General features: G+C 39.0%; 1 long non-coding RNA gene and 1 pseudogene across 2 annotated transcripts; one reads left to right on the top strand and one right to left on the bottom strand.

The window, feature by feature from the left end:
* Positions 1–108, top strand: part of LOC128661965 (uncharacterized) — a 119-nt pseudogene extending 11 nt beyond the window's left edge.
* Positions 109–19658: 19550 nt separating this feature from the next.
* Positions 19659–58891, bottom strand: LOC128659443 (uncharacterized). 2 transcript variants are annotated; one of them, XR_008402390.1, is made up of 7 exons: positions 58801–58891; positions 52641–52825; positions 44878–44946; positions 44541–44610; positions 23813–23953; positions 21765–21869; positions 19659–19837 (listed from the first exon to the last, which is right to left on the bottom strand). It is a non-coding gene; the product is annotated as an uncharacterized LOC128659443 (long non-coding RNA). The 2 variants fall into 2 exon arrangements; XR_008402391.1 differs by lacking the exon at positions 44541–44610.
* Positions 58892–72089: the final 13198 nt, after the last annotated feature.

The raw sequence follows: 72089 nt of genomic DNA, 5'->3' as shown, positions 1-72089 counted from the left end.
CACTATTTTGAATGCACCCGATCCCATCTGATCTTGGAAGTCAATCAAGGTTTGGCTCGTTCAGTACTTGGATGGGAGACCGCCTGGGAACACCGGTTGCAGTAGGCTTTTTTTCTTTGATTTTTTAAAGCAACTATGCAAGCGTAATATCTCCTGAAAGTGGCGATATTCATTGAAACAACTGTATTTTGCAATTCCTAAAAAAACACGTCAGTTTGGAATAAAGATAATTATCTTTTGTAAAGACCGACAGGCAGGCAAAAAGACAAAGAGAAAAAGTTCTGGCAGCACATAGTAGTGATAAAATATTTCACTTTATTAAGCAATCTTTCAAGCACACAGGTACATCATGGACTGAACGTTCAGTCCATGATGTACCTGTGTGCTTGAAAGATTGCTTAATAAAGTGAAATATTTTGTCACTACTATGTGCTGCCAGAACTTTTTCTTCTTGGATATTGTTGGCAAGTAATCCGTTGCTTTATGGGCATTGCACCCGAACACCGCAAGCAAGAGTGTGTGTAAGCTGAATCCGGAAGCGTCAGTGACGTCATCCCCAGGAGTCTGCCACCGGAGTATGATGTGTAAGCTGGAAGCGGCCTCTCCTGTTAATTAAAAAGACAAAGAGGCAGGTAACCTTCTCCGTGTATACTTTTTGTCATGTGTTAGCGAGTTATTCTTACTTGCTCCTAAGCTTTAAAACTTTAAAAAATGGGATTATATCATAGTTGCCAACATTTGAAAAAAAAATTCAGGGACACTTTGCAGCTATCAATTACCTGCATGATCATTTTTACCACACCCCCTGCCTTAAAGTTCCACCCACTTTGCCAAACCCACATAATTAGCATAATTTAGCTCCGCCTATTTATTATGTAGACACACAATACTATAAAGAGGCTCCATATGTCTTAAACACACACATTTTAACACTATACAGACGGACGTAGCATTTGCCACACAAACACATAGCACTTTATATATACACATTTATTTTTTTAAAGTAATTTTTATTTATTTTCCAAGTACAGTATTATACACAATCGAGAAAGAAAAGAAAAAACATGCACATTTAGAGGACAATCCCCTCTGTAAAAAAAGAAAAGTTCAGAGCATAATACAAGGTGAAAATAAGAGCAGTACAACATTATATCTATGGGTTAATAATTTTCAGCAAGTTTAAGTTCACTTTTATGGTAATTAATTGAATTTTAATTAATTAAAACTTTGAAGAGATACAGTTTATCATGGAAGAAAAGAAAAGGGCCACTATTCAGAACTAATAACTTAAAAAACATACAGCCAGATTACATATTTTGCGTTATGAGTGAAAAAGCATCGTTATAACAATGCTTTTTCCCTACCGTCTTGCAGGTATAGGTGTACCGCACACTTTTTTGGCCGTCAAGCAACGTCAGTACCGCACTTTTAAAAAAGTCCTTTTTCAATGGGACTTCCATAGAGCCGGTATTACGAGTTTTGCTGTGAGACCAAAAAGTTAGCGGTACACCCTATACCGACAAGATCCGTACCACCATCTAAAGTCAGTAGTTATGAGTTTTACATTACACAGCTGTATCATAAAACTCATAACTAAACTGCTACAAAATACACTAACAACCATAAACTACCTATTAACCCCTAAACGGAGGCCCTTCCACATCGAAAATAATAAAATAAAATTATTAACCCCTTATCTGCTGCTCTGGACATCGCCACCACTATAATAAAATTATTAACTCCTAAACCGCCGCCCTCCTGCATCAAAAACACTATTTAAATATCATTAACCCCTAATCTGCTGTCCGTCCACTCCGCCACCATAATAAACCTATTAACCCCTAAAACTAACCCTAACGTAACCCTAACACCCCCTAACTTAAATATAATTAAAATAAATCTAAATAAAACCTATTATTAATAACCAACTAATTCCTATTTCAAACTAAATACTTACCTGAAAAATAAACCCTAAGATAGCTACAATATAACTAATAGTTATAGTTAGATTTAGAGTTCTGCGTTAGGGTTAAAAAGCAGCGTTCAGGGGTCCTAACGCTGCTTTTTAACGCCCGCTGGTATTTAGAGTCAGGCAGGAAAGGGTCTACCGCTCACTTTCTTTCCGCGACTCGAGGCTACTGCAGATCCCCTTACGTCAATTGCATATCCTATCTTTTCTATGGGATTTGCCTAACGCTGGTATTACGAGTCTTGGAAGAAGTGAGCAGTAGAGCCTCTACCGACAAGACTCCAACCGCAAAAAAAAGTCAGTAGTTAAGAGCTTTATGGGCTAACGCGGGAACATAAAGCTCTTAACTACTGTGCTATAAAGTACACTAACACCCATAAACTACCTATGAACCCCTAAACCGAGGCCCCCCACATCGCAAACCCTATAATGAAATTTTTTAACCCCTAATCTTCCGAACGGACATCGCCGCCACCTACATTATACCTATGAACCCCTAATCTGCTGCCCCTAACATCGCCGACATCTACATTATATTTATTACCCCCTAATCTTTCCCCCCCCCAACGTCGCCGCCACCTACCTACACTTATTAACCCCTAATCTGCCGACCGGACATCGCTGCCACTATAATAAATGTATTAACCCCTAAACCGCTGCACTCCCGCCTCGCAAACTCTATAATAAATTTTATTAACCCCTAAGCTGCCCTCCCTAACATCGCCGCCAGCTACCTACAATTATTAACCCCTAAACCTAGCACCCCCTAACTTAAATATAATTTAAATTAAACTAACTAAATTTACTATCTTTAAATAAATTAATCCTATTTAATACTAAATACTTACCTATAAAATAAACCCTAATATAGCTACTATATAACTAATAGTTACATTGTAGCTATTTTAGGATTTATATTTATTTTACAGGCAACTTTGTATTTATTTTAACAAGGTACAATAGCTAAAAGAGCTGATTACTTTGGGGCAATGCCCCACAAAAAGCCCTTTTAAGGGCTGGTAAAAGAGCTGATTACTTTGTAATTTAGAATAGGGTAGGGCATTTTATTATTTTGGGGGGCTTTTTTATTTTATTAGGGGGCTTAGATTAGGTGTAATTAGTTTAAACTTCTTGTAATATTTTTTTATTTTTTGTTATTTAGTGGGGGGGGGTTGTACTATAGTTTAGTTTATTTAATTGTATTTTAGAATAGATAATTGTAGGTAATTTAATTAATTTTTTTGATAGTGTAGTGTTAGGTGTATTTGTAACTTAGGTTAGGATTTATTTTACAGGTAATTTTGTGATTATTTTAACTAGGTAGCTATTAAATAGTTATTAACTATTTAATAGCTATTGTACCTAGTTAAAATAAATACAAAGTTGACTGTAAAATAAATATAAATCCTAAAATAGCTACAATGTAACTATTAGTTATATTGTAGCTATAATAGGGTTTATTTTATTGGTAAGTATTTAGTTTTAAATAGGGGTTAGGGGTTAATAACTTTATTATAGTAGTGGCGACATTGGGGGTGGAAGATTAGGGGTTTGTAAGTGTAGGTAGGTGGCGGCGATGTTGGGGGGGCAGATTAGGGGGTAATAAATATAATATAGGTGTTGGCGGTGTCCAGAGCGGCAGATTAGGGGTTAATAATATAATGCAGGTGGCGAGGATGTCAGGGGCAGCAGATTAGGGGTTAATAAGTGTAAGGTTAGGGGTGTTTAGACTCGGGGTTCATGTTATGTGTAGACTTAGAAAGTGTTTCCCCCATAGGAAACAATGGGGCTGCGTTAGGAGCTGAAAGCTGCCTTTTTGCAGGTGTTAGGTTTTTTTTCAGCCAGTTCAGTAATAAAGGGATTATGTTTCTTTTTAAACAACAAAAATTCTGGTGTTGACGGTCCCTTTAAGCAAATTCGGCTACCTTTCCTTATCCAGATCGCAAATACACTTATTTTCATATGAGGTGAAACAAAGAATATTGGAAGCTGAATATCGATTTGGTTATTTTTTGTAAAGTATAAAAGGTTGCTAGATATAGGTAATATTTAAAACAAATCTATTCATTATTGCTGCAGTAAAGAGGTTTAAAAGAGCAATTTATATTTCAGCTTGTATCCATAGTCTTGCATAGTTTTAGGTTTGTCTTTTGTTTGCCAAGTAATTTATAACTGTAGCCATATAAATATATTTTTGAATTTACTGTATTGCTACTAAAGAATTTGTTTCATCTTAGATAGATTGGCATATAAACTGGCTGTTTACATTAAGAATATATATAACTCCTGGTGTTTTAATTAGAGTTAAATAGAATATTTTGTGAGCTAAGTTGACTAAATATATTTGTCTGGAAGTTAAGCAAATCATACCTTGGGATTTCAGTGTGGTATTTTAATGAAATTCAATTGTGAATAAGGTTAATAAATAAGGTAATTTTTATGATCTTTGCATAGCATATTATAACAGTTTAAACGTGTATAGTTTTGATTCATATCTGGTTTTCTACAAATATATTTCAATGTGTCTATAAATTTTAACTAATATAAAGAATTTAGGAATTTACATTAATTTTATTGTTTTGGTATATGCATTTTTATTGCGGGTTTACTTTAAAGAATAATTATTAAATATATTGTATTATAACCCGGCCATATACTGACACAGCAGTATGCGGGTGAAGTTTGCACAAAATTCACAATAGACTTATTTAACCAACAGAAAAGTAATATATACTATAATATAGACAAAAGCAAGTTAAATTGTAGGGAAAACATTTCAGTTAATTTGGTATTGCTGCAAACTGAGTCTTTATATCAGCCCCAAAAGGTTCTCCAGTTACCTTTTCTCCCATGTAAATTTTGTATCGCAGAGAGATACTTTATATGGAAGGCATCTCTCTAGGATTACGAAGTCCCTCCCCTTTTCAGAGAAAATTCAGTGAGTTCTGTCTCTGAAGTCTGCACTTAGTCTGAATTTTTAAAATCAAAATTCTAACTACACTGCTGTACACAAAATAAAATTCAATTTAAACTTTGCGCTTTCTATTTTGTAAGTATAAAGTGATATAAAACCAAAAGCACAAAGTGTAAAAGCAGCAGAACTGTCATGTCATGCAGTGCTATATTGCACTTGGCTTGTCTCTCCTTCACATACAGAAATGCAGGAAACGCCCCTTGAAGTAGTAAAGCAAAATCTGCCTTTTGAAAATATCACTAGGGATCTTGCAGTGCTGGAGGATTAATTTATACATATCTCACCTGAGCAGAGAGGTTTTGAATATCAGGGCCTTAGTGTGAACTTCAAATGGATTATTATTTTTGTGTGACAAAATTTCAGTTATGTCTGTTTCCATTCCTCCTGTATCGTGACAGCCATCATCCAATCACAAATGAATATATGTATATTCTGTGAATTCTTGCACATGCTCAGTAGGAGCTGGTGACTCAAAAGGTATAACAATATGAAAAAAAACTGCACATTGTTAATGAAAGTAAATTGGAAGGTTGTTTAAAATTGCATGTTCTATCTAAATCATAATATAACAACTTGTGCCCCTTTAAAGAGACATACACTAGATGTTTCTTTGCATAAATGTTTAGCTTATTAAAAATAAAAAATAAAAATTTGACTCCTAACCAAGCCCCAAAATTTAAGATGTAGACTGTTGTATACCTACACCTTCAGCTTGCTCCTGTTTGTGTAAAGGGTCTTTTCATATGCAGGGGAGGGGGGTGTCTGCTCTTTTTTGCTTTCCAGACCTTTTCACTGGGTGTCACGGACTATCCTAATCAACAGTGCTAAACTGCCTTTGATAGACACTGTAAAGAACAGTTATATGAAAACTGGTGTACACTGTCCCTTTAAACTCTATGAGCTTCACCACTCAGCATCCCTGTTCTGTGCCTTTCTGTAGTCTACCACTTTATGACGGAGCTCTTGTTGCTAATAGCACATCTAGTAGGGAAGAAAGTTCACAAACTGACTTGTCCAGTAAGACCCATCCTACTGCCAATGTGCGGCTATGGAGATTTCATGACTATGTGCTGGACTTTATACACTTATTAGCAATGGGTGTGGATGAAACACCTGAACTCAATAAGTACCTACATATCTAAAATACACACTATATATATATATATATATATATATATATATATATAAAGTAGTTCATGAGTGTTGTCATAGATTCTCTAAGACTTTAAAGAGCCTGTAGCCAGAGGAGGGGTAAAGCTAGAACGCTGATAGAAGATGGTGCACAGTCATAGCTGATAGCTATAAAGCGATAGAATTGAGACAGCAACATGGAGGCAACTGCATACAGGGAGCATGAAAGTGATAAACAGATTAGATCATGTATTCACTTCTTCGGGTCAATATCTGTATACCCTGGATAGAGTGATCCTGTTCCTTGCGTTCAATCGCCAATACTTCCTTTCAACTGACAGCTTGTCTTCTCCTGTATGCGTCTCTAGCCATCCACTCCACAGCAGCGGAAATGCCGACAACACAGTCCAGTCACCTGACTTCCAAATCTCGTCCCCTCTATCCTGGGAAGATGACGTCAACGGCTGTGTACACCAATTTTGTTTTATCTGGAGACTCTGCTGCTCAGGGTCTTTTTACCTTGATAAAACTTTGCACAATAAAGTTTGGATTTTTTTACCTCAAACGGACGCCTGGAAATTTCTTCATTTCTTGTTTGAGATACAATATATATATATATATATATATATATATATATATACATATATACATATATATACACACACATACATATACACACATTTATATATATATATATATACACACACATACATATACACACACATTTATATATACGAATACACACACACATATATATTAATTATTATTTTTTTATGATATATTACACACACACAAAATACTCAATTACTTTTTTATTTTGCAAGATGTACCGAGTCCACGGTTTCATCCTTACTTGTGGAATATTATCCTTCCCTACAGGAAGTGGCAAAGAGAGCACCCACAGCAGAGCTGTCTATATAGCTCCCCCCTTAACTCCACCCCCCAGTCATTCTATTTGCCGGCTCTAAGCAGGAAAGGTAAAGTGAAAGAGGTGATAAACTGTTTATCTTTTCTTCAAGCAAGAGTTTGTTATTTTAAAATGGTACCGGTGTGTACTATTTACTCTCAGGCAGGAGATGGATGAAGATTTCTGCCTGGAGGAGGATGATCTTAGCATTTGAAACTAAGATCCAATGCTGTTCCCACAGAGGCTGAGGAGTACAGGAAAACTTCAGCATGAGGAACGTTTTTCATGCTATACAGCAATGAGGTATGTTCAGACATTTTTTCTGGAGAGACTGATATTTCAGAAAGGCTGACAGTATCCCCATGAGGGTAAGCAGTAATCCTAGACTTAGAGGCATTACTAAGCTTGCATAAAGGGCTAATTGAAATTATGGCTGACACTTAGTTTGAATGATATGAACAAACGGTTGTGTGTACTGGGAGTGCTGTTAATAAGTTTTTGAGGGACAACTTTATTCAGGGTACACTTGGCTTTTTTGGGGTTTTAGAACCCACATGGCTAGTTAAAACGCTTTGTGTGTTTTTGGGTGGCCTTAGAAACATCGAGTGAGATGGGCGGGGCCTAATTTCACGCCTCAGTTGCACAGTTTTCTCTTGACCCGGAGGGTCCTGGTGAACTTTTTGGGCCAAAACGAAGCTTTAACCCCACATTTCCAATCCCTAAGGGCAGGTAGGCTGACAGGTTTTTTTTCCGGTTTTTGGCACTTTGTCAATACGGTTTCCATATTTAAGGGTTAAATGTTTCATTTGCTTGTGGGGCAATCGTACTAAAGCTTATTGAATCTGCTGTAAAAAATTTGAAAAGTTTGATGCATTTTTAAGCAGTTTTGCAGATTGTGTATGCCTTTTTTTCTCTTAAAGGCACAGTACCATTTTTTTTAAATTGTTTTTTCACTGAAAAATTGTTTTCCAAGCTTGCTTGTCTCATTACTACCCTGTTCAACATGTCTGACATTGAGGAAACTCCTTGTTCAATATGTTTAGAAGCCATTGTGGAACCCCCTCTTAGAATGTGTCCTACATGTACTGATATGTCTATAAATTGCAAACAGCATATTTTGACTTATAAGAGTTTGGCGCTGGATGATTCTCAGACAGAAGGAAATCAGGTTATGCCATCTAGTTCTCCCCAAGTGTCACAACCGGCAACGCCCGCACAAGTGACGCCAAGTACCTCTAGTGAGTCTAATTCTTTCAGCTTGCAAGATATGGCCACAGTTATGAATTCTACCCTCACAGAGGTTTTATCGAAACTGCCTGGGTTGCAAGGGAAGTGCAGTAGCTCTGGGTTAAGAACAAATGCTGAGCCTTCTGACGCTTTAGTAGCCTTATCTGATGTACCCTCACAATGTTCTGAAGTAGGGGTGAGGAATTTGCTGTCTGTGTAAGAGATTTCTGATTCAGGAAAGATACAACTATACCTATTGAGGACAGTTGTGCTTTTAAAGATCCTATGGATAAAAAATTAGAGGGTCTCCTAAAGAATTTTTGTTCATCAGGGTTTTCTTCTCCAACCTATAGCGTGCATTGTTCCTATAACCACTGCAGCTGCCTTTTGGTTCTAGGCTCTTCAGGTGGAGACCCCATTAGATGATATTCTGGATAGAATTAGGGCTCTTAAGATAGCTAATTCTTTCATTACAGATGCCGCTTTTCAACTGGCTAAATTAGCGGCAAAGAATTCAGGTTTTGCCATTTTAGCGCGTAGAGCGTTATGGTTTAAGTCCTGGTCGGCTGATGTGTCATCAAAATCTAAGCTTTTGACCATCCATTTCAAGGGTAAGACCCTATTCGGGCCTGAACTGAAAGATCATTTCAGATATCACTGGAGGGAAAGGTCAAGATAAGTCAAATAAGATAAGGACCAAACAAAATAATTTTCGTTCCTTTCAAAACTTCAAAGGTGGTCCCGCTTCCTCTTCCCCTGCTGCAAGGCAAGAGGGGAACTTTGCTCAATCCAAGTCAGTCTGGAGACCTAACCAGGCTTGGAACAAAGGTAAACAGGCCAAGAAGCCTGCTGCTGCCACCAAGACAGCATGAAGGGGTAGCCCCCGATCCGGGAGCGGATCTAGTAGGGGGCAGACTTTCTCTCTTTGCTCAGGCTTGGGCAAGAGATGTTCAGGACTCCTGGGCTTTAGAAATCTTAACCCTGGGATACCTTCTAGACTTCAAGGATTCTCCTCCAAGGGGGAGATTTAATCTTTCTCAATTGTCTACAAACCAGACAAAAAGAGAGGCGTTCTTAGGCTGTGTAGAAGACCTACATACCATGGGAGTGATCCGCAATGTTCCGAAAGCAGAACAAGGGCAAGGGTTTTACTCCAATCTGTTTGTGGTTCCCAAAAAGGAGGGAACCTTCAGACCAATCTTAGATATCAAGATCCTAAACCAATTCCTCAGAGTCCCATCCTTCAAGATGGAGACCATTCGGACTATTTTACCAATGATCCAGGAGGGTCAATATATGACTACCATGGATCTAAAGGATGCATATCTACACATTCCTATCCACAAAGATCATAACCCGTTCCTCAGGTTTGCCTTTATGGACAGGCATTACCAATTTGTGGCTCTTCCCTTCGGGTTGGCCACGGCTCCCAGAATTTTTTCAAAGGTGCTAGGGTCCCTTCTGGAGGTCCTAAGGCTGCGGGGCATAGCAGTGGCGCCTTATCTAGACAATATCTTAATTCAAGCGTCGACCTTCCAACTAGCCAAATCTCACACGGTCATCGTGTTGGCCTAAGATCTCATGGGTGGAAGGTGAACGTAAAAAGAGTTCTTTCCCCTCTCACAAGAGTTTCATTCCTAGGGACTCTGATAGACTCGGTGGACATGAAAATATTTCTGACGGAGGTCAGGAAATCAAACATTTTAGCCACCTGCTGAGCTCTTCATTCCATGGCCGTCAATGGCTCAGTGTATGGAGGTAATCGGACTAATGGTAGCGGTAATGGACATAGTTCCGTTTGCTCGCTTACATCTCAGACCACTGCAACTATGCATGCTCAGACAGTGGAATGGGGATTATGCAGATTTATCTCCTCAGATAAATCTGGATCAGGAGACCAGAGACTCTCTTCTTTGGTGGTTGTCACAGGATCACCTGTCCCAGGGAATGTGTTTCCACAGTCCAGCGTGGGTTATAGTGACAGACGCCAGCCTACTGGGCTGGGGTGCAGTCTGGAATTCCCTGAAAGCACAGGGTTTGTGGACTCAGGAGGAGGCCCCCCTACCGATAAATATTCTAGAACAGAGCGATATTCAATGCTCTTCAGGCGTGGCCTCAGCTGGCTTCAGCCAGATTCATCAGATTTCAGTCGGACAACATCACGACTGTGCACTGAAAGTGGAGGTGATAAAGTCACTTCCACGAAAGAATGCGGATATAGCACTCACTGTCTTAACCTATGGGTGGCGTGAAAATTCCTACTTATAAAACTTAACTTTTATTTATTCTTGTAAAATCAAGGGAGAAGGGGGAAACATATACAATTAAAAACCTAGGATAGAGTAGTCATGTATAGATTTATGAATATACAGAAAGTATAGTTTAAATAGGCCTTTGGGGTATAGTAGCCCAAACAATAGTAATACGGTCTAATCTATACATAAATCACTGTGGCACAGAGGCTCAGTTAATTAAAGCTTAGGTAAATGTTATGCTGATTATTATAAGACATAAGGGTAAGGATTGTCTCTTGTTGCAACTAATTATAGGTTATTACATACAGTAATTATTTAAATGTTAGGTGAGATAGCTTGTCAGTACAATACTAGTTTGATACACTAGATTGAGTATTACTTTAATACCTGATATGAGTATGTAATTGATGTGACAGTCACGTATAAAATATTGTGTATATCTGGTATCTAAATACAGTCTATCTAGTGTCAGCAGACCTATATGAAGTTCAACTAGATCAATTCACTAATAGATCCCTGAGAAATCGGTAGTATAAAGATTAATGTTCAATACAGATTAGTTTTAATAAACCAAAGTGTTCCATAAGTAATATTGCTATGGTATATAATCGTTGGGTCTGAACTAGATTCGCATTAATGATAACCTTTTTATTATGTACTGTTAGAAATATACTTATTGCAAATTTAAATGCAATCTGATATTTATGCTCCCAGTATTGAAAGGGTACTCAATGCTGTGCACTGTTACATCAAGGCAGTAGTGTGTATGTTTTTTTGTGGTGTATTTATTTTTTATATGGTAAATGTAATAGATAACTTTGTTGATACAAGCAACAGTAATTTTGCTACAATAGTATCACTGCAGATGTCACAGAGTACCATTGGGCAGCAGTATTGTTGGTTATGATGATTAATTTCACTGATTAAGTTACAGTGGTAACGCTACTTGTACCCACATATTTTCATATATAGCAAAAAATCTTTAATGTCAGTATCAATTTATTCTTTTATAAGCGATAGTGATATCACTCATAATACCCCTGTGTTGCCTTCTACGGCAATAATAATTAATAAAGTACTACACTTGGGTTTTGTAGGTAGTAATAGTATAGCTGTAATAAAGTCGCTGCGTGTGCCAGTGTGTAGTATTATGCAGCAGCAGGAGTGAACTGTAATGGTTAACTTAAGTTCTATCAGCATTAATAGTGTTTCTTTAGTAGTATTACTGTCGGTGCTTCAGTGTTGGATTCAGTAGCACTAGTAGCTCATATGCTATTGCAACGATAGTAACTCGAATATTATTTTATTAAAGATTTTTTTATAAACGACAATGATATTCTTGCAATAATACCGCTATGAGTGTTCCAATAAAATATTGAAGTAGACAGTGTAAAGCGTTTATGAGATATTGCTGTATATTGTTTAAATTATCTATTTTTGTTCACAGTCTAATTATGATACCACCGACGGGTACGTAATTGTATTTGTATGCTATCATGAATTGGTTTGTATGTCGGTTATCTGATTTTGACCACAAATTATTCGGTTATAGTTTTACCATAAACACTGACTAGCCCAGTTTCACACGTACCAAGCTCTTTGTAGGATACACCCACATTAGTTAATACACAATTCAATGGGATATCGGGAGGTCATTCATTTATATTATATCGTAAATAGAGTTGACTCTAATTATCAGTATAGGAGTGACCCTCTCAGTAACCGCTCCCAGTGTTTGAACAACAGAGACACCCAGCTACTGCCAGTGAGCCACAGTTTAAAGTAAGAAACTACTATTTGGACAACAGAGACACCCAGCTAGTGCCAGTGAGCCACAGTTTAAAGTAAGAAACTACTCATTCCTAATATTAAAAAAGAGCTGACATTGCTCTGACATTACACCTAACGCGTTTCGCCCGTACAGGGCTTTATCAAAGGCGACGGGCCGCCCGTCTCTGTGGAATTTAAACCCGGTACGAACCGGAAGTGCCGCCTACAACGTTTTCTTATTGGACAATTCCTAGGATATTTCGTGTTCTCACTGATCGGTACTAAAGGTCCCGGATGTTATTAAGGGGGATTTCTGTTATTGTTTATTAAGGTGGATTATGCTCAATTGTTTCATAGAGATCGGTCTATTATGTATTGAATGTTATATGCCAGAATGAGTTTCTCTCTTTATTCGAGTATGAGTATTTTCTATTTGCCCTTCATTACATCTAAAATCTTCTGTACATGTTTGTATAATTGTATATAAAAGAAATTGTATTTCTAAATTTGTGTCAGTACTCTTATAAGTGCATATCTTTGATATATGTAATAAATATCAATTTTTATTCTCCAAAGATTTGTATCCGAGTTTCTATTGTAAATAAATAAGATACTAATTGAAAGGTTAGATATTTTGATGATAGAGCCTTATGGATCCTACATTGGAATAACCATATTTGTATTTCTATTATTATTTTTGGTTATTTACCATTATCACTAATTTATATGAATTACAAGATTCTACTAACGATTTATACTTGAGATTTAAGATCTAGTATGCTAGAGATTTTTTGGTTTGAGATCAAATATTTAAGTTGTTAATGTTTTTAATACTTCTTCAGATATCATCATGAATTTATCTGATAATTATTGTAAAAATATATTACTTCTCTCAATTTAGTTCTGACATTACAGTTTTAGTTCAAAATATTAGATTTATATTTTTTGAGGTTGATGTTAAACATGTTGTAGGCCCCCAGTAGAGGGGACTAGTTGTTAGAACAGAACATAAATACAAAAGAAGAAGTATTACAATGGGATAGTAAAAAGCATACTATTCCTGCCTAAGTTTATGTTTATGACATGTAGATAGAAATATTGACAGAAGTGTTGAAGGTGACATGATAACGTTGACTAAGTGAAAGTGGTGCACAGTGGGATGTGAAACTTTAAAGCGTGAAAAGACACAAGCAGCTTATGAGTGGGTCATGAGAGTGTTCCTATGTCTTCTGTAAATTTGAAATAAATTTTCTATTAGTGAAATAAGTCGTGTCTAAATAAATTATTAATGAATGTATTGAAACTCAAATAAAGAATAATAGTGTGTGGTGACACAATGAAAAGTGACATCAATTTCCTTAAATTAATTCTAAAAAAGAGAAAATGCTATTGATTTTCTCACTGTGTTATGTGAAAAAAGTGATTTGTGTTAAAATGAACAGAATTGTCCCTATCATGGGGATTACTTCTGTGTGAATTGAAGATTCAGTGTATTATGGTGATTCAGTGCCCTCATATATAATATAGTGTTCTTGTAAAAGAGGATGATCAATGTCTTAGTTCTCAGATTTCCTCATCGTGTTGGGAATCCTTGTTATCATGAAATGTGTTGCATATATTACTACTAAGTTCTTCTAACCTAATAATTCTCGTCTTAATCTGTATCCGAGTATAATTGTTACTATATTATTCTAGTCTTAACTGAAGAGATAGTTCTAACCTTTATTATTTCAGAAAAAGGGGAATAAACACTATCCACTGGGGAACAAAAATTGAAATATTATTCTTATTGATTGAGGTTATATAATTTGTTCTGTTTATCCATCTGTAGTGGAATTAGGGTATTCAGTATAAAGAGTTTTTGTATCATATACATGGTTATTTCTTGTTATCTTGATGTTCTATAAGAATGTGAAGTAATTATTTTGTTCATTTAGACCTGTTGGATATATTGAATTGAGTAAGTATATCCATCTACTTTCTGCTCGTGACAGAGCAGTTTCGAGATCTCCTCCTCTTATTCCTAGGGTAACTTTTTCTATTCCCCAGCAGAGAATATCTTCTTGTTTCGAGTTGTGGTATTCCAAGAAGTGTGTTGCTACACTAGTAATGGATTTGCCATCCGATTTATCCTTTGCTGCATTTTTGATGTTCCTAAGGTGTTCCATCAGCCTGGTTCTTAATTTTCTAGTTGTCATACCGACGTAATATTTGTCACATGTACATTGGAGTACATAGATTACCCCTTCAGTTTGACAGCTGATATATCTCCTAATTTTGTGTGTTTTACCAAATCGATCCGTCATGATGGTAGTTTTCTTGATGTATTTGCAGGTGCTGCAATTTCCACACTTGTAGCATCCTGAATTAAATGCAGTTTTTGTCTTCTTACGTTGGAAATGGCTGCTAGTTAATAGATCTTTTAAATTTTTAGTTCGTCTGTAACTTATGGCAGGCCTGTTTCCTAGACATCTCTTTAGGGTAGGGTCAGTCATTAAGATATCGAAGTGCTTGGATATTATTTGTACTACTTCAGAGGTTTGTGAATTATAAGTGAGGACCAACCTGGGTTTATTATCACTCGTTTTAGTTTTTTTGTATAAGAGTTCTTGCCTTTTGGTTCTCTGAGCTCTGAATTTGGCTTGTTTGATTTTCCTTTTACTATATCCTCTTTCTATTAACCGTGAAGTTACTTCTTTGGCTCGTGTTTGAAATGTGTTATCTTCCGAGCAGTTCCTCCTGACTCTGAGAAATTCACCCGTTGGTAAACCTCGAATAGTACCTGGTGCATGCGCACTGGTGCTGTATAGGAGACTGTTGGTTGCCGTGTGTTTTCTATACAGATCCGTTTGAATATTACCTTCAGAATCTTTTTTGATGGTTAGGTCTAAGTTAATTTCACTCTGACTAGCTTCACATGTTAATTTGATGTTTAAGTTGTTTCTATTCAATATATTCAAAAATGTCAGAAGTTCCTCTTGGGTTCCTTCCCAGATGAAGAAAATATCATCTATGTACCTTATCCACATGGGTATAAGGTCTGTATACGTATTGTTGATGTCAGAAAAAACTTCTTCCGCCTCCCACCATCCTAAAAAGAGATTGGCATAGGTCGGGGCACAGGCTGTGCCCATGGCAATGCCTGTAGATAGTGTTGGTTGTCAAAAATGAATGTATTATTGGTTAATACGAATTCCAATAAGTTGAGGATGAAGTCGTCATGTGGTTTGCTTTCTTCTGATTTCTGTTCTAGAAAATAACGAACTGCTTGTAAACCATCTTTATGTTGGATTGATGTATAAAGTGACTCAACGTCAGTTGTTACCAGCCAAGTTGATTTGTTCAGAGAGATATTATTTAATCTTTGAAGGACCTGCATGGTATCTTGGACGTATGAGGGAAGTTCAGCAACATAATCTCTTAATCGAAAATCTATATATTCACTTGCTCTTTGAGTGAGGCATCCAATACCGGAGACAATCGGTCTTCCTGGTGGAGTTTCTTGGTTTTTGTGTATCTTCGGTATTAGATAAAATGTAGCTGTTTTTGGTTTGGTTACATTGAGATATTTTTTCTCTTTTTCATTAATGATACCTTCATATGCTGCCTCAGTAATCAGTTTGTTATATTTTCTATGGATATTGATTATTGGATTTTTAAAGAGTTTCACATAGCAACTTGTATCTTTTAGTTGTTTGTGTACTTCCTTTAAGTATAACTCGAGGGGCCAGATTACAATGTTGCCACCCTTATCTGAGTTTCTAATGACGACTTCATCCCATTGTTGCATCTCTTGTAGTGCCTGTCGCTCTTTATAGGTCAGATTGTTTGCTTTTGGAGGTATTATTATATCGGGTATATATCGGGTATTATGAGTGATATCACTATCGCTTATAAAAGAATAAATTGATACTGACATTAAATATTTTTTGCTATATATGAAAATATGTGGGTACAAGTAGCGTTACCACTGTAACTTAATCAGTGAAATTAATCATCATAACCAACAATACTGCTGCCCAATGGTACTCTGACATCTGCAGTGATACTATTGTAGCAAAATTACTGTTGCTTGTATCAACAAAGTTATCTATTACATTTACCATATAAAAAATAAATACACCACAAAAAAACATACACACTACTGCCTTGATGTAACAGTGCACAGCATTGAGTACCCTTTCAATACTGGGAGCATAAATATCAGATTGCATTTAAATTTGCAATAAGTATATTTCTAACAGTACATAATAAAAAGGTTATCATTAATACGAATCTAGTTCAGACCCAACGATTATATACCATAGCAATATTACTTATGGAACATTTTGGTTTATTAAAACTAATCTGTATTGAACATTAATCTTTATACTACCGATTTCTCAGGGATCTATTAGTGAATTGATCTAGTTGAACTTCATATAGGTCTGCTGACACTAGATAGACTGTATTTAGATACCAGATATACACAATATTTTATACGTGACTGTCACATCAATTACATACTCATATCAGGTATTAAAGTAATACTCAATCTAGTGTATCAAACTAGTATTGTACTGACAAGCTATCTCACCTAACATTTAAATAATTACTGTATGTAATAACCTATAATTAGTTGCAACAAAAGACAATCCTTACCCTTATGTCTTATAATAATCAGCATAACATTTACCTAAGCTTTAATTAACTGAGCCTCTGTGCCACAGTGATTTATGTATAGATTAGACCGTATTACTATTGTTTGGGCTACTATACCCCAAAGGCCTATTTAAACTATACTTTCTGTATATTCATAAATCTATACATGACTACTCTATCCTAGGTTTTTAATTGTATATGTTTCCCCCTTCTCCCTTGATTTTACAAGAATAAATAAAAGTTAAGTTTTATAAGTAGGAATTTTCACGCCACCCATAGGTTAAGACAGTGAGTGCTATATCCGCATTCTTTCGTGGAAGTGACTTTATCACCTCCACTTTCAGTGCTAATGTAATTTTTGTGCGGTAGCACCCCTCCCTTTAACATTATAGAAATATTTTACAACATCTAATTGTGAACAACCACAGTGTATATATTAGGGAGTGTGTCCAAGTGTAGTGCCATTGCTCATACCTGTATCTAAACATCACGACTGTGGCTTATATCTATAATCAGGGGGGAACAAGGAGTTCGCTAGCGATGATAAGTTTCCAGAATAATCCGATGGGCAGATACTCAGTCTTGCCATCTATCAGCAATCTATATCCCAGGGGTAGAGAATTGGGAGGCGGATTTTCTAAGTCGTCAGACTTTTCATCCGAGGTGAGTGGGAACTCCATCCGGAGGTGTTTGCTCAACCGATTCAGCTATGGGGCACACCAGAATTGGATCTGACGGCGTCTCGTCAGAACGCCAAACTTCCTTGTTACGGGTCCAGTTCAAGGGATCCTCAGGCAGTACTGATAGATGCTCTAGCAGTACCCTGGTCGTTCAACCTGGCTTATGTATTTCCACCATTCCCTCTCCTTCCGCGTCTGATTGCCAGAATCAAACAGGAAAGAGCTTCAGTGATTTTGATAGTACCTGCATGGCCACGCAGGACTTGGTATGCAGACCTGGTGGACATGTCTTCTCTTCCACTATGGACTCTACCGCTGAGACAGGACCTTTTGATTCAAGGTCCGTTCAAGCATCCAAATCTAATTTCTCTGCTGCTGACTGCTTGGAGATTGAACGCTTGATTTTATCAAAACGGGGTTTCTCTGAGTCGGTCATAGATAGCTTGATTCAGGCTCGAAAGCCTGTCACCAGGAAAATCTATCATAAGATATGGCGTAAATATCTTTATTGGTGCGAATCCAAAGGTTACTCATGGAGTAAGATCAGGATTCCTAGGATTTTGTCCTTTCTCCAAGAAGTATTTGAGAAGGGATTGTCAGCTAGTTCCTTAAAAGGACAGATATCTGCTTTGTCTATTCTATTGCACAAGCGTCTGGCAGATGTCCCAGACGTTCAGGCGTTCTGTCAGGCTTTAGTTAGAATCAAGCCTGTGTTTAAACCTGTTACTCAACCATGGAGTTTGAATTTAGTTCTTAAAGTTCTTTAAGGTGTTCCGTTTGAACCCATACATTCCATAGATATTAAGCTTCTATCTTGGAAAGTTCTGTTTTTAGTTGCCATCTCTTTGGCTCGAAGAGTTTCTGAACCATCTGCATTACAATGCGACTCGCCTTATCTTGTTTTCCATGCTGATAAGGTGGTTTTGTGTACCAAACCTGGATTCCTTCCTAACCAAAGATATCCGTCAAACATCTTCGTTTGTTGTCTATTCTGGAAAGCGTAGAGATCGAAAGGCTACGGCTACCTCTTTCCTTTTGGCTGAAAAGCATCATCCGTTTGGCATATGAGACTGCTGGACAGCAGCCTCCCGAAAGGGTTACAGCTCACTCTACTAGAGCAGTGGCTTCCACATGGGCTTTTAAAAATGATGCTTCTGTTGAACAAATTTGTAAGGCTGCAACTTGGTCTTCGCTTCATACCTTTTCCAAATTTGACCAATTTGATACTTTTGCTTCTTCGGAGGCTATTTCTGGGAGAAAGGTTCTGTAAGCAGTGGTGCCTTCCGTTTAGGTTCCTGTCTTGTCCCTCCCTTCATCCGCGTCCTAAAGCTTTGGTATTGGTATCCCACAAGTAAGGATGAAACCGTGAACTCGGTACATCTTGCAAAAGAAAACAAAATTTATGCTTACCTGATAAATGTCTTTCTTTTGCGATGTACCGAGTCCACGGCCCGCCCTGTCTATTCAAGACAGATAGTATTTTTTATAGTTTCTCCTTTTTCTTACTAAGCCTTCGGTCGAATGACTGTGGGGTGGAGTTAAGTGGAGAGCTATATAGACAGCTCTACTGTGGGTGCTCTCTTTGCCACTTCCTGTAGGGAAGGATAATATCCCACAAGTAAGGATGAAACCGTGGACTCGGTACATCGCAAAAGAAAGAAATTTATCAGGTAAGCATAAATTTTGTTTTTTTTCTTTACTTGCAAGGATTTTGGAATTCCAAAGACAAAAAAAAAAAAAAGTAATATAGGAATGCGACCTTCATTCATCAGTTAAAAAACAAACAAACTGATGAATAGGCACCTTTATTTCATTTCACCACAGCTTCAGTGCTAACCTAAGCACCCACGGCACAACTTTTTTTTTTTCAATGAGATCGTTTCCACCTTAGTCAATAGCTATGATATTGAAAAACTGAGCTGTGTTGTGGATGGCCGGAGGCGTTTAGGTTAGCACTGAGCCTGTGGAGAAATTTTTTAAACTGAAGGATGGTCACCTTTATTTTATGTGATGGTAAATTCTATTGTTTCATAAACAGTAGGATTTATCATCTCATTAATGCATACCCATATCAATAAAAAACAAACAAACTATAAACACAATGTAAGATCAGTCACAACTTTATTAATAGAACAGATATCAAACACTTTAATAGCATTGTATTAAATAGCCAGGTTTATAGTTCAAACAGGAATGCCAAGAACAAACCCTTTCCACGGGTACACCGAGTTATGAGAGCAGCAGTTACACAAAACACACACACGTACTCCAACTGGAAAACACCTGCAAAATAAAAATAAAAAAAAGTGAGAATACAGAACAAAATTTCAAGTTCCTCCTACAAACCCTCGAGCATAGCATACAGTAGAAATGGTGTACATTTTTCTCTTCAACCGGATCAATTTAAATGGGTTGTAATTCAAGGAACACCTACAATGGGTATCAACTTATTCAGCAATATGCATTTTTTTTTTCTTTTAAACCCTTTAACGAACAGCGCCGTCCCCTGTATGGCGCTAGTTGTTTAGCCCTTAAGGACGCTACTGTCCTGGGCTCTTTCTGCAGCAGTATCGCTGTCCCACTATAGAAAAGGCTTGTTTAAAAAAAAATAAAAAATATATATATATATATATATATATAAATAAAACTAGATGGCGTATACTATTATGAGGGTAAGAGATGTGTGTGTGCGCGAGCGCAAGCGCACATCCTACACTGCAGAAAGAAAAAAGCCCTTTTTTGGTCTTTTGGGTAAGTTTTTGTCTGAAATTCCTGGTCCTCAAAGGGTTAACCAACTCATTCACAAAATTTTAAATTGAATTAGACACATAAATTGCTGCATATCAAGTAGAACTGTCAGCAGTTATTAAAGTGAATGTAAATTTTGATGCTAAAGTGCCCGGTTTTTAAAAATTCGATAAAAAAACAGGGGCACTTTAATTCATCAAAATTTACATTTCACTCCTGTTGTGAAAAAAACAAACAAAAAAAAAACAAAAAAAATCTCTATATCTATATCTATCAAAAGTGACATAGGGACACAGACAAAAATAAAATTGCAATACATAAGAAAATACAGTAATATTTAAACTTGAACATGGTTTTAAAAAAATGTAGCTCTAGGATGCTTGATCATGATTCAGCTACAGTATATAATTTTAAACAACTTTCCAATTTATTTCTATTTCCAAATTTGCATTGTTCTTTTGGTATCCTTTGTTGAAGAATAAAGCCGTTGGCTGAAAGGAGCCCCAGAGTGTGCACGTAAAATGCAAATTCTGTCAAAAGAACTGAAATAAGGGGGCAGTCTACAGAGGCAAAAAGTATTATTTAATATAACAGGGTTGGTTATACAAAACTGACAGAATAGGTAATAAAGCTATTATCTATTTTTTTTTTTTATACAATAAAAATTCTGGTGTAGACTTTTTAAAAAAGGATACCACAAGAACTAAGCAAAATTGATAACAGAATTAAGTTGTTTAAAATATCACTCTATCCAATCCATTTGTTTATTTTTTACCACTGGCTGTTATGATCCCATGTGCAAGCAAGTACATTGAACATTTGCATTAATAAAAAGCTTCATAGGCTCTGAGATCAGGCCAATCTTTCTTAAGAAGCTAAAACATTTTTTGTTTGGTCTTTAAAAAAAAAAAAAAAAGCTATATTGCCCCAGAAAATACTATGTTATGCCCCTTTAAAAGATAGATATAACCTAGGACTAACAACTGCTTTCCCTATTCCTTTAAGGATAAAAGTATATTGAAATTAAAAAGTACAGTAAAACCACAGAAAGACAATGCAAGGACAAGTGGACAACATTACAGGGTCATCAGTGTGGTAAAATGACATGCTCCAAAGCTAGGTGTTTAGCACCTGTAAAGGGTTAAAAGACATTTTAAGTCACACAGAGTACTGCTAGCCCAAGCAGATACAATCAATAGCAACAGTCGCGCAACTCGGATGTTAAACTAGTTCTACCAATTGGGACCAGCACTGCTTTGCTAGTTCAAAGTGCTTCTACTTTGTGTTCACAACTTGCGTGTTAAACACACAGTAATGCAGGGTTGTTAGTCTTAAAACGCCATGGTTTGACTGTTATCACTAATTATGCTAAAATAATAATGCAACAAAAATAATTTACTGTTATACAGGGAACAGCTTGAATACTATGAATTTAAGGTCTTTACAACAATTTAACTCTTACCTGTTGTAACAAAAGAGGCACAAACATTTCTTTTGACAATGAACTTGACACTAAGTGTTGGCTGTATGTCAACTGGTGCTGTAGATCTGATAACTTTAGCATCACCTGCAGATACGGGGGAAAAAAAATACATACTACTTAACGTAAGAAACAGGACATTGTGATAAGTTTACCTTGCCTATAGTTAATACTCAAACATTAAATATGAACATAGCTGTACAGCATATATATATATTTATAGGGTTTAAGTGGTTTGTTATATAACCAAATGCTTCAAAACTACAGCCTAACAGTCGCTCCATATCATAATTTCATAAATGCAACAAAAATAAAAAGTATAAAAAAAGGAGCAAAAATAATGCAACAGAATAGTTTACTGTGAATGTTAGCTGTGCATTTTCTGGGTTTGGCTTGCATGAGACATATGATGGGGACCTAAGGCTGAGGAGACAAATGTGTAATGTACCACAGTATACAACTAGCCTTGGGTAGCTTCAGCAGGGGCCCTCTGCTTCCACTTCCCAAAGACACCGCTGCTATGAAGACCGTTTACTGTATCTACTGCTAATGAACATATATGGAGAAGAGAGATCTTTGCCAAAGAGGAGTTACTTGGATATAGCATGTGTGAAGCAGTCATGTAGGAAAAGACAAGGGTCCTTAGAGTACTTTAAAAAGGAGCGATACGCCATATTTTAAGTGGTCATATAAAGGTTAATGGAAATAATGTATAATTGTCATTAAAATATTGATATATTTAGGGATTATTATATCTTAACTGCATGTCCAAAGGCTTCAGAGACCATTTACAATCCACCATAGCTTTACAGCTGTACTCATGGGCACTGGGAGCAGGTGCGGACTGCTCCAAGTGTCCACAAGCACAGCTGCCACCATGACAGAGAGCTCACAGCAACGTCTGCCAATGACCATGAGGGGCTTAAAAAGTACTTTAATAGAAGAAGATGCTTTAGGCTATTTTTATTTAATAGAGACTATAAAGTCACAAACTTTACTTTGAAAAATAAGGGAAAATGAAAATGCTATATTAGAGGTAATATTTTATTTTAAAATATCATGCTCATAGGCATCAAGAGACAATTTACAATCCACCATAGCTTTACAGCTGTATCCATGGGCACAGGGAGCAGGCGCGCACTGCTCCACATGTCCAAAAAAAACAGCTGCCACCATGTGCAGAGAGCTCACTGTAACATCTGCCAGTGATCATGTTGGGTCTAACAGGACAGAAGTAAATTATGCTGTTAAGCAGCCATTGAACATAGGGGGAAATGAAATGCCATGCTAGAGGCAGTAATTTATTTTAGACTATACATACCCAAAGGCTTCAGAAACAGTTTACGCCCCACCATAGCCTTACAGCTGTAGTCACGGGCACCAGGAGCAGGTGCGGACTGCTCTTAGTGTCCGCAAACTACAGCTGCCACCATGTGCAGAGAGCTCACTGTAACGTCTGCCAGTGACCATGTTGGGGCTATAAGGAGGGAAGAAAGAAAATTATGCTGTTAAGCAGCCATTGAAAATAAGGGGAGGGGGATAAAATGCCATGCTAGAGACAGTAATTTATTTTAGACTATACATGCCCAAAGGCTTCAGAAACAGTTTACGCCCCACCATAGCCTTACAGCTGTAGTCACGGGCACCAAGAGCAGGTGCAGACTGCTCTTAGTGTCCGTAAACTACAGCTGCCACCATGTGCAGAGAGCTCACTACAACGTCTGCCAGTGACCATGTTGGGCTTTACGGGAGAGAAGTAAATTATGCTGTTAAGCAGCCATTGAAAATAGGAGGAAATAAAATGCCATGCTAAAGGCAGTAATTAATTATTTTAGACTAGTTACATGTGCAGAGGCTTCAGAAACAGTTTACTCCCCACCCATAGCTTTACAGCTGTAGTCACGGGCACCAGGAGCAGGTGCGGACTGCTCTTAGTGTCCGTAAACTACAGCTGCCACCATGTGCAGAGAGCTCACTGTAACATCTGCCAATGACCATGTAACACCTACATATTAATAACCTGTACTTACCTGCATACTGGCCTCAACCATGTGGAAGAAATGTAAGCTGTCATATGCTTGAAGTTTCCATAAAACCATTCTGCCATGCCATCATCCGTCTCTAACCACTGGAGCCATTTTTGAGCTGAACAGATATTCCAAATAAGCCAGCTAGAAGAGACAAAACAGACTTAATACATCTATGTTCTAGATTCCAATTAGAGAAGTAACCTAGCAGAGGTAGTCTGGATATGGCAACAGTATACAAAGTGATTATAATAATTTGAGAAACCATTCTTTAGCCTGTGAGAGAAAATATTCATACATACTTAAAGGGACAGTTTACTCAAAAAGATGTTCTCCCCTTTAATTTGTTCAAAATGATCTATTTTACCTGCTGGAGTGCATTGAATTGTTTACAAGTAGCTAGTTTATACCCTTATTTTGGCATTTGAAATAGCTGATTAAGCCTGTCGTATCCCAACCTATACAGAAAATTTTTGGACTCAAAAAGAACAGTCATTTTGGGAACAAAAACCATTACAAAAAAAAATTTACTTGACATTTACATTTTTATAATTAACATCCATTATTACTTTTTTTTTTGCATTTTTAAGTTATTTACCTTTTAAATTTATAAGCTTTCCAGCGCCCTCTGAAATCAACTTTCAAAGACCAATAAGCAGGCCAGTCGTATGACCTATGTACACCTGCTCATAAGCAGACTGCCTGGTTTATTCATCCATGCTCAGAAACTGAGCAGTGTTAGAGAATTCTGGAGCACTGGCAACCAATCGGCCTTCTCTGAAAGCCGACATCTCCAAGGCTACCAAAAAACACCCTCTCTGTCTGCAGATCTGCATGCAGTGGGTGTTCATTTTCTATTATGAGACCAGCAGCACTATAACAGCTATGTTTTAAACAAAGTAGCTGCATTTTTTGTCTACCAAGCCCCATACAGTGAGTGTCCCAGACTACCTCATCAACAGTGCTAAACTGGGAGCTTCTAAGTAAGTTTGTAACACAAATTATACTGGATTTTTAGATCAGTATCTGTGTATATTCTTCATAGTAGTGTCTATTGCATGCAGTTATATGAAAATTGGTGTATACTGTCCCTTTAATGATTTCATATACTTGTAGTTGCTTAATCAAAATAAAAGAAATTAGCTTTTGATGTGTTAGTAAAATATTGTACATCTACAAAACAGAATCTTTTATTATGGCTCTTTTAAAAAAGGGACAGACTGCTCCAGAATTCTTATTGTTTAAAAGAGTAGATAATCCCTTTATAATCCATTCCCCAGTTTTGCATAATAACCAACACTGTTATAGAAATATACTTTTGACCTAAAATATATAAAACTGCAATCACACTTAACATACTTAAAGGGGCAGTTTACCCAAACATTTGCTCCCGTTGGAGAATAATCTATTTTACCTGCTTGAGAGTATTGAATTGTTTACAAATAGCTCATTTACCCTTATTTTGGCATTTGAAATAGCTGATTAAGCCTGTGGTATCCCCACCTATACTGAGTTTTTGGACTTAAAGGGAACATATTTTGGGAACAAAAACAATATATAAAAAAAAAAAAATAACTTGACATTTACATTTTTATAATTAACATCTATTTAATTTTTTTTGCATTTTTAAGTTCTTTACCTTCTAAATTTATAAGCTTTCCAGTGCCCTCTGAAATAAACTTTCAAAAGACCAATAAGCAGGGCAGTCGTATGACTTCTGTGTACACCTGCTCATGCGCAGACTGCCTGGCTTGATCATTTGTGCTAAGAAACTGAGCAGTGTTTGAGAATGTACAATCTCTTGTTAGGGAGTCTAGAACTATCCTCTGAGTGGTCCGAGTGGTCTCCGCTCCATTATTTGAGCATGCATGTCCATGGAAGCAACCATTAGACCAATTACCTCCATACATTGAGCCACTGATGGACGGATAGAGGACTGAAGTGAAAGACAAGCTTGGATTTTCTGACATCCTCCAGAAAAATCTTCATGGACAGAGAGTCTATGATCGTTCCCAAAAAGCATACCCTGGTGTCTGGCACCAGGTAACTCTTTCAGATTTACTTTCCACCTGTGGGAGCAAAGAATAGACAAAAGAATATGTATGGGATTTTGCTAAATGAAAAGATGGCGCTTGAACTAAGATGTCGTCCGGGTAGGGCGCCACCGCTATCCCCTTAGATCTCACCACAGCCAAAAGGGCCCTTAGGACCTTTGTAAAGATCCAAGGAACCGCGGCCAGGACCGTCTTTAACACAGGGCAAAAGGGGCAGCTGCCCTGGGCCCAGTCTCTGTTGAGGGGCCCAAGAGTCCTAAAAAAAAAATAAAAAAAAATTTTTTTTTTTTTTTTTATGGTTCATACCAGACTGCTGATGTGACATGGGGAACACACACATTCAGTCCTAATACTGTCACAGTCAAAAGTACTCTGCTTATATTTTTATTAAAAACTGTGCCAGACCGTGCCGGTGTCATGTGACATGCCAAGCTAGTGCCATGTGCCGTTTTAGATGTGCACTGTGCAGCACTGAATGCAAAGCCCTAACTCGGCATCCAGCCTTTTCCCACTGCATCAGAAAAGATCCTACTGGGGTTACCACTGTTACCAGGTAACTGCTCTGGTGGTGGGGATTGTTTTTGGGTAGGGCTGACTGTAGGCGCATGCAGCAGAAAGCTGGAGCGGCAGGCACATGAGGATTTGAGCATCTGTGTAGCTGCATACACTGCTCTCTTCAGTCTTGAGGCTGTGTGACTCATCTCACACTGTATCCATGCAGCCTTGGACAGACAGCATCCAGTCTACTGGTCCCCTTAGCCCTGCTCTTTCTGCTGTGGCCCTAAGATCAACTAACTGAAGTTTGTTAGGGGAATAGTGCTTTGTAGAAAGGTGTCAGTGGGAACAATAAGTGAGTGCATACACGCCCCGCCCCATGCAGCATTGTCTAGTTCAGGGTGAGAGGGAACTTGTTCCTAGCAAAGAAGAGACATGTGCAGGTGTGGCTGATGTATAGCGTCATGCTGATACCTCACACATTACTGTAAGGTTTATTTTTATAGTTTTTATTTTCTCTCTGCCTCAGATTTTACAGCTTCCCATAGTAGTTCTGCTGTTCCAGTCAGTAAACTTATATTTGTCTGCACCTCCATGCTTCCTCCTTTACCTTGCTTTGCTCCTGTTGGCTGCCCTAAATCTCTAACCAGCTAACCTCACACCAGAATCTCATTTAAAAGAATATTAAATGAATCCACAGTGGAGGAATTTATATATTTATTTACTTATTAGTACTGCTTAGGTCCAGTTTCACATATTGCAATTTATTCCATATTTTTAAATGATTAGCCCAGCAGTGGATGATCCACCGCTGGGCTAATAATAATAAAAAAAATTGATTTAGTTGTTTTTTGGGATGTTGGGGTGGAGAGCAAAATTGCATGGGGTGGGCAAGAAAATTTTTGCCCAGGGTCCAATCAATATTAAAGACGGCCCTGACCGTGGCAAGGCCGAAGGGATGGGCAACAAAATTGAAGCTTTGTCTAGAAAGGCAAACCGCAGGAATTGGTGATGTTCTCTGTGAATAGGAACTTGAAGATATGCATCCTTCAGGTCTATATGGTAGTCATAAACTGACCCTCCTGAACCAAGGGTAGAATGGAATGTATAGTCTCCATTTTAAAGGATGGAACTTTGAGAAATTTGTTGACACTTGATGTTCAATATGGGTCAGAAAGTTCCCTCTTTCTTGGGAACCACAAAAAAGGTTGGAATAGAATCCTTGACCCTGTTTTGCACACAGGCACTGGGACAATCACTCCCAGATGAGATAGGTCCTTTACACAGATTAAAGAGACATAATACTCATATGCTAAATTACTTGAAAGTGATGCAGCATAACTAAAAAGCTGACAGAAAAATATCACCTGATCATCTATGTAAAAAAGGAAGATATTTTACCTCAGCTCACCAGAGTAAGTTCTGGGTAAAATGTTATCTTTCAGTTACTTCCCAGCTGCAGCTAAAAATAAAAAAAATAAGAAGAAATGAAAAGCAGCCAATCAGCATCAGCAGTGCTGTGGTCATGAACTCTTTTACTGTGATCTCATGAGATTTTATAGTAGACTTTCTTAAACTGAATAGGGAAACGTGTGCACGAAGCTCACTCCCTTGCCTATCCTGGGACAGGCATATTGATTTGCTGCTTTAAGTTATTTACAATGGGGTGTGAATACTTTGAGGTAAAATATCTTTCTTTTTTACATAAAAATGTTCAGGTGATATTTTCTAGTCTGCTTTATACAGCAATGCTGCATCACTTTCAAGTGTTTCAACATTTGGGCAGCATGGCCCTTCAAGAAGGCCTCTCTCTTCACCTGTTTTTCAGATAACCTTGACAGGATAAATATGCCCCTGTGGGGACAAGACTTGAACCGTATCCTGTATCCCTGGGATACTAATTCCACAGCCCAAGGATCTGGGACATTGCGGATCAAAGCCTGCCGAAAGAAGGAAAGCCTGCTCCCTACTTGATCCAAGACTGGATCGGGGCGGCCCTTTCATGCTGACTTAGAGGAAGGTTTCTTGGATTGTTTCCTCTTATTCCAAGGTTGACAGGACCTCTATGAAGTCCTGGATTGCTCCAAGTTGGAAGGAGGAGGAATGCATTTGTCCATTTAAGTTGTGATACGAACGAAAAACATAATTTATGCTTACCTGATAAATTTATTTCTCTTGTAGTGTATCCAGTCCACAGATCATCCATTACATGTGGGATATTCTCCTTCCCAACAGGAAGTTGCAAGAGGATCACCCACAGCAGAACTGCTATATAGCTCCTCCCCTCACTGCCATATCCAGTAATTCGACCGAAACAAGACGAGAAAGGAGAAACCATAGGGTGCAGTGGCGATTGTAGTTTAATTAAAATTTAGACCTGCCTTAAAAGGACAGGGCGGGCCGTGGACTGGATACACTACAAGAGAAATAAATTTATCAGGTAAGCATAAATTATGTTTTCTCTTGTTAAGTGTATCCAGTCCACGGATCATCCATTACTTGTGGGATACCAATACCAAAGCTAAAGTACACGGATGATGGGAGGGACAAGGCAGGAACTTAAACGGAAGGAACCACTGCCTGTAGAACCTCTCCCCCAAAAACAGCCTCCGAAGAAGCAAAAGTGTCAAATATGTAACATTTTGAAAAGGTGTGAAGCGAAGATCAAGTCGCAGCCTTGCAAATCTGTTCAACAGAGGCCTCATTTTTAAAGGCCCAGGTGGAAGCCACAGCTCTAGTAGAATGAGCTGTAATCCTTTCAGGGGGCTGCTGTCCAGCAGTCTCATAGGCTAAGCGTATTATGCTCCGAAGCCAAAAGGAGAGAGAGGTTGCCTAAGCTTTTTGACCTCTCCTCTGTCCAGAGTAAACGACAAACAGGGCAGATGTTTGACGAAAAACTTTAGTATCCTGTAAGTAAAACTTCAAGGCACGGACTACGTCCAGATTATGCAAAAGAAGTTCCTTCTTTGAAGAAGGATTAGGACACAATGATGGAACAACAATCTCTTGATTGATATTCCTGTTAGAAACCACCTTAGGTAAAAACCCAGGTTTGGTACGCAGAACTACCTTGTCTGAATGAAAAATCAGATAAGGAGAATCACAATGTAAGGCAGATAACTCAGAGACTCTTCGAGCCGAGGAAATAGCCATCAAAAACAGAACTTTCCAAGATAAAAGTTTAATATCAATGGAATGAAGGGGTTCAAACGGAACTCCCTGAAGAACTTTAAGAACTAAGTTTAAGCTCCACGGGGGAGCAACAGTTTTAAACACAGGCTTAATCCTAACCAAAGCCTGACAAAATGCCTGGACGTCTGGAACTTCTGCCAGACGCTTGTGCAAAAGAATAGACAGAGTAGAGATCTGTCCTTTTAAAGAACTAGCTGATAAGCCTTTGTCCAAACCCTCTCGGAGAAAGGACAATATCCTAGGAATCCTAACCTTACTTTATGAGTAACTCTTGGATTCACACCAATAAAGATATTTACACCATATCTTATGGTAGATTTTCCTGGTGACAGGCTTCCGAGCCTGTATTAAGGTATCAATGACTGACTCGGAGAAGCCACGCCTTGATAGAATCAAGCGTTCAATCTCCATGCAGTCAGTCTCAGAGAAATTAGATTTGGATGATTGAAAGGACCTTGTATTAGAAGGTCCTGCCTCAGAGGCAGAGTCCATGGTGGAAGAGATGACATGTCCACTAGGTCTGCATACCAGGTCCTGCGTGGCCACGCAGGCGCTATCAGAATCACTGATGCTCTCTCCTGTTTGATTTTGGCAATCAGTCGAGGGAGCAGAGGAAACGGTGGAAACACATAGGCCAGGTTGAAGAACCAAGGAGCTGCTAGAGCATCTATCAGCGTTGCTCCCGGGTCCCTGGATCTGGATCCGTAACAAGGAAGCTTGGGGTTCTGGCGAGACGCCATGAGATAGAGTTCTGGTTTGCCCCAACGATGGACCAGTTGAGCAAACACCTCCGGATGGAGTTCCCACTCCCCCGGATGAAAAGTCTGACGACTTAGAAAATCCGCCTCCCAGTTCTCTACGCCTGGGATGTGGATCGCTGACAGGTGGCAAGAGTGAGACTCTGCCCAGCGAATAATCTTTGAGGCTTCTAACATCGCTAGGGAACTCCTGGTTCCCCCTTGATGGTTGATGTAAGCCACAGTCGTGATGTTGTCCGACTGAAATCTGATGAACCTCAGTGTTGCTAACTGAGGCCAAGCTAGAAGAGCATTGAATATTGCTCTTAACTCCAGAATATTTATTGGGAGGAGTTTCTCCTCCTGAGTCCACGATCCCTGAGCTTTCCCTGAGAATCTCTGGTCTCTTGATCCAGATTTAGTAGAGGGGACAAATCTGAGTAATCCCCATTCCACTGACTTAGCATGCATAATTGCAGCGGTCTGAGATGCAGGCGCGCAAATGGCACTATGTCCATTGCCGTGACCATTAAGCCGATTACTTCCATGCACTGAGCTACTGATGGGCTTGGAATGGAATGAAGGACACAGCAAGCATTTAGAAGTTTTGATAACCTGGCCTCCGTCAGGTAAATTTTCATCTCTACAGAATCTATAAGAGTCCCTAGGAAGCAGACTCTTGTGAGTGGTGATAGAGAACTCTTTTCCACGTTCACTTTCCACCCATGCGACCTCAGAAATGCCAGAACTATCTCTGTATGAAACTTGGCAATTTGAAAGCTTGACGCCTGTATCAGGATGTCGTCTAGATACGGAGCCACCGCTATGCCTCGCGGTCTTAGAACCGCCAGAAGTGAGCACAGAACCTTTGTAAAAATTCTCGGGGCAGTGGCCAACCCGAAGGGAAGAGTGTTACGGTTGCCTCCAGGCTGGCTGGAAGTTGGACCGTAGAAAAGGATGCTCCTAGCGCTCACCAAAGGATCATCAGCACCGTAGACACTATAACTACTGCGTAGCCACCATAAGTAACGCAGACTCTACGAACCACCGCTGCTGGGCTGGTATCTCGCCGTCTGCTCTGCGCCCTGGACCTACGACCAGGCTCCAGTAGGTGAACCTCTTCATTCTTTAGAGTGAAGCAGGATCAGGAACAAGAGCTCTTACAAGAGCTCAGTAGCTAAGGGAGTATATAGAGCATAGCAATCCCTGTAGTGATTATGGCTGTCCCCTACAAACATGAGTCAAGGCTGCAAGTTAGAGGGTCAGAATAGGTCTGATGTGCTGGAACACACAGCCTGCTTTTTATTGAGGTTACATGCAAAAAAGACACTCTCAGGGGGAGGCATAAAATCCCCACACATTTGATACATTTAGATAGAGACAACGCCCTTTTACAGGCCATAGTAGAATTACATTTCTTCAGCAGATAACAATTTACACACAATAAAACAATGCAGTCCACCTTATCACTAGCAGTCTCATTAGACGATGGAATGTTTATCACTAAACTTAATTAGAGCTGATCCCAGCAAACTTGTATTTAGAATTGAACAAAATTAACTCTTAATGGCACACAATGAAAACTAATGCTTTGTAATAGTGCTCCCTTTCTGTGGAACACTCTGCCTGTGTGGTACTTGGTTCAGTAAGCCCTATTTACTGAACCAAGTGGGAGAAAGCCAGGGACAAGTTATTTTACAGGTCTGGGGACATAGTCTTAAAGGGGCATTGTTCACCAAAGTCACAATATGTCCCCAGACGGTTCTTAAAGGGCCATACACACCCAATAAAAGTTAATATGTTCTCAGGGGCACAATCTTCCAGGGGCCATAGTCATGAGGAAGGAGGCTGGCAAATAGGCTTCTCCAAAATCCAGGGAAGCAGGGCAATTTTCAATTTAAAGGGCCAGTTACAAAGAGGTAATGCCTGTCTAGAAAGGCAAACCTTAGGAACCGATTATGATCTTTGTGAATCGGTATCCTCTTGGATCGTGGGTAGGATGGTACGAATAGTTTCCATTTTGAATGATGGAACTCTGAGGAATTTGTTTAATATCTTTAGATCCAAGATTGGTCTGAAGGTTCCCTCTTTCTTGGGAACCACAAACAGATTTGAATAAAATCCCTGTCCTTGTGAGGGACTTCCGGTGGGCGGGCGCTGTGAGTGGAAGCAGGGGAAAGGAGCTCCGGACCCTTAACCCCTACTTTGAATTAAAATCACTCGAAAAAGCCCATAATTAGCCAAATTCCTTGGCAGGGAATAAATACCCCTGTCTGGAGCACTAACGGTAAGGAGTCTGACACCCGACTCCCCCGCTGAGGAGCGTAACCAGAGAGAGAGATAGAGGAGAGCGGCTGCAATAAGGGCGGCTGAAAGATAACACTCGATAACAGCTCCGGATTTGTACCGGAGGGCTGCTTCAGGATCCGGAGTCACATACGAAATACCCCAAGCAGAAGGAAAGAGGAAAGCCTGGGCGAGGGGGTGAGTTGGTGCTGTGGCGGCAAAACGCCATCTTGACACAGTTGAGGGGAAGGTGAAGTGACGCACACAACATTACACAGTGCTAACCCCCGCAGAGGCATATACCATAGGAAGACTCAGAAGTTAAACGCTAGACACAGAATAATTAAAAAAAAAGAGAAAGGCCCCAGATTGTAACAGGATTTGAGAGTTATAAACGCTATTGCTGCATCTCAAGAGACAGGCCAGGGTTTGTACTGTGTTGGGACTTTATTACTTTATCACTGCAGCAAACAGCCTCACCCACTGGTGTTAACCAACAAGGAGGTAATCAACACAATTCCAAATAAAAACACAGACAAAGGATTATAAGCAAACTCATCTGCCACATGTCAAGCACAATAGTCAAATGCTAATTTGCTGAGCAATATAACAGGGGAGGTGGAAGACAGGACCTGCAGAGAAATATCACAGAAGAAGGCAGGAAAGTCCTAACCAGATACTCTACATATACCACAGCTGAGGGATTACAAGATCAGGACTAATTCTCTATTCACTTTTTTCTCTGTGGGAGCTGAGCATACACAGACGCAACACACAGGCTGCGTTAGACAAAATCACATACGCAGTTGAGAGCGACATCTCGCCAGATTCCATCAAGAGGGCCACTCTCGAGGACACCACTGACACTCTCATTCATTTATCTGCTATAAAAGGCTGTGACAACACACCCCACCACAATGCAGGGCTAATCTGAATGGGCTCACTTTTCACCATACTGCAAGCAACTGTTAGAACAGGGCAGAACAGCAGCCTTATTGTTTCCGGCAAGATTGAGACTACAAACCACGAGAGGACCACTGTTCTTTGACTCGCCCAACTTGCTCAAACTTCACCTGCAAAAAGAGGGGGAGAGAGGGCAAGAGGCAAATGAAGATGACTCTGATGCTTAGGACTGGGTTCATTGCCTGGTCGGTAGAAGATAAACATTAAAAGATAAGCAACATTATTGCAATGAAGAAATGTATCCTTGCAAAGTGAGGGGGGGGGGGGGAGAACCCTCTTTATTGTTGGACAGGAACGTTAGTCCATTGTTGAACTGTTGGGATTGTTAAGAGGGGAGGTTATTGATCTTTTGGTTCTTGTTGTATGCACTGTTTACTTCATTTGTGTCACTTAATTTTGTGTACTAACTATCTGTATTAGGAAAGGAGCTGACCTGGCCTGCCTCTGGGTGCCACCCTGGAGGGAAAGGTGGAAATACCGATAACAAGCAAAGTAACTGTGAGTACCACATCTTTACATATACTCTGAAATCCATCTGCACCACTATACACACATAGGGTCCACCCACGAAGACAAAACACCCTAAATAAGTATACACGAACATATAAAATGAAACTGACCACATGGAATGTAGGCGGGATTACATCCCCAATTAAGAGAAAGGCAATACTCAGACATTTGAACACCTCAAAGACAGACATAGCAATACTTGAAGAAACTCACCTCTCGCAGAAAGAACACCAAAAACTCAGACAGGGCTGGGTGGGGGAAGTGCTACACACAACCTACGAAAAAAAAAGGGCCAGGGGAGTGGCGATCCTCTTCCGCAAAGGTCTAAATTACACTATCTCACAATCTCTAGTCGATACAGAGGGAAGATTTGTGATGGTAAATATGACAATAGGGGAACTTCGTATGATTCTCTGTGGGGTGTATGGCCCACATACCGAAAAGAAAACATTTCTCACTCAGCTACAGACTAAGCTCATACAGTTTGCAGACCTCCCAATGGTAGTGGGGGGGGGACTTCAATATTGCCCCACACACGCCAGCAGATAGGTTCCGAAACCCAAACTCCACATCACAACACCGAATAGAATACAAAGGATCTAAGAGGGAAACACGTATCTTACTAAACTTTAAAGGTTCCTTGTCACTGTCAGACGTCTGGAGAGATAGAAATCCAGAAGCGCGAGACTATACTTGCCTACACCCGGCAAAAACTACCCTATCACGCATAGACTATTTTCTGATCACCAACTCCTTTTGCTCCCGCATAACGGATACTAAAATTGACCCTATAACAATCTCAGATCATGCCCCAGTCTCCCTACAAATAGACACTGATATTTCACACAAACGAGGACATAGATGGAGGTTCCCGACACATCTGTACCATGACCTTAACTTGCGCAGGCACCTAATAGGAGAATGGATGGTGTATAAGGACCTTAATGCCGAACATGTGAGTAATACTTCACTTTTCTGGGAAACGGCAAAAGCAGTCCTGAGGGGGGTGGTGACAGCATATGCAGCCAAAGTCAGGAAAAAATGTAGAGCAAGAGGGGAACTCCTTCTGCGGCAATTACTTAATGCCAGAAACAAATACTTGCGAAATCCCACAACACAGAATAGACTCAAATATAGAAAGACCAAAGACCTTAGAGACACCTACCTCATCCAAACCACGATTTCCGCTCAGAACCGCTCACAGGCCAAATTTTATAGATATGGTAACCGCACTGGGAAACTATTAGCAAGACTCACTAAATTAGATAGGAAACCTAACAACATCATAGCCATTAAGGACAAAGACAACATACTCACCCAAGACTCAGAAATACAACAAGCATTCACCTCATATTGCTCAAACTTATATGACTCCCAAGACATTGACCCAGGAAAGAAAGAACAATTCTGGAGAGACTTAATACTGCCACAGTTAAAGGGACACTGTACCCAAAAAATTTCTTTCGTGATTCAGATAGAGCATGACATTTTAAGCAACTTTCTAATTTACTCCTCTTATCAAATTTTCTTCATTCTCTTGGTATCTTTATTTGAAATGCAAGAATGTAAGTTTAGATGCCGGCCCATTTTTGGTGAACAACCTGGGTTGTCCTTGCTGATTGGTGGATAAATTCATCCACCAATAAGAAAGTGCTGTCCAGAGTCCTGAAACCAAAAAAAGCTTAGATGCCTTCTTTTTCAAATAATGATATCAAGAGAACGAAGAAAAATTAATAGGAGTAAATTAGAAAGTTGCTTAAAATTGCATGCTCTTTCGGAATTACAAAAGAGAAAATTCGGGTACAGTGTCCCTTTAAGCGAAGACCACATACAAAAACTCAATGCCCCAATCCAACCATTAGAAATCACCAAGGCCATCGATTCACTCCCTCTAGAAAAAACCCCAGGGCCGGATGGCCTGCCAGGGGAATTCTATAAAATGCTCAGTACAGAAACCGCAGACACCCTCGCCCTATTATTTAATGCAATTCTAGAAGGGAAAGCAAATTTATCCAACAGATTTGCAGAGGCAAACATTACGGTCCTTCCCAAACCTGACAGAGACCCACTGTTAACAGCACCCTACAGGCCAATCTCCCTGTTAAACTCTGACTACAAATTATTCACCAAAATCTTGGCCAACAGATTAGCAGAAGTCCTTCCCCTCCTAATTCAGGAAGATCAAACTGGGTTTGTAAAAGGGAGGTCAGCAGTAAAAAACATGAGAAAATTACAACTGGTATTAACACACTTTTGGGAGCAGGAGGGAGGAGACAGGCAGAAGAGTGCGGGAGAGGCATGTTTGATCCTAGTAGACGCGGAAAAAGCTTTCGATAAGATACTATGGGACCATTTATTTACCACCCTTAAAAAATTCGGACTGAAGGGATCCTACATGAGAGCTATCAAGACCATTTACAGTACCCCCCAAGCGGCAATCTTGATAAATGGGTCACCTTCAAAAGTATTCCCCCTTAGAAGGGGAACAAGGCAGGTGTGCCCGCTCTCACCACTTCTGTTTGACCTTGCGCTAGAACCACTGGCGATTAAGATTAGGAAGGAAGCAGAGGGATTGACCATAGGCAGGGACACTATACACTTGTCGCTCTTTGCCGACGACATGGTGCTGTACACAGCAGACCCCAGAGAGAACATACCTAAATTATTGACGATGATTGCTGAGTTTAGCGACATATCAGGATACCGGATAAACAAGGACAAATCAGAGCTGTTATGGCTACTGAATAAGGACCCTAGTACACCGTTGGAAGATAACTTTAAAGTAATCACAAACACATTTAAATATCTAGGCATTAAATTAACAAAAGATCCCACTCAATGGTATGCAATAAATTTCAAACCACTATTGCAGAACCTAAAACAAATGCTCCTGAATTGGACCCCATTGCCACTGACCCTGACAGGAAGGATAGGGCTGATAAAGATGACCCTGTTCCCCAAACTTCTCTACACCCTACAGATGCTGCCAGAGCTACTTCATAAGCAAGATCTCAAGGCACTAAATAGGGACATATTAAATTTCATTTGGAGGGGGAAAAAACATAGAATCAGTTACCAAAAGCTAACATGTCAACCAGAGCAGGGGGGGCTAGGACTCCCCAACATAGAATATTACAACTGGGCAGCCCTTTCAAAATATGTGATGGATTGGCTGGTGGATGGGGGAAACTTTACTAACAAGTCGCTGGAGACAGCATTTATTAAACCATGGTCGCTTAAAATGCTCCCACACATGAACAGGGCACAGGTTGATCCCATTCTCAGGGGGGCTGGCCTCTTCAGCAACCCAATAAAGGCTTGGTGGAAGTTGTGTGGAACTCTTGGAGTCTCACATAACAGTACGGTTTACTTGCCCCTGGGGGGCAACCCAGACTTCCCCGCAGGATTTACCACTAAACCATTTAAACAATGGGAGAAATGGGGGGTAACAACCCTAAAACATGTCTTATCAGATAACGGGTCCACAGTTAGACCATTTATAGAACTGCAGAAAGACTATGGCATACCAAGCTCTCACCACTTTGCTTACCTACAGGTAAAACACTACGTGCAAGGTCTCCTGAAAGCCGGTAATATGATGGAAATAGACTGACATTTATAAACTCTTGAGGTTGACAAAGGGAGGGGTGACCTCCATCTCACACACCTACAATACGCTCCAATCAAAAGTACATAAAGCCAATATCGAACACTTACAAACTACCTGGGGGACCATGGTGGGACATGACATTACAGACAAATGCGTGGTGCAAAGCTTTGTGGAGGTGAGGGAGGCATCGCTCTCAAATGACATAAGAGAATCTCACACCAAACTAGTCCACAATGCATACATAACTCCCAAATTGTTCCACAAGTGGAAGAGAGATACATCAGGACTGTGCCCGAAATGTTCCAACCCTAACCCAAACATCACTCACATGATATGGAACTGCCCGAAGTTAACGAAATTCTGGGGCATGGTGCAGAGGTGGGTGGCAACGTGCACAGGGGAAAAAATTCACCTATCAAACGAGTCAGTGATATTTCTAAACCATCAAACAAAGATACCGCGACACACAAGATTCATAAACAATTTAATTCTACACGCTAGAAAACTCATTTTGCAGCACTGGATGTCACAGACATCACCAAGCCTAACACAACTCAAAGAAACATTGAGAAAACAAATGATCTATGAGCAACTTGACACTCAGGGAGACATAACACGCAGAACAAAAAAATTCATAACCAAATGGGAGCCCCTCATTACCACTCTAGACCCAGCGCACCAAAAACAAATAATTTACCCATTCAAAGACACAGAATACATACTGAATGCACAGCTGCATGGGAAATGGAACATATTTACCTAAAAGACTAGAACCAGCAACCATAACCTGAGGCGATACAGGGACAGACACATAGAGGAACCTGGGTGGCACCCAGAAGGGGGGTCAGGAATAAGGTAGGCTCTGAGGGGGGAGGGAAACTGGTAGGATGGATAATAGAAGAATGAGACGGAACTAGACTAAGTATCCTGAAGTTACGATACTAACATGTTATCCTGCATAATAATAACTGATTTGTGTTATAATCCACCTCCGTGAGTGGAGATAACAATTAGGTGGGAAGAGAGTAGAAGTCCCTAAAGGGATGGAGAACGGGTCTCTAAGGGGAAAAATATTGGAAAACTTAGATGCTAATGTATTGATTAGACATGTTATCATACTGTATTTAGCCGAATGATTCTGCAATTCTCTTAGTTTGTCTATGTACTTGGCATTGAAAAATAAAATATTTAAAAAAAAAAAAAAATCCCTGTCCTTGTTCCATCCGCGGAACTGGGTGGATCACTCCCATTACTAAGAGGTCTTGCACACAGCTTAGGAATGCCTCTTTATCTGGTTTGATTATAACCTTGAAAGATGAAATCTCCCTTGTGGAGGAGAAGCTTTGAAGTCCAGAAGATATCCCTGAGATATGATCTCCAATGCCCAGGGATCCTGAACATCTCTTGCCCACGCCTGGGCGAAGAGAGAAAGTCTGCCCCCACTAGATCCGTTTCCGGATAGGGGGCCGTTCCTTCATGCTGTCTTGGGGGCAGCAGCAGGCTTTCTGACCTGCTTGCCCTTGTTCCAGGACTGGTTAGGTTTCCAGGCCTGTCTGGAATGAGCAACAGTTCCCTCTTGTTTTGAAGCGGAGGAAGATGATGCTGTTCCTGACTTGAAATTTCGAAAGGCACGAAAATTAGACTGATTGGCCTTTGCTTTGGCCCTGTCCCGAGGAAGGGTATGACCCTTGCCTCCAGTAATGTCAGCAATAATTTCCTTCAAGCCAGGCCCGAATAAGGTCTGCCCCTTGAAAGGAATGTTGAGTAATTTAGACTTTGAAGTCACGTCAGCTGACCAGGATTTAAGCCATAGCGCCCTACGCGCCTGGATGGCGAATCCGGAATTCTTAGCCGTTAGTTTAGTCAAATGAACAATGGCATCAGAAACAAATGAGTTAGCTAGCTTAAGAGTTCTAAGCTTGTCAATAATTTCATTCAATGGAGCTGTCTGGATGGCCTCTTCCAGGGCCTCAAACCAGAATGCCGCCGCAGCAGTGACAGGCGCAATGCATGCAAGGGGCTGTAAAATAAAACCTTGTTGAATAAACATTTTCTTAACCCCTTAAGGACCAGCGACGTACCCTGTATGTCACTGGCCTTTTTTTGGGACTTAATTGTTTTATACCACGGTCTTGCCACCAGCTTTGAGACTGCTCTAATCCACAAAGCCTGCTGGAGGGAGTGCATTAATAGCGTGTTCTTTCTAGACTTGTGCTATTATGTCCTGAAAAAACCCTTAACGACCAGTGACATACAGGGTACATTGTGGTCATTAAGGGGTTAAGGTAACCCTCCAATTTTTTATCCATTGGATCTGAAAAAGCCCAACTGTCCTCAACCGGGATAGTGGTACGCTTTGCTAAAGTAGAAACTGCTCCCTCCACCTTAGGGACCGTCTGCCATAAGTCCTGTGTAGTGGTGTCTATTGGAAACATTCTTCTAAATATAGGTGGTGGGGAAAAGGGCACACCGGGTCTATCCCACTCCTTGCTAATAATTTCTGTAAGCCTTTTAGGTATAGGAAAAACGTCAGTACACAGCCTACACAATTTCTCTGGAATTGCAACTGTGTTACAGTCATTCAGAGCAGCTAATACCTCCCCAAGCAATACACGGAGGTTCTCAAGCTTAAATTTAAAATTAGAAATCTCTGAATCAGGTTTCCCCGAGTCAGAGATGTCACCCACAGACTGAAGCTCTCCGTCCTCATGTTCTTACTGTGACGCAGTATCAGCTATGGCTTTAACAGCATTTGCGCACTCTGTATCTCTCCTAACCCCAGAGCTATCACGCTTGCCTCTTAATTCAGGCAATCTAGATAATACCTCTGACAGGGTATTATTCATGATTGCAGCCATATCATGCAAGGTAATCGCTATGGGCGTCCCTGATGTAATTGGCGCCATATTAGCGTGCGTCCCCTGAGCGGGAGGCGAAGGGTCTGACACGTGGGGAGAGTTAGTCGGCATAACTTCCCCCTCGACAGAACCCTCTGGTGATAATTCTTTTATAGATAAAGACTGATCTTTACTGTTTAAGGTGAAATCAATACATTTAGAACACATTCTCCTATGGGGCTCCACCATGGCTTTCAAACATAATGAACAAGTAGGTGTTCCTCTGTGTCAGACATGTTTAAACAGACTAGCAATGAGACTAGCAAGCTTGGAAAACACTTTAAAACAAGTTTACAAGCAATATAAAAAAACGTTACTGCGCCTTTAAGAAACACAAATTTTCCCAAATTTTGAAATAACAGTGAAAAAATGCAGTTACACTAACGAAATTTTTACAGTGTATGTAATAAGTTAGCAGAGCATTGCACCCACTTGCACCCCTTAATACCAAAAACGGAATAACAAATGACAAAAACGTTTTTTAAACAGTCACAACAACTGCCACAGCTCTACTGTGGCTTTTTACCTCCCTCAATACGACTTTTGAAGCCTTTTGAGCCCTCCAGAGAAGTCCTGGATCATGCAGGAAGAAGCTGGATGTCTGTCTGTAATTTTTGCTGTGCAAAAAAACGCCAAAATAGGCCCCTCCCACTCATATTACAACAGTGGGAAGCCTCAGGGAACTGTTTCTAGGCAAAATTCAAGCCAGCCATGTGAAAAAAACTAGGCCCCAATAAGTTTTATCACCAAACATAGATAAAAAACGATTAAATATGCCAGCAAACGTTTTAAAATACACTTTTATAAGAGTATGTATCTCTATTAATAAGCCTGATACCAGTCGCTATCACTGCATTTAAGGCTTTACTTACATTACTTCGGTATCAGCAGCATTTTCTAGCAAACTCCATCCCTAGAAAAATATTTTAACTGCACATACCTTATTGCAGGAAAACCTGCTTGCTATTCCCCCTCTGAATTTACCTCACTCCTCAGAATATGTGAGAACAGCAAAGGATCTTAGTTACTTCTGCTAAGATCATAGAAAACGCAGGCAGATTCTTCTTCTAAATACTGCCTTAGATAAACAGTACACTCCGGTACCATTTAAAAATAACAAACTTTTGATTGAAGAAATAAACTAAGTATAAAACACCACAGTCCTCTTACGACCTCCATCTTAGTTGAGAGTTGCAAGAGAATGACTGGATATGGCAGTGAGGGGAGGAGCTATATAGCAGCTCTGCTGTGGGTGATCCTCTTGCAACTTCCTGTTGGGAAGGAGAATATCCCACAAGTAATGGATGATCCATGGACTGGATACACTTAACAAGAGAAAATTAGAATTCTGACGACCGTTCTTGTCCTGAGGTAAGAAAGATCCCTTTCCACCAGTAACTTCGGAAATGATCTCAGCCAAACCAAATGATGTCTTGCCCTTAAAAGGTAAAGACAGAAGTTTTGACTTGGATGTTGCATCCGCAGACCAAGACTTTAGTCACAGAGCCCTGAGAGCTAAAACCGTGAAACTGGAAATTTCGTCTCCAAGCCTAACAACTTGCATGCTGGCGTCACAGATAAAAGGTATTAGCCAGCTTAAGAGCTTTGATCCTATCCTGGATCTCCTCTATGGTAGTCTCCTCCGAAATTAGGTCAGAAAAGGAGTCACACCAATAAGAAGCTGCACCAACAACTGTCGCAATACGGGCAAACCCTGATGAAGAAACATCTTAAGAAAGCTTCCAGTTTCTTATCCATAGGGTCCTTAAAAGAGGAGCCATCCTCAAGAGAAATAGTGGTTCTCTTGGCTAAAGTGTATATAGCACCCTCTACCTTAGGCACCGTGCACCATAGGTCACCCACTGTGCGCAACAGGAAATAACTTTTTAAAAACAGGAGACGGGGAAAAAGGAATTCCTGGCTTTTCCCATTCATGAGCTATAAATGTACGACATGCGGTCTGGAATAGAAAAAACCTCCACAGATGAAGGTTTGACGTTAAACTCTGTAAAGTTTATTATACCTCTTAGGAGTCTCAGCGACCGTAAAATTGGAGTCATCCAAAGTAGCTAGCAGATCCTTCAAGAGTAAACAGAGGTGCTCAAGCTTAAATTTAATATTAACCTACTCTGAACCTGCTGTACTAGCAACTGCAGTTTCAGAATTGAAGATCTCTCCCTCAGAATGATCCTCCTCAGATAAACAGACAGACTAACTAACGCAGCCTTGGCGGAATCAGAACTCTTAGAATTGGATACGTTCTTAGACTTCCTCTTTCTCTTAACAGCAATAGGTAAGGCAGATATGGCTGCAGAAACCACAGACGTTAGTTGTGCAGCAAAATTTCCTGGTAAATATACACCCCCAGGAACAGGTTGAAAAGGTAACGCAGAGCACTGCATGTGAAACTGCTAAAGCTTGAGGCGTTTGAGGAGAAAGCTGAGGCATGGCACGGACAACATTATCCTGAGAGACTGATGGCTCTGAGAGGGAATCTTTATTTTTAGACATTAGTGTATTATTTAAACATGTGGAGCAGAAATGCACAGGAGGAATAATCTGAGCCTCCAAGCAATAAACATTTGTCAAAATACAATTCAAGGGCTTTATCCTTGTATTCTTACTAGAAAAAGTTCTCAACAGTAATTAAGACCAATAAAAATAGAACAAGAACTACCTCATACATTTATAAAAATGTCCTAGGTTACAATAATAAATTACCTCCAGGAAATAGTGAATAATTATAGTAATTTGGACTTCTAGTCCTAAGAAAAAATAAGGCACCGCTATACCTCAGATCCACTGAGGAAACTTACCAACCTGGTGACCAGGAACCCACTAGTAAAACTAAAGAAGAGATCTCTTCAACTCAGACAATTGAGCAAATGCAGAGATGCTCCGCTCTCCCAGCCGGCAGTGAAGAGAAGCCAAAATGGAAGAGCGGAGAGGGATAACGTGATCGCATAGGGAAAAAAACTAATGCGCCACACTCCAAGTATTAACTGACAAACTAGACAGCGCGCAATTTCCCTAATGAAAAGGTGCAACTGTAATCCTCACAAAGTGAAAACGCTACACATAAATACATAAATAATTAGGTCCCTCTATTAATCAAATGCACAGAACACTATTAGGACAATAAATCCATAAGCCCAATTAAAACCTCTCAAGTTAGCCTCATACACAGGGGATAAAACCATTAACCCCTTGAGTTCTTAAGCATTTCAGTGCCCTGCAGAGCTGCCTAACTGATACCCCCATAATTAAAGGAGAAATTTGTCCTATTAAATTGTCCACAGAGGATTAACCCTCCAAAGTACTGGCTCCTTCCAACCACCTAAGTCAACGATCTACATCAGCTGCTCCGCCAGTCTCTACACTGGCTCCCCATACACTCCAGAATACAATTTAAAGTATTAGCCCTAACCTACAAAGCACTCAGTCTAACTCCCAACTATATTTTCTCTCTTATCGTGAAATATTCCCCATCCCGTCCTCTTCGATCAACCTCTGACCTACGTCTCTACACTCCTGTTATCTCTACGTCCCACTCCCGCCTCCAAGACTTCACACATGCTGCTCCTGTCCTCTGGAACTCTCTACCCCGTTTCATTAGACTGTCTACAACCTTGTATAGCTTCAGACGATCCTTGAAAACTCACCTATTCAGAGAGGCTTACCATCTCTCCTCCATCCCGCATCCACACCAAACTAATACATGTACACAAACTGCCTGACTCACTGCTGCAAATACAACCGATTTAACAAGCTACCCGAACCTTATGTCTCTGCACCCTAAACCTATAGACTGAGCTCTCCGGAGCAGGGCCCTCTTCCTCCTGTACTAGATTTGTTTAGTTTTGTTATGTTTTGTATTTTATCACAAATCTTTGTCATTGTATACCTCTATCATTGTACCCAGCGCTACGGAATTTGGCGGTGCTATACAAATAATTGATAAAAACTCTAAAAGGCAATATCACTTACCTGTGGATCCAGCTGCAGGGCAGGAACAGCTTCTCGGGTGTGACAGATTCACCCTACTTCTGACAGGGACCTGCAGAAAAAGAAAAACAGAGTAACCAACCCATGTTTTCTATAGAGGGGTAGCATTTTATTTTGTCCTTTAAAACAAACAAAATCCCTAAAAAAGTAGAATGCTAGCACCATCAGTACCACCACATTATGTTCCAATGCGAACACAAGATAAAATGTCAATGTTTACACGTTTTCTTTAAAATGATCAAAACACTGACCACATCAGTGACTTATTTTTTAAGAAGTATAACTTGCATATGGTACCCTGTCAACAGCTCATTCTTACTTGGCATGATGTCACAAGTTCCCATCAAGGAATAGTTGCATGAAGGCGTTTGATCAAGTTCTCTGCAATCTGGAAAATAAAGAGGTAAAAACCCTTAGCGTAAGAAGCCAGACCACTTGATACTTTAGGCGCATCAAATGTACAAAGTTACAGTTGCCTTTTCTATATCTGCATGAAAAAAAACACTAACGTGAAAAGTAAACAAATGTCTTTACATTCGAACAATATATTAAGCAGTTGAACAAAAAGCACATTTTGATTTGTGGAATTTTAGTGTTATGAAAACATACATAAATACTATACACATGCCCACGCATATGCCTATGACCACACCCATGACAACGTGCACAGATGCCCATGGGCACACATATGACCATGCCCATGCACACATGACCATGCTCACATGCCCATGACCACATATATGACCATGCCCACAAATGACCATGCCCACACATTCCCATGCCTACAAATATGCACATGCCCACACCTATGACCGCAACCGTGCCCACACATGACCATGCACACAAACATGCCCATGCGTACAGATATGCCCACACACACACCTCATATATTTAAAGCAATAATTAACTGTACGAATCCTTTCCACGGTTGAAAGGCTCGACTTGCAAAACAAAAACCAAGTAAAATTCATGTAGCAGATGAAAAAGAAGATTTCAGAGATCGAAAATAAAATGGAGGAACCATTAATCTTTTTTTGACTACCTACCCAATTGCTAAGAATTCATGACACTTCCTATCAGCTCATCACATAAAGGAAAAATGTGCCAAAAGGCAACTTCCCTAACTATACATGGCCATAGGAAAACTTTCCACTACTGTATAAGCAGTTGTGCAAAACAAGAATGAAGTGTAAATTAAAGGGACCATTTAACTTTTGGTTACTACCTACCCAATTGCTAAAAATTCACAACATGCTATTAGCTCATCACAGAAGAGAAAGGTGTGCCAAAGGCAACTTCCCTAACTATACATGGCCAAAGGAACCAACTGCACTCTGCTTCCGCTTCCCAGGAGCACAGAATGTAGGAATAGCCGCACTCTGCTCCCACAGCCTGTGAACACAGTTGGCAGTCACAGAATGAAATGTTTGCTGATGCAAACACAAACTGAAGTCTTTTCAGATGAGCTGATGTAGCTCATCCATCAAGGTTGGGCTTCTGTAACATACGGAAGATCCAACCGGTAAATAATTCTTTATTTGAAGCAATGAAGAACTGTAGGAATTCTTTCCACAGTTGTATATGCAGACGTGCAAAACAAGAATGAAGTGAAAAGTAGTAGTAGTAATTGAAAGTATGTTTGCCGATGCAAACACAAACCGAAGTCTTCAGAGGAGTTATTGTAGCTCTTCCATCCAGGTCGGTCATCTGTTACACGCTGAAGATCCAAATGGTAGTGAATGTATGGGGAGACCATTTATCTTTTGGGGAGTACCTACCCAATTGCTAAGAATTTACAACACATGCTATCACATCATCACTTAAGGAAAAAGTGTGCCAAAGGCAATTTCCCTAACTATGCATGGCCAAAGGAACCGATTGCACTCTGTTTCCACTTCCCATGACCACAAAATGTGGGAACAGCCGCACTCTGCTCCCACAGCCCATGAACACAGTTGGCAGTCACAGAATGAAATGTTTACCTGCTGACCATGTTGAGAAGACATATACCTAACTATTTCCCTTAGGCTCAGAGAGATAGCACATGAAGTAAACATTAACACTGGGTCAGCGCTCAAGCCATAAAAGGCATGAGCACCGGGCAAAGAAAATGCCTGGTAGATGAAATTGAAAGTCTTTTTGCTGATGCAAACACAAACTGAAGTCTTTTCATATGAGCTGATGTAGCTCATCCATCAAGGTTGGGCTTCTGTAATATACGGAAGATCCAACCGGTAAATAATTCTATATTTGAAGCAATGAAGAACTGTAGGAATTCTTTCCACAGTTGTATATGCAGACGTGCAAAACAAGAATGAAGTGAAAGTAGTAGTAGTAGTAATTGAAAGTATGTTTGCCGATGCAAACACAAACTGAAGTCTTTTCAGGAGTTATTGTAGCTCTTCCATCCAGGTCGGTCATCTGTTACACGCTGAAGATCCAAATGGTAGTGAATGTATGGGGAGACCATTTATCTTTTGGGGAGTACCTACCCAATTGCTAAGAATTCACAACACATGCTATCACATCATCACTTAAGGGAAAAATGTGCCAAAGGCAATTTCCCTAACTATGCATGGCCAAAGGAACCGATTGCACTCTGCTTCCACTTCCCATGACCACAGAATGTGGGAACAGCCGCACTCTGCTTCCACAGCCCATGAACACAGTTGGCAGTAACAGAATGAAATGTTTGCTGATGCAAACACAAACTGAAGTCATCTATCAAGGTTGAGCTTCTGTAACATACGGAAGATCCAACGGTAAATTCTTTATTTGAAGCAATGAAGAACTGTAGGAATCATTTCCACAGTTGTATATGCAGACGTGCAAAACAAGAATGAAGTGAAAAGTGATGGTATATACAGACAAATGGAGGGGGAAACAGAGGCCATGCAACTTTTGGTAACTACCTACCCAATTGCTAAGAATTCACAACACATGCTATCACATCATCACTTAAGGAGAAAGTGTGCCAAAGGCAATTTCCCTAACTATGCATGGCCAAAGGAACAGATTGCACTCTGCTTCCACTTCCCATGACCACAGAATGTGGGAACAGCCGCACTCTGCTCCCACAGCCCATGAACACAGTTGGCAGTCACAGAATGAAATGTTTACCTGCTGACCATGTTGAGAAGACATATCCCTAACTATTTCCCTTAGAATCAGAGAGATAGCACATGAAGTAAACATTAACACTGGGTCAGCGCTCAAGCCATAAAAGGCATGAGCACCGGGCAAAGAAAATGCCTGGTAGATCAAATTGAAAGTGTTTGCTAATGCAAACACAAACTGAAGTCTTTTCAGATGAGCTGATGTAGCTCATCCATCAAGGTTGGGCTTCTGTAACATACGGAAGATCCAACCGGTAAATAATTATTTATTTGAAGCAATGAAGAACTGTAGGAATTCTTTCCACAGTTGTATATGCAGACGTGCAAAACAAGAATGAAGTAAAAGTAGCAGTAGTAATTGAAAGTATCCACTTCCCATGACCACAGAATGTGGGAACAGCCACACTCTGCTTCCACAGCCGATGAACACAGTTGGCAGTCACAGAATGAAATGTTTGCCGCTGCAAACACAAACCGAAGTCTTCAGAGGAATTATTGTAGCTCTTCTATCCAGGTCAGTCATTTGTTACATGCTGAAGATCCAAATGGTAGTGAATGTAGGGGGAGATAATTTACCTTTGGGGTACTACCTACCCAATTGCTAAGAATTTACAACACATGCTATGACATCACATAAGGGAAAAATGTGCCAAAGGCAATTTCCCTAACCATGCATGGCCAAAGGAACCGATTGCACTCTGCTTCCACTTCCCATGACCACAGAATGTGGGAACAGCCGCACTCTGCTTCCACAGCCCATGAACACAGTTGGCAGTCACAGAATGAAATGTTTGCTAATGCAAACACAAACTGAAGTCATCCATCAAGGTTGGGCTTCTGTAACATACGGAAGATCCAACCAGTAAATAATTCTTTATTTGAAGCAATGAAGAACTGTAGGAATCCTTTCCACAGTTGTATATGCAGACGTGCAAAACAAGAATGAAGTGAAAAGTGATGGTATATACAGACAAATGGAGGGGGGAAACGTAGAGGCCATGCAACTTTTGGTAACTACCTACCCAATTGCTAAGAATTCACAACACATGCTATCACATCATCACTTAAGAAGAAAGTGTGCCAAAGGCAATTTCCCTAACTATGCATGGCCAAAGGAACCGATTGCACTCTACTTCCACTTCCCATGACCACAGAATGTGGGAACAGCCGCACTCTGCTCCCACAGCCCATGAACACAGTTGGCAGTCACAGAATGAAATGTTTACCTGCTGACCATGTTGAGAAGACATTTCCCTAACTATTTCCCTTAGGCTCAGAGAGATAGCACATGAAGTAAACATTAACACTGGGTCAGCGCTCAAGCCATAAAAGGCATGAGCACCGGGCAAAGAAAATGCCTGGTAGATGAAATTGAAAGTCTGTTTGCTGATGCAAACACAAACTGAAGTCTTTTCAGATGAGCTGATGTAGCTCATCCATCAATGTTGGGCTTCTGTAACATACGGAAGATCCAACCGGTAAATAATTCTTTATTTGAAGCAATGAAGAACTGTAGGAATCCTTTCCACAGTTGTATATGCAGACATGCAAAATAAGAATGAAGTGAAAAGTAGTAGTAGTAATTGAAAGTATGTTTGCCGATGCAAACACAAACCGAAGTCTTCAGAGGAGTTATTGTAGCTCTTCCATCCAGGTCAGTCATTTGTTACATGCTGAAGATCCAAATGGTAGTGAATGTAGGGGGAGATAATTTACCTTTGGGGAGTACCTACCCAATTGCTAAGAATTCACAACACATGCTATCACATCATCACTTAAGGAAAAAGTGTCAAAGGCAATTTCCCTAACTATGCATGGCCAAAGGAACCGATTGCACTCTGCTTCCACTTCCCATGACCACAGAATGTAGGAACAGCCGCACTCTGCTTCCACAGCCCATGAACACAGTTGACAGTCACAGAATGAAATGTTTACCTGCTGACCATGTTGAGAAGACATATCCCTAACTATTTCCCTTAGGCTCAGAGAGATAGCACATGAAGTAAACATTAACACTGGGTCAGCGCTCAAGCCATTAAAGGCATGAGCACCGGGCAAAGAAAATGCCTGGTAGATCAAATTGAACGTCTGATTGCTGATGCAAACACAAACTGAAGTCTTTTCAGATGAGCTGATGTAGCTCATCCATCAAGGTTGGGCTTCTGTAACATACGGAAGATCCAACCGGTAAATAATTATTTGAAGCAATGAAGAACTGTAGGAATTCTTTCCACAGTTGTATATGCAGACGTGCAAAACAAGAATGAAGTGAAAGCAGCAGTAGTAATTGAAAGTATCCACTTCCCATGACCATAGAATGTGGGAACAGCCGCACTCTGCTTCCACAGCCCATGAACACAGTTGGCAGTCACAGAATGAAATGTTTGCTGATGCAAACACAAACTGAAGTCATCCATCAAGGTTGAGCTTCTGTAACATACGGAAGATCCAACCGGTAAATAATTCTTTATTTGAAGCAATGAAGAACTGTAGGAATTCTTTCCACAGTTGTATATGCAGACGTGCAAAACAAGAATGAAGTGAAAGTAGTAGTAGTAATTGAAAGTATGTTTGCCGATGCAAACACAAACTGAAGTCTTTTCAGAGGAGTTATTGTAGCTCTTCCATCCAGGTCGGTCATATGTTACACGCTGAAGATCCAAATTGTAGTGTAAGAAAGGGGAGACCATTTATCTTTTGGGGAGTACCTACCCAATTGTTAAGAATTTACAACACATGCTATCACATCATCACTTAAGGAAAAAGTGTCAAAGGCAATTTCCCTAACTATGAATGGCCAAAGGAACAGATTGCACTCTGCTTCCACTTCCCATGACCACAGAATGTGGGAACAGCCGCACTCTGCTCCCACAGCCCATGAACACAGTTGGCAGTCACAGAATGAAATGTTTACCTGCTGACCATGTTGAGAAGACATATCCCTAACTATTTCCCTTAGGCTCAGAGAGATAGCACATGAAGTAAACATTAACACTGGGTCAGCGCTCAAGCCATAAAAGGCATGAGCACCGGGCAAAGAAAATGCCTGGTAGATCAAATTGAAAGTGTTTGCTGATGCAAACACAAACTGAAGTATTTTCAGATGAGCTGATTTAGCTCATCCATCAAGGTTGGGCTTCTGTAACATACGGAAGATCCAACCGGTAAATAATTCTTTATTTGAAGCAATGAAGAACTGTAGGAATTCTTTCCACAGTTGTATATGCAGACGTGCAAAACAAGAATGAAGTGAAAGTAGTAGTAGTAATTGAAAGTATGTTTGCCGATGCAAACACAAACTGAAATCTTTTCAGAGGAGTTATTGTAGCTCTTCCATCCAGGTCGGTCATCTGTTACACGCTGAAGATCCAAATGGTAGTGAATGTATGGGGAGACCATTTATCTTTTGGGGAGTACCTACCCAATTGCTAAGAATTCACAACACATGCTATCACATCATCACTTAAGGAAAAAGTGTCAAAGGCAATTTCCCTAACTATGCATGGCCAAAGGAACCGATTGCACTCTGCTTCCACTTCCCATGACCACAGAATGTGGGAACAGCCGCACTCTGCTTCCACAGCCCATGAACACAGTTGGCAGTCACAGAATGAAATGTTTACCTGCTGACCATGTTGAGAAGACATATCCCTAACTATTTCCCTTAGGCTCAGAGAGATAGCACATGAAGTAAACATTAACACTGGGTCAGCGCTCAAGCCATTAAAGGCATGAGCACCGGGCAAAGAAAATGCCTGGTAGATCAAATTGAAAGTCTGATTGCTGATGCAAACACAAACTGAAGTCTTTTCAGATGAGCTGATGTAGCTCATCCATCAAGGTTGGGCTTCTGTAACATACGGAAGATCCAACCGGTAAATAATTCTTTATTTGAAGCAATGAATAACTGTAGGAATTCTTTCCACAGTTGTATATGCAGACGTGCAAAACAAGAATTAAGTGAAAGCAGCAGTAGTAATTCAAAGTATCCACTTCCCATGACCATAGAATGTGGGAACAGCCGCACTCTGCTTCCACAGCCCATGAACAGTTGGCAGTCACAGAATGAAATGTTTGCTGATGCAAACACAAACTGAAGTCATCCATCAAGGTTGGGCTTCTGTAACATACGGAAGATCCAACCGGTAAATAATTCTTTATTTGAAGCAATGAAGAACTGTAGGAATTCTTTCCACAGTTGTATATGCAGACGTGCAAAACAAGAATGAAGTGAAAAGTGATGGTATATACAGACAAATGGAGGGGGAAACGGAGAGGCCATGCAACTTTAGGTAACTACCTACCCAAATGCTAAGAATTCACAACACATGCTATGACATCATCACATAAGGGAAAAGTGTGCCAAAGGCAATTTCCCTAACTATGCATGGCCAAAGGAACCGATTTCACTCTGCTTCCACTTCCCATGACCACAGAATGTGAGAACAGCTGCAGTCTGCTCCCACATCCCGTGAACACAGTTGGCAGCCACAGAATGAAATGTTTACCTGCTGACCATGTTGAGAAGACATATCCCTAACTATTTCCCTTAGGCTCAGAGAGATAGCAAATGAAGTAAACATTAACACTGGGTCAGCGCTCAAGCCATAAAAAGCATGAGCACCGGGCAAAGAAAATGCCTGATAGATCTAATTGAAAGTCTGCTGATGCAAACACAAACTGAAGTCTTTTCAGATGAGCTGATGTAGCTCATCCATCAAGGTTGGGCTTCTGTAACATACGGAAGAGCCAAACGGTAAATAGAAAGTCTGTTTGCTGATGCAAATACAAACTGAAAGATTTCCAGATAATTGTTTCATCAAGGTCTCATATCGTCTGTAGCAGGATTGTCCGATTCAAGCAGCAAATCAGAACAAGAGGTAGAAGAATTGATCAATCAGGACATGTTCACAACATTGAAGCATAACATATAGGAAAGGCAACAGTAGCTCCAGTCTGTCCTTACCTGTAAGTTGTCCCGATAAGCTTGTAGTCTTCCACTTCTACGCAAACTTTGTACAACATATCATACACCACACAGTGTTATTGTATTGAGTGGGCATCATCTGGTGATAGAATTTCTTTTGTGAAAACAGCTGAGGTGAAGTGAGCTCTTTTCACAATATGGCCTCTCTCCTCACATCGTAAAATCTGTTGAGAAAACAACAAAACAAAGATTTTAGGTTTGAGGAGCAGTTACCAATATCATGAAAGATAAACCTACAAAGTTCTTTATACACTAATTCCCTTTCTACAGTCAGTAATCCTCTCTTCTTTTAAAGGGACATTATCTTAATATATAGACAATTAAAGGGACATGAATGTCAGAATTAAACTTCCCTGGTTCAGATAGAGCATGAAATTTTAGGACACTTTACTTCTATAACCAAATTTACTTCATTTTTTTATGCTATCCTTTATTGAAACGCATAACTAGGTAGGCTCAGGACCAGCGATGCACTACTGTAGGCTAGGAGGTAATTGGTGGATTCACACATGTGCATCTTGTCATTGGTTCACCAGATGTGCTCAGCTATCTCCCAGTAGTGCATTGCTCCTCTGGTAAGCACATAGCAACAAGCAATAATAAAATGCTAGACACAATAGAGTTTATGACTCTTTAAGCATTTAATTACAATAGGTGTACATATAAAACTTGATACATTCTGCACCTAAAATAATGATCTGTGGTCTCATGCATTAGGAAGTTGCCCATAGCTGGCTTAGGGTAGAGGAGGGAGAGAGGTTAGAAACCTTTAAGTATATTAAGGGACTTAATACAGTTGAGGCTAAAAGGTATTTTTCATCAGAACAAAGTGTCATGAGTTCAAGGATAGCAGGTTCAGAAGTAATTTACAGAAAGTTTAGAGGGGGCTCTAGGTTTTTGTTACAAAGCCCAGGTAGCAGAGCTTAATCCTAAATGGACAAGGTTCCCAGAACAAGCAGCAGTCAGGCTGGGCTACTCAGAGAGCTTCTTTGCACAAGGATTATCAGATCTAACATATACCACATATCAGACTGGGTTTCATGTCCCTTTAAATAATTTGCAACATTTTGAAGAGAAGGGGGGGGGGGGGTAAGAGCCCTAGGTTACAGAATTGATTACGTCCTCTAGATATTGTGGAACAAGCACACTTATGACACAAAAACAGTGTGATGTTTCCTTTAAAAGATGTTGTAAAATTATATTCCCCTTAATGTGTTTCTAATGACTTGTTATAAAATGCATAAAATGTTGAGATTTTAGATTTATTTTTGTATTTGAAATAGTTGGTTTGTTCTTTGAAACCACAACCCATCAAGATAGGTGGAGCATGCACGGAAATCAGATAGCCTTAATATATCACTTTCTGTACACACATACTTTATATTTTCTCTGTAAGTCAAAACCCAATATTAAGGACAATTGTAAGTTAACATTTTAATGCTTATTTTTTTTACCTCCCCACTTGGAGTGTAATTTCTTCTGCTGGCTAGGTTTACACAGGTTTTCTTTAATCTCTACGTAAAGGGACAGTCGACTCCAGATGTGTTATTGTTTATTACCCATTCCCCAGTTTTGCATAACCAACTGATTATATATTATATATAACCTCTGTGATCACCTTCTACTAAGCCTCAGACTGCCCCCTTAGTTGAGTTCTTTTAACAGACTTGCATTTTAGCCAATCAGTGCTGACTCTCACAACTCACAGTAGTGAGCACAATGTTATCTATATGGCACACATGAACTAGCGCTATCTAGCTGTAAAAAAACCTGTCAAAATACAATTAGATAAGAGGTGGCCTTTAAAGGGACAGTCAAGTCCAAAAAAACCTCTCATGTTTCAAATAGGGCATTTTATTTTAAAAAAAAAACTTTCCAAATTACTTTTAATACCAATTTAGCTTTGTTATCTTGGTATTCTTAGTTGAAAGCTAAACCTAGGAGGTTCATATGCTAATTTCTTAGACCTTGTAGGCCTTCTCTAATCTAAATGCATTTTTCACCACTAGAGGGCATTAGTTCACGTGTTTCATATAGATAACTGAGCTCATGCACGTGAATTTACCATGGAGACAGCTCTGTCAAAAGAATTGAAATAAGGGGGCAGTCTGCTGAGGCTTATATACAAGGTAATTACAGAGGTAAAACGTGTATAATTATAACTGTGTTGGTTATGCAAAACTGGGGAATTGGTAATTAAGGGATCATCTATCTTTTAAAACAACAAAAATACTGGTGTTGACTGTCCCTTTAAGGCAGTGATTTGCAACCTTTTTTTGCCGTGGCACACTTTTTTACATTAAAAAATCCTGTGGCACACCACCATCCAAAATTTTTACAAAATCACACATTGTAGCCTAATACAGGATGTATATACACACACTGTACTGTGCTGTCATGCCATGCCTCCTACAAACTATACATGACATATTGACATTCATTCACAAACAATCATGATTGTCTGTGAATAAATGTCAATGTCATGGTTGTAAATGATGCCTGATGAGCCTGTCACATACCTCCCAATATTTCAAAATTTGAAAGAGGGACACCCCCACACTGTTGTCAGTCTGCCGCGGCACACCTGAGGATCTCTCACGGCACACACTAGTGTGCCACGGCACACTGGTTGAAAAACACTGCTTTAAGGGCTTAGAAATTAGCATGAGCGTACCTAGGTTTAGCTTTCTAAGAAAACCAAGAGAACAAAGCAAATCTGATAAAAGTAAATTGAAAGTTGTTTAACATTACACACCAATTTATGAAAGTTTAATTTTGACTATACTGTCCCTTTAAACATGCTATAAAGTAGATGTGACCCAGCACAGCTTTGTTCTAAACTGCAGAACACAAGACCTCAGCAAACCACTCTATAGCCATAAAAAAGTGAATGTAGCTTGCTCCCGCTCTGATCTGGTAGCAAGCTACATTCACTTCTATGGCACGATCGGGCGCGCTGTGACTAGACAGCGTGCACGTGAAGCACTTTTGAGCAACAAGTAGACCCTTGAGCAGAGTCCAACATAGAAATAAAAAATCTGCAAATGCTTTAGTTTTAGAACGCTGCCGCTAAGATGTTATATAATTCTGCACCACGTGCAGAATTATATAACATTATTTTGTATGTTTACTGTCCCTTTAAAAGGTGCAGTAAATTCAAAATTAAACTTTTATGATTTAAATCGAGTCTGCAATTTTAAACAACTTTCCAATTAATTTCCGTTACCAAATTTGCTTTGTTCTCTTGGTATCCTTTATTGAAGAGTAAGAATAGGTAGACTCAGGAGTGTGCAGATCTTTAGTACTCTTTGGAAGCAATATTTTGCAGCATTATTTGTAGCTTTGTTATTCAATTTTGCAAAACACTGCTGCCATACAGTACTAAAGACACGTGCACACTCCTGAGCTCTTATGAGCCTACCTAGTTTTACTCTTCAATAAAAGATACCAAGAGAACAAAGCAAGCTTGATAACAGATGTAAACTGGAAAGTTGTTTAATATTGCATGCTCATGATAGCTTAATTGTGATATTACTGTCTCTTTAAATAAATAGAAAGGTTAAACAGAAACGTGCAAGACATGCTTAAAGGGACATGAAAACCATATTTCTATCACAATTTAGAAAGAGCATGCAATTTTAAACAACTTTCTAATTTACTTCTATTATGTAATTTGCTTTATTCTCTTGATATACATAGCTGAAAACCATATCTAGATAGGCTCAGTAGCTGCTGATTGGTTGCTGCACATAGATGCCTTGTGTGATTGGCTTACCCAGCCATGTGCATTGATATTTCTTCAACAAAGCACATCTAAAGAATGAAGCAAATTAGAAAATAGAAGTAACATGGAATGTTGTTTAAAATTGTATTCTCTATCTGAATAATGAAATAATTTTCTGGGGTTTAGTGTCCCTTTAAACAATATGAACTTTACTGGATGGATTAAAAGTGATGTGAAACCCCAAATTTGTATTCCATGATAGGGGCAGGCAATTGTAAACAACTTTTGGTTTTAGTTTTATTCATTTTTCTTCATTCTATTGGTATCTTTTTATAAAAAGCAGGGATGTATGCTTAGGAGCCAGTAATTTTCTGGAGCACTTTATGGCAGCAGTTGTGCAAGAGCACTAGAGGGCAGCACTGTTTCCTGTCATGTAGAGCTCCAGATGCCTGAATCAGTAAATACATAGTGTAATTTACTAGCAGGCAATATATATATGCTCAATACAACCATTTATTTTATCTTTGGTTATTTCTATTGGATAATTCTAGATACTTTATAGACAAATTTCTTACACTAAAAAGGTTTACACTTTTTAACAGAAGATTAAAAAAAAAGATAAGGGACATCCCAGCCAAAACTGAAATCCCTATAGATACATTTCAGTTTTGTAACATAAATGTATTCTAATAAAAGCTAAAGCTGTTTTAAAAGTGTATTTAAGTATGCACCGTGCACCAGCATTTTAAACACAGCACTTGCTTAGAGAGCCATAGGGCTCTATTTATCATTCCAATTCTCCTATATTTTCTCCTAAAAGTTCTCATGAGAAATAATTCTCCTATTTATTATTCAATAATACTCCTAAAATTGGGCAAGTTCGACTGTAATATTCTCCTACTCTGTTCTAACTCTCCTTGGAGAACATGTTCTCCAAAAAAAGGGTTAAATTAGATCTTTTTAGTCGTATTTCATAAAGTTCTCCTAATAATTCTCCTAGTTACAAATTTATCATTTATATTCTCCTGTGGAGGACTGAAAGTTCTCCTGCAAGTTCCTACCTTAAAGTTCTCCATAGCTACAGTGGAGAACAGCATTAGAAATCTATTCTCTACCAGTTGTATAAGCAGTTACACACACAAAAAGGGCTCTACAAGGTGCAAAAATGATCTATAACAAAGCACAATAATAATGGTTATTGGAGCGCAATAATAATTTATGATGGAGTAAAAAAAAAAAATATATAATGGAGCACCAAAATAATATATAACAGAGCACAAAAATGACATCTATTGGGGCATAAAAATAAGATATAAAAAAGCGCTAAAATTGAAGCACAAAAACAATGAAAATGTAGATCTATTTCATATATGAAAGTTTGCTGAAGAGGGGTGTTAAAGCTACTAGGAAGGCTGTATAAAGATTTCTATTGGTTTATATATGATTGACATGGAGAATAGTTGCTTATTTTTAGTGATAAATAAGGAGAAGATACTAATCCGACTGGAGAAATTTATCATTAGTTCTCCCCAGCTCTCCTCAGCTCTCCCATGGAGAAAAAACTACTTTTTTATGATAAATATGGGCGCACATGTACTCCTCTCCTAAGGAGAGCTGTGGAGAACTGATAGGAGAACAGAAAGGAGAATTCCCCAAATGATTGATAAATAGAGCCCTAAGTAGTTTGTAACATCTGGTTATAGCTCAGCTTGTTAATTGCATGACATGATAGCTCCACTCGCATTCTGAGCAGCTGCAGTATTTAAAAAGCTGGTGAAGTGAGAATATCTAGCTATGCTTCACATGCACAGAAAAATGATATCACTAAAACAGTGATAACTTTTACTAGGAGCATTTTTGCCAATACATTTATATTGTAAACATATACAAATGTATTCCAAGATGTAATTTATCTAGGTGCATTTAAATTTTGTCCAGAATGTCCCTTTAACAAAAAGCTGCCTTTTCAAACAGCTGCAACTAATAGCCTAATTATCACACACAATACACAGTGGTCCATTAACTTAGTACAATGCATTTGTTTTAACTACAAAGCAGCAGCTAATTTACTTAAAAAGTAATCACTAAAATCACAATTTTCTTTTATTTGTAATCTCAGTTACATATCCAGTCAATACTACACAACACAACTAAAAGAAACTTCAAGAAATCTTTTGCAAAAATGTAAGAACAAATGCATAGAGTTTAACACATTTTACTGAAGACAATGCCTTTAAATGTTTCTGCAGTGTAAGCTAAACACAAACTATAAGGCATAACAAACAGGCAAGACATGAACACTTATACATAAATCTGCAGGAAAAGTTTGTTTTAACTTCTGAATAAATGATGCAAAACACACAATAACATCATATGCCATATTGTAGCAAAGTATTACACTGCTGCAAAACTCACCAGTAGTACATTCTCATTCAAATTTTGGCGCAATTTCTGCCTTTCTACAGGAAGTAAGACTCAAATGTAACCTTCCATGTGATCATGTGACATGCAGCAACCAATCAGAAACCAGAGGGTTTTTTTTTTTGTTTTTTTTAACAACATGCTTTATTTATATGTAACAAACACTGCATGTTGCAACGTGAGTTTCTGATGAGACATCATTTTAGTATGTTTTTCTAGCAGATTTACAGACATTAAGTTATATCTAAGTTAGTTTAGCATTCAAAATTATTTTCTTGGCTTTATGGCATTTTACTTGAGAAATTGATATGGGGGGGGGGGGGGGTAAACGTAGGCTACCAACAACAATACTGCAGAAACAAAAAGGGGAACCATATTTTGGGTGTAAAATGATAATCCCTGTTTTCCCTATAGACCTCAGCCAGCCTACATATTTATATACATTTCTGCAGATTGTTATGTGTAACTGTTTACAATGACTTCTGTCAGTAGCAAACCCTGCTGGAAGATAATGTTCACACTGCACAGCTTTAAAGGTGTAGCTCACGCACTCTTAAAGGGACATACACACACCCTACACTGACTTTTAAGGGGCAATTCTAAGACACTACACACAGTCTTAAAGGGACATATTACAGTAGGCACACTCAGTCTTAAAGGGATAGATGCACACACACAGTGTCCACAGCATTTAAAGGGACAGATCACAATATGCAATATGTGAACAGACGCAACCTTGCACACTCATAGTCATAAAGGGACAGGCAAAAAGAGTGCACTCAATCTTTTAAAGGACAGACATGCACACTCTCTTTCACATCCTTTAAAGGGATAGCTGACACCACACACACACACACAAAATCTTAATTATAGAGATGCACACACACCCAAGGCAGACAGCCTTAAAAAGAAAAGAAACCCAGAATTTTTATTTTATTATTCAGATACAGCATGCAATTTTAAACGACTTTCCAATTTACCTCTATTATCAATATACTTCATTCTCTTGGTTTCCTTTATTGAAGGAGCAGCAAAGCACTACTGGGAGCTAGCTGAACACATATGTAAGCCAATCACAAAAGTCATAAATGTGCAGCTACCAATAAGCAGCTAGATCCCAGCTCCTAAGCCTACATAGGTATTGTTTTCAACAAAGGATACTAAGAGAACAAAGCAAATTAGATAATAAAAGTAAATTGTAAAGTTGCTTCAAATGTTATGGTCTATCTGAATTATGAAACAAAAACATTTAGTTACATGTCCCTTTAAATGAACACCTGACAGTCTTGGAGGGTCAAACACAAGTCTGTGTATTCTTCAGACTAGTACCAGGCTTCTCTCTCCTGGGCTCCTATTTAACAAAGGTCTGGCGGACCTGATCAGGTCCGCCAGACCTCGCTGAATGCAGAGAGCAATAGGCTCTCCGTATTCAGCATTGCAACAGCAGCTCTTGTGAACTGCTGGTGCAACTCCGCCCCCTGGACTCCTCTTCAAGCTTGATAAATGGGCCCCCTGGGCTCCTCTTCAAACATTAAAGGGACAATAAACCCAAAAGTTTTCCTTCATGATTCAGATAGAGCACTGGTTTTCAAACCTGTCCTCAAGCCTCCCCAACAGGACAGGTTTTCAGGATTACCTTGGAAGAGAGCAGGTAAAGTAACTATATTTACTAATCAGCTGATTGTTTCACCTGTGCTCCAGTTCAGATATCCTCAAAATGTGGCCGGTTAGGGAGGCCTGAGTACAGGTTTGAAAACCAGTGAGATAGAGCATACAATTTTAAACTACTTTCCAATTTACCTTCTATTGTGCAATTTACTTAGTTTTATTGGTATCCTTTGTTGAAAAGAATACATAGGTAGGCTCAGAAGCTGGGTGCTAGCTGCTGATTGGTGGCTGCACAGAAATGCCTCATGATTGGCTTATCAATGTGTTCAGCTGGCTCCCACTTGTGCATTGGTGCTCCTTCAGCAAAGGATACTAAGGCAATGAAGCAAAATTAAAGGGACATAATACTCATATGCTAAATCACTTGAAACTGATGCAGTATAACTGTAAAAAGCTCACAGGAAAATATCACCTGAGCATCTCTAAGGAAGATATTTTACCTCACAACTTTCTCAGCTCAGCAGAGTAAGTTCTTGTAAAAAGTTATACTCAGCTGCAGCCCAGCTGCAGGTAAAAAAAAGCAGCCAATCAGCATCAGCAGTGCTGAGGTCATGAACTCTTTTACTGTGATCTCATGAGATTTCACTTAACTCTCATGAGATTTCATAGTAAACTTCCTTAAGCTGAATAGGGAAATAACATGAGAGTGCACGAATGCTCGCTCCTTCCGCTGTCCCAGGACAGACTTACTGATTTGTAGGGATGGGCGAATGTGTAAATTTTCGAATTTCGAATATAGAATGAATGTTATTACCGAAATTCGAATTATAAATTTGAATGTCGATAAGAACGAATATTCTGTAAAATTCTATTTTCAAATGTTTTTTCAGTTTTCGAATGTGACATTCGTTTTCGAATGTGACATTCGATTTCGAATATGCATATTACATTTCGAATGTGCATATTCCATTTTGAATGTAACTTCCTTTTTCAAATGCGTATTTCCGTTTTTGAATGTCAATTTCGAATGAAAATAAAAGATCGAATATATACACATTCGAAATTCGAATGTATGTATACGATTTTTATGGACATTCGAAATCAAAATGGATTGCATTATTTCGAATATGACATTCAAAAAAAATTCGATTAAAATCGAAAATTCGAAATGTATCAAAAATGTAACTTTTTGGCTGTGTTCTAGAAAAAAAAATTTTGCTGGGAGAAAAACAACTAATATCAGACACTTCAGAGCTGTGGGTGAGACAGGTTGGTTGTGGCATTGCTTGTTCATTTATTTATCTAGCTAGGTCAAATTTCTCTTTGTTTCTGTGCTATTTGTTTTATTTTGTTGTTTTTTTTAAACACAGCAAGCAGCAAATTTAGTATAACAAACAGAAAACTTTTGAGGAGTAGTATTTTTTTTTATTCTTAGTTTAACTTAAAAAAAAAACATGTCTTTACCTGTTGGTGGTATCTCCCCTGATGGGCAAGATAGGAGGAGTGCATCAGCTTCTGCTGATGTTGTTGCGGGTCTTAGTGATGAGGCTGCTTTTAAATCCTCTGTTAAAGAAGGAAATGGATCGCATACCGCTGGTGATCCAAGTACTTCTTTGGCTGCAGGATTTGAAGAGCACTCATTCCTAACAGATGTGGACCTGCAGGATATGTTTTCTCCTAATGTTAGTGGGATTCATCATTCTGCAGCAAGTCAAGGCTAGGGTTTTACAACCTTTGATATTGACTTCAGTGGGGAAGAATCAAGTGCCAAGTTTTATGATTCCGGGGAGAAGTTAAGTTCCACGTGAACTTCTTCTCCCGTGGCGGCGGATGTCATCCACCATTCGGTGAATTTGGGACTTGATGTTTCTTTGCATGATGTGTCAGCTGACACATCAGATGCAATGGGGTCAGAATTAGTTGTGGTACCTGAGTGTGGTGGTAATTCCCAGCACTCTGGTGTTGCTGTGCCTGTGGAGGCCGGGGTACACCGCCCAGCAACTCCAGGTGTTACAGGTACTATAGTTACTTCTGATGACACCGCTATTTCCACATCTGCCACTACTTTACCCTCTTCTGATGCACCGGTGTCTCTCACCGTGCCTGCTGAATCACAGCGCAGGCATGACGCTGGAGTTGAGAAATCCAGACTCATGTCGTGGGTATGGGAACATTTTTGTATCCCTGACGGCTCCAGTGTAAATGAAGCACTGCAGGTGCAGTGTATTCATTGTGGGATGAGCATAAAGAGGGGGAAAGGAGGGAGATTGGGCACTACTGCCCTTACGCAGCACCTCTCCACTGTGCACAAGGAGATAGAGAGGCCACGTCCTAAAAAAGGACGTGCAACTCATGGTGCTGACAGTGGAGAAGGAGCGAGCTCCCAGGTGGTTGGAACCCCTCCTCCAGTTTAGACACCACAGGCACTACATCCAGCAGGAGTGTGGTGGATAGTCCATCAACGAGTTCTGGAACCTCCAGGAAATCTGGGAGATCCAAAACTGTTGCTGGACAGTCGAAGGGGTTGCGTACTTCCAGGATAAGACCCCGTCCTGGAAGTGTTGCGGGACCAGTGGTGCCATCAACAAGCTTAAGTACAGCCATGACAAGTGTAGCTGCGCCCCTTCCTTCCTCTTCTCCTCTACAGTCCTCTGTAACGCAAGCCTCAGCTGTAATAGCTGGGTTTGCTACATCACCTGCACAATTTTCACCGGTTTCCCCCTCCCAGTCCCCTACACATACACTGCAGGTAGGGTCATCGTTTGACCTTGCTGCAGGTGGTTATCAAAGGATTTTTCGCCTTTGTGGCTTCGTATGTGGTTTGTGCTCTACGGTGGTGTCATATTGAGACCGTTTTGCTTCCAGCAGATATGCAGCTTTTTGTGCTCATTTGTCTGAGAAGCACCCTGAGGAGCTCAGGAGAGTAGAAGAGGGCTTGTTATAGTTAACCTCCCCCCCAAAAAAATAAAAAATCAGTGCCTCATTTTGAGAGCACTTAAAAGGGTCTTCTTGTTGTGAAAGCAATTTTTAGCTTTCACAACATTATTGGTATTATTTCCCTTTGTCCATTGCCCCTGTTCTAAAATTAGTCTTGACTTATAAGAATGCAGGACCCATGTCACTTCCGGTGATGTAACATCTGCTGTTGGAGGTGTGTGGTGCTCACAGCACATGCGCAAGAGGCCCATCCTCCTAAAATCAGCAGTTGAAGCCTACACAACGGGTCAAGGAATTATATGGGCAGTATACTTCATTGCACAGGCACAAAGAATACCGCACATGCGGACACACACGACCCGATTCCTCACGCTCAGTTTAATAAACTGCATCAGATGGTACATAATTTTTACAGGTGATTTGGCCTTTAGTGCGCATGCGCGCACTGCCGTAAACAGGGGGTAAAAAAGAAAAAACACAACTATTAAACATCAAATAAATATGAGAAGCCCAAATTTTCAACTTTTAGTGTATACGGTGGATTATATTAAATAATTTCATGTACAGTGTCATGTGGTCTGATGAAATTTAATGAAATTACACAGAACATGAAATTGTTTAATATAATCCACCGTATACACTAAAAGTTGAAAATTTGTGCTTCACATATTTATTTGATGTTTAATACTTGTGGGGTTTTTTTTACCCCCTGTTTACGGCAGTGCGCGCATGCGCACTAAAGGCCAAATCACCTGTAAAAATTATGGACCATCTGATGCAGTTTATTAAACTGAGCGTGAGGAATCGAGTCCTGTGTGTCCGCATGTGCGGTATTCTGCGTGCCTGTGCAATGAAGTATACTGCCCATATAATTCCTTGACCCGTTGTGTAGGCCTCAACTGCTGATTTTAGGAGGATGGGCCTCTTGCGCATGTGCAGTGAGCACCACACACCTCCAACAGCAGATGTCACGTCACCGGAAGTGACGTGGGTCCTGCATTCTTATAAGTCAAGACTAATTTTAGAACAACCCTCTCCCACAAAAAAAAAATACTCCTCTAGGTTTCTTTTCCCTGTTTGTTTTGTTTTCCCTCTTAAAGGGATTATTATTTGCTGGAATTGCTGCTTGCTGTGTTTTTTTCTGTTTTGTATTTTTTTATGTCCTAGTGCTAACAGTACCAACCACTACCTTGCCTTCCATCCCTTTTTTTATGTCATAGGTAGCACAGTTTATTTAAAAAATATATATATATACCGGTATATAAAAAATATATATATTAAAAAAATATATATATTAAAAAATATATATATATATATATATATATATATATATATATATATATATATATAAAACAAATATAAAAAAACAAAAAAAAATGTTCCTTTTTTTGCATTTTCCCTTTTTATTTTTAAAGGAATATTTAAACCTAAATTTGTCACTGTTCAGACAGAGCATAATTTTTTTCAGTTCTTTATTTACTTCTACTGTACAGATATTGTTTTCTCTTGGTATCTTTGTTAAAATTAAGCAGGAACAAAAGCTCAGGAGTGTGCACGTCTCTTGATCCCTAAATGGCAGCAGTTTTGCAAGAATGATTTGAAAGAGCACTAGATTTCTGCACCATTTCTTGCCATTTAGGGGTTCAGAATGCCTTGCCTCTACCTAGGTATCTTGTTTTCAACAAAGAATATCAAGTGATATTTGTGGTACATTTCCTAAATAGAATGAAATGGTAAACTTATTTAAAGGGACAGTATACATCAGAATTGTTATTGTTTTAAAAGATAGATAACCCCTTTATTACACACTCAGTCCCTAGTTTTGCATAACCAAGGTGGTTATATTAATACACTTTTTACCTCTGTGATTGCCTTTTATTTAAGCCTCTGCAGACTGCCCCCATATTTCAGTTCTTTAGACAGACTTGCATTTTATCCAATCAGTGCTGGCTCATAGTTAAAGGGACAGTCTACACCAGAATTTTTATTGTCTTAAAAGACAGATAATCCCTTTATTACCCATTTCCCAGTTTTGCATAACCAACACAGTTATAATAATATACTTTTAACCTCTGTGATTATCTTGTATCTAAGCCTCTGCAAACTGCCCCTTTTTTCAGTTCTTTTGACAGACTTGTATTTTAGCTAATCAGTGCCTGCTCCCAGATAACTTCACATGCACGAGCACAGTGTTATCTATATGAAATATGTGAACTAACACCCTCTAGTGGTGAAAAACTGTTAAAATGCAATCTGAAAGAGGTGGGCTTCAAGGTCTAAGAAATTAGCATATGAACCTCCTAGGTTAAGCTTTCAACTAAGAATACCAAGAGAACAAACCAAAATTGGTGATAAAAGTAAATTGGAAAATTGTTTAAAATGACATGCTCTATCTGAATCATGAAAGTTTATTTTGGCCTAGACTGTCCCTTTAACTTCAAGTGCCTGAGCAAAGTGTTATCTATTTGACACACACAAACTAACACCCTCTAGTGGTGAAAAACTGTCAAAATGCATTCAGAATAGAGGCGACCTTCAAGGTCTAAGAAATTATTATATAAACCTGCTGCTAGGTTTAGCTTTCAAATAATAATACCAAGAGAACAAAGCAAAATTGGTGATAAAAGTAGATATGAAAATTGTTTAAAGTGACATGCCCTATCTGAATCATGCAAGTTTATTTTGTACTAGACTGTCCCCTTAAAATTGCTGCGCTCTGTAGGGGGCGTCTTTCATTGTCCACATTACATTTTAGGTTTGTATCTCTTTCTTATTCTAAACTCTCTATTCTCCTCTACTCTTTCTAATGAAAAAAAACCTTCAACAAAAATGTAATAAAAATCAAATCCTTTTTATTTGTTATAGGGACATTCAACACCAGAATGTTTGTTGTATAAAAAGATAGATAATCCCTTTATTAGTACACATTCCCTAGTTTTGCATAACCAACGTGGTTATATTAAAGGGACAGTCTACACCAGAATTGTTACTGTTTTAAAAGATAGATAATCTTTTTTTTACCCATTCCCTAGTTTTGCATAACCAACACAGTTATATTTATATATTTTTTACCTCTGTGATTATCTTGTATCTAAGCCTCTGCAGACTGCCCCTTTATTTCAGTTCTTTGACAGACTTGCAGTTTAGCCAATCAGTGATGGCTCCCAGGTAACTTCAAGTGCACAAGCACAGTGTTATCTATATGAAAAACATGAACTAACTCCCTCTAGTGGTGAAAAACCTGTTAAAATGCATTCTTAAGAGGCGGCCTTCAAGGTCTAAGAAATTAGAATATGAACCTCCTAGGTTAAGCTTTCAACTAAGAATACCAAGAGAACAAAGAAAAATTGGTGATTCAAGTAAATTGGAAAATTGTTTAAAATTACATGCCCTATCTGAATCATGAAAGTTTTTTTTGGACTAGACTGTCCCTTTAATACACTTTTTACCTCAAGTGCCTAAGCACAGTGTTATCTATTTGACACACATGAACTAACACCCTCTAGTGGTGAAAACTGTCAAAATGCATTCAGAATAGAGGTGACCTTCAAGGTCTGAGAAATTAGTATATAATAAACCTGCTGCTAGGTTTAGATTTCAAATAATAATACCAAGAGAACAAAGTAAAATTGGTGATAAAAGTAGATATGAAAATTGTTTAAAGTGACATGCCCTATCTGAATCATGAAAGTTTATTTTGTACTAGACTGTCCCTTTAAAATTGCTGCGCTCTGTAGGGGGCGTCGTTCATTGTCCACATTACATTTTAGGTTTTAGGCCGATGGCACTAAAAGGGCCTCAATTTTATGACAGATAGTTTGTGTACATTGGGATGGCAATTACTCTTTTAGGAATACATGTACTTTCATGAAAATGGGTATAGTGTCTAATTTCAAAGAGAGTAAATTGAATAGAAATTAACTCGAATCAGAAGATTTCTGAAATTATGTTCCTACATTCCTACATACTATGACAAGATTGTAGTTAATTATCAATATAAAATTATGACATTACTAAGATGCATACCGGTTCATTCTTAAATAGAATGTTTTCAGACCGATGAAATACTAAGAGACCATATGTATGGATATATGAACGTACAGTAGTATTAGTCATCTTTTAACCAGAAGAAATATATATTACAGATCTCATAGGGTCCGTCATAACTACCCAATAATTGCTGTGTAGTTTGGGAAGAATCCCCCAGATTATATAAGATATAATAAATAGGGAGAGTTGTATCGTATCTATTTTAAACAGTGGAATGCCATGATAAATCAAAATTTATGTAAGTTGTGATTGTAATTTTGAGCATATGTTGTACTGATTTACAACAAATAGCAAGAAGAGGAAGGAGAAAAGATCCACTTCCCTAATCTAATTGTATATAATTTATTAGTATTCGATAATGTTACTACCAGGCCAATAAAGCTCAAATTAGGGGGCATAAAGAGCCATACAAGGTGTGTGCATAATTTCAGATCATAATCTAACTGGTTTGAAGGGATGGCCCCACATATCAGCGAGGAGGGGAGAGAGAGAAGTGCAATTCTCAAGTTAGACCAATTTCATTGAGATTTGAATATGATTTGTAGAACTTAACATTAGTAACAGAATTAAAAATACACAAAAAATGTCACAAAAGCGGCAAGGAGAAGAAATACTGATGCATAGCCAGATAAGATGGAGTACTGAAATTGACATCAAATGTCCAGTACTCTATATAGCTAAGACAGATAGTACTACATATGAGGTCTAGATATTATGATCAATGATTAAAGTTCTTAGTATATAAAATTAATAGGTAACTCTATATTATAGAAAGGAATTATAACCATCTTGTTCATTTAGTCCCAATGGTGTTAATATATTAAGCCAGAATATCCACCTGCATTCTGCTTGTAAGAGCATGGTTTCCACATTCCACCTCTAATTCCAGGTTTAATTACTTGTAGGACGGAGACTTTCAAGTCCGGTTTAATTCCATGCTTAATAAGATAGTGTTTAGCTACAGAGGTAAGGGTCTTGCCATTTTTGTGGTCATTTTCACAGTTTTTAATACTATTAATGTGCTCTCCAAGTCTCACACGTAATTCACGTGTCGCTCGTTATCCCTATATATCTGTTTCCACATTTACATAACAGGCAGTACACCACATTTCTGGTTTTACAGTTCGCAAAACCAAACATTCTTTTAACGCTACCCGTTAGGGTGACAAATTCTCTTTCATTGTGTATGTACCTACAAAAACTGCAGGTGCCACATGTGTAAGCTCCACATATATTTCTGTTGTTCAAATTTTTTCTTCTTGTGAAGTGGCTCTTAACCAATTTGTTGCCAATAGTAGGAGCTCTCCTCCAACTGGTCTTAATTTTATCTCCCAGAAATTTTGATAAATCTTCATCTGATTTTAGTATTTTACTATGTTGATTTAAGATATTGCTAATCTTCATATGATTAGCATTGAAAGTGGTCACAAACCTGATTTCATTATTTGCAACCTTAGATTTCTTTTTTGGAGTCAATAAAGTGTCTCTCGGAGTTCTTTTGGCTCTTTGATATGCTTTACGGATCACCTTACGAGTATAACCTCTATCTTTCAGCCGTAATCTTAATTCTTCTGACACTAACAGGTGTATTTTCTTTCGCAAACAACAACTTTGCACTATGTGCAACATTCATCAATACATTGTCATTGGCTTCCACTCCGGTTATTAATATATAAATCTGTGTAAGACATTCATTGCACCATCTATTTTAATATATGAACACGATGGTCGATATCTAATTGATCACTATGAAACAGTAATTTCAGGAATACTTTCTATGCGGCGATATGTGACATTCTCTCCGCCCCCTTCTTTGTTATTATATTGTGGTCATGTGACAGACGCCTATCCAATGTTAGGAGTGCATATACTAATGGTTCTTTAAGGGGTGTGTGAGAATCCTCACCCCTGATTGGCTCACAAATCTACGTTTAAGCAGTGAGGCTTTCCCAAGTCGGGTTAGCCTTTGAAAAAGCCATTGTTTGGTGAAATGAGCATCAGGCGCTTGTGTTGAGCGCTCTGCTGCCTTATCCTATGTACTGTAGTTATTCTATAATATGCTACAAACTTCAGCATAATCGGCATTGATACTACATAACATTGTTATTTACTTGCATATATTGCTCTGGGACTCTGACAGTGTTTGCACCGCTCCAGCATTGCACTAGGAACAGTTAATTTGTTTGAGGTCATTCCTCTTTTTTGTAGATAGTTTAGCTGTACAATCCGTGAGCATTTTTGGGTGCATACCTGCCAGACATTCCCCTATTAATTACATACTACTATTTGATAATTTATTGTGTCATACTATTATGTTAGTCACATTACATAGGCAAGGGTATTACCTGGGCATGCCTGCTCTTTATCTTCTTTAGAATTTGTATCTATGTTTTATATACACCTACACTAGTAGCTATTCTCTACTTTTTAATTCATTTATTAAATGCTAAGTTTTATAATTCACCCGTCTTGAATAAACCTCACTGTGATACAGTCTACTAATTTGTATTTGCTTTAATGCTCTGGACTATCCATTTTTTCTCTTTTTTGTTTTATTTATTAGGCTAGGGTCTTATGGTGGGGTATTTTTCACTTTTTTTCTCCATTGAATGTGAAAATGCAAGATCATTTGCATGAGTAGGGTGTTCTCTGTCTCCATTTATTTCTATGGGGGAATACATGCACACGCACGCGAATAATCTTTTTAAGATTTTTGCGCTTTTCAGCTTACCTCGAGTACAAAATTTATTTATTTTTAAATTGTAATACCAGCGGAGCCCAACAAATGCAAAAAGCCTGACGCTAGCGATGTTTTCACTAACGCAAAAAAAAAAAAAACGCAGCACAGTAATCTAGCCCGTTATGTAAAGACATCTCAGCGTATCAAGTGAAAAAAAATCAATAAATAATAAAATCATTTTAATCATTAAGTAAAGATAAAATATATACTAGCAAAAATAAATGTATTATTTAATTAATTACTAAAAATATAAATAAATATAAATATTTTAACCTGAGAATAAATCCTCTTTTCATTCAAATTTATAAATGCTAGCCTAGTAATGAATCATGTAAGACAATAAATTCATTCAAAAGGGGACCTAAGAGAAAGGAGGTTCCTGAAATGCCTCAAAGGGACAGTCAACACCAGATTTTTAGTTTTTTAAAAAGATAGATAATCCCTTTATTACCCATTCCCCAGTTTTGCATAACAAAATAATTAATAAAATATAATAATACACATTTTACCTCTGTAATTACCTTGTATCTAAGCCTCTGCAGACTGCCCCCTTATTTCAGTTCATTTAACAGACTTGCATTTTAGCCAATCAGTGCGCACTGACATGCGTGAGCTCAATGTTATCTATATGAAACACATGAACTAACACCCTCTAGTGGTGAAAACTGTAAAAATGCTTTCAGAATGGCGGCGGCATTCAAGGTCTAAGAAATTAGCATATGAACCTCCTAAATTTAGCTTTCAACTTAGAATACCAAGAGAACAAAGCAAAATTGGTGATAAAAGTAAATTGGAAAGTTGTTTAAAATTACATGCCCTATCTGAATAATGAAAGGTTTTTTGGGACTTAACTGTCCCTTGATGTTTCATTTTTGTTTGTGCATGTGAATTTAAGTTTCTGTTATGTTTTGTAAGTTGTTATTTTTTTTAACAAATCCTTCTAAAATCAGGAATATATACAGTATGTTCCTTGTATATCCATTGCAGAGAAAAGCACCTCCGTTTTTCGTTTACAGGACTGGAGTAAGGGGTGAGTTATGGTCTATAATTATTATAATTTATTTGTATAGTGCAGCAAAATTCTGTACCACGGGGGTACAAAAATAGGGGTATACAAAGACAAAGATGTGTGGTAAGATACAAATAAATAACAGACTAAACAGAAAAGTTAGTGCAGTAGGAGGAAGGCCCTGACCCAAAGAGCTTACAGTCTATAGGAGAGCTTATAGTCTACACAAGTAAGTTCATGACTGAGAATACTAGAACAGCTTGAACTACTTGGTAGTGTAAGCAACAGATGGGGAACTATGATGAATTATGTATGCTGATGTCTCCAAATGAGATATTCTTTAAACAATAAATGAATAACAGACTGTTACTTCTATATTTGCCATTTAATGATGTCCCATCATTCAGTGCACCTAGAAAGATCTTAATTTGTGTTTTCTTAATGGATTACTATTCATTGATCCTGTTTGTAGAATTACAATTAAAATTAACTGGCATGTAAATAAAAAGATTTATTTCAAAAGAAAGCTTTATTATACAACATAACAATAATAATGAAGGAAAATAAAAGGACAATTAATGAAAAAAAGAAAAACAATTAGAACATCAAATAATATAAAACCTTCAAGAACCCTAATGACGGTGAATATTCTAATTGTCATCAAGTTTGAACATTGCAACTTCCACACAGTATTTATTGATAATCTAAAATGTACATTATGAAGCCCAGGTAGAACATATTTCTGGAATGTACAAAGATTTTTAAATTTGTTTTGTAATTACTGGTCCTATTAAAGCCTCTCTCATGCACAGAGCATTAAATGCCTTAAAATAAAAACACAAAAAAAATCAAATGACCCATAAAAACTGAAAAAAATCATGATAGGCACGATTGGACAATAAAATCATGAGATCATCAGATTCTCCATTCCCCAGCACA

Source organism: Bombina bombina, chromosome 5 (assembly GCF_027579735.1).
Source record: "Bombina bombina isolate aBomBom1 chromosome 5, aBomBom1.pri, whole genome shotgun sequence".
NCBI lineage: Eukaryota > Metazoa > Chordata > Amphibia > Anura > Bombinatoridae > Bombina > Bombina bombina.
This window is presented reverse-complemented; position numbering and strand designations above follow the sequence as displayed.